A 72,089-nucleotide genomic window follows, 5' to 3' on the forward strand; every position below is an offset into this window, starting at 1 on the left:
AGAAAATATTCTGGTAGAATTAGTCGACAAAATGGAAAAACGAGAGTGAGGAAAAAAATTGCATGAATACGAGCAAGGAGGAAAGTGGTTGTCAAGCACGTGTCGACTATTGGAGGCAGTCTCATGATTGACAGCCAATTTTTGGGTGTCATGTGACTGCTTGTCCCTAGACTTTTACGGAGAAAGGGGTAAGAAAGGTTACTAGTTTAGCCATTTCTGAATGGTAAAAGAGCCATTCAATAAATTGTAACTCAGTGTACATCTTTGTAACAAAAATATTATATTTAACTTCTAATCACTTGGACCCATATAAGATAGTTATGCCAGAATTACATAGCATGTTTCTAGACTCTTACAACGCAAATTTTTACCCTATTGGCAAATTTGAGTCCATAAACTTTTGCCTTACTGGCAAATTTTTGTCCCTTTAGTGAAGGAGTCCTAGGTAGGGCTCCTAAATGATCTAATAGAGGGGTATTGTTTAGCAATAAACATTAGTGTTCGCCGGCATACATAAAGAGGAAGCCAATGACAACTAGAATAAGGGTTTTCTTGGAGTGATTCTTGAGGGAAAAATACCGGTTTTCGTCCCCAAACTTTGGACACAAGACACATTTCGTCCCTCATCTTTCGGGCATGACACATCTGGTGTCTGAATTAAGAATTTTAGACCAAATGTTATCCTCAAACGGCAATTTATCCACCATTTAACGAAACCGGTCACGTGAGATTCACGTACCGTTAAAGCTCCTGTCCAAAAGAACCCAGGTGGAAAAGGACGTTGTCTCCACTTTACCTTGTCCTTTCCAAATCTGAACTCTCTCTCTCTACAAGCTCGCTTATATTTGTGTAAAAACCCTTTTCCCCTTTCCTTTGCCTTTCAATTTTTACACTTTCAAAAGCGCATTCCAAAAAATTATTGAAGATCGAAGAAGAAGAAGCTGACCTGCTGGCATCCACTAAGTAGCAGAGCGAAAAAATATGTCGGTGCGAAAGAAGGAGTTGAACGATTGTGCCCCACCAAATTATGGTAAGTTGTCCAGGGTTTAATAATTTGTTGATTAAAGTATTAATAATGAAAATGTTGACCTTTTAGTGGCAAGCCATGTAGATGTGGTCCTTCACATGGGTGTTTGTGATATATTATTATTGTTTTTTTTTAGCTGAAAATACTAGCAGCATTGTTTGAATTAGGCTGCCGAAAGTAAAAACAAATCTCATGGATCCATTGTTTATTCCAAATGAAGTGATACTCGAGTACGGTTATCCTTTGCCCAGTAGCTACATAGCTGGTTCATTGTGATATATTATTGTTAATGCTAGGTCCAACTACAAAGTTTGAACTTTTTTTTTTAATATGATACATAGGGTCCTTGATGTCTATTTTACAGGTGTAAATCTTATTATTGTTTAGTCGACATTGTTTGAAAAGATTAATTTTTGTAATGGTTAGAACATATGTGTTTGAATTATAAATCTGTGGTCCCCAAATTATTGCACTTTGCTGTCCTCAAATTATTGTTAAGCTTATAATAATAAGTTTATCCAATATTGTTAAAATATAAAAGTAATGGTTTGGTTGCTTATTCAGTATTTGATATATTCTTTTTTTTAACTATCAGAAAAAGGTAGCTCACTGATTACACTAAAATGTCGTTGTGGAGGGTTGATATTTTACACTCCCCAACCGCATTATAAGGGTGGAGATGTATGTGTCCTGGATTATGTTGAGAGTATAGGCTTGAGTATTTTTGAAATGGATAGATTGACTGAGGATGCTGGTGTGTTTGGTCACAAAGTGTACTATGGTTGGGAGAATAATAGCTTTAAAAGGATAGACAATAGTAGAGAATTGCATGGATATATTGTAAAGACTGCTGGTTCAATTAGGGAAGTTATCTTGTACCTTGAAATCTCATTTCATGAAATTTTGGTTCAACAACTTGGCAATGATGCTTATAAGGTTGATAAGAATGAAGAAGGTCCTGCTAGTGGTAAAGATGGTAAACATGATCATGAAGAGAGAGGAAATGATAACAGTGATTCTGATTCAGCCAATGAGTCTTTCTTCTCAGCAGTAGATTCTGATTATAATCAAAGTGAAGAAGATGATGCTGATTTCAACGATAACATAGATACAAATGCTGAATGGTTTGGTGTCTCACACTATAAGGAATTGAAAACTAATTTGGCAAAACAAGGACAGGTTGAAGCTAATTTGGTTCAGTCTGAGGATAATGATGTAGCCCCTGACTCTGAATCAGATTTTGAGAGTTTGCATGGGTCTGATGATGAAAATGGTAGTAATAGGTGTGTTGTGTTCAATCCCAAGGACATGGATAATCCAAAATTGAAATTAAAGATGTTTTTTAGTACCATCAAAGAGTGCAAGTTAGCTATTACAAACTACAGTGTAAGACAGGGGAGACCTTGTAAATTTGTGAAGCAGGATTTGGTTAGATTGAGGGCAAAATGTAGAAGTGAAGGCTGCAATTGGCATATTTATGCTAGAAAATTTGATAGAGAAGGAAGTGTGCAAATTAGGACATTTGAGGACACTCACAAATGTGGCTTTACATATCAAAATCCACTTGTAAATTCTGGTTGGGTTGGTAGAAAGTATTGTGAGGAGTTTAGATCCAATCCTAAGGTAGATGTGGAGCATTTTAGAAAAACAGTGATGAAGGAAAACAAATGCTCCTTCACAAAAAAACAAATATATAGGGCTAGACAAAAGGCTTTGGACATTATTCATGGTAGTGAAAGTGACCAATACAGCAAGTTAGGACCGTACATGCATGAAATTCAGAAATCTAATCCTGGTAGTTCTATCATATTAAAGACTGTGGATGGCACTTCAAAAGGGCAACAAAGATTCCAAAGACTTTACATGTGTTTTCATGGAGTGAAACAAGGATTTTTGGTTGGGTGTAGGACGTTGATTGGGGTAGATGGCACATTTTTGAAAGGAATAGCAGGGGGTGTTCTATTGATTGCTGTTGGACTAGATGGTAATAATGGCATTTTTCCTATTGCATATGCTATAGTTGAGGGTGAAAACAAGGAATCCTGGACATGGTTCTTCAAGTTACTCAAAGAAGATTTGAAAATTGAAAGAGATTATGAATGGACAATCATGAGTGACAAGCAAAAGGGACTAGTTCAGGCTTGTATTCATGTTTTTCCAAATGCAGCTCATAGGTTTTGTGTAAAGCACTTACACAGCAACTTTTCTACTGCTGGGTTCAAAGGGGAAGCTTTAAGGAGAGCATTGTGGGCTGCTGCAAAGGCAACTACACCAGCAGAATTTGTTAGGAAAATGGAAGAAATGGCAGCAATTGACTTGGATGCTGCCAAGTGGTTTGATGATAAACCACCATCTCAATGGAGTAGAGCTTACTTTAGCACCCATTCGAAATGTGATATGCTATTGAATAATATTTGTGAATGTTTCAATGGCAAGATTTTGGATGCTAGAGAGAAGCCAATCATTGAAATGATGGAATTATTAAGGTTGTATATGATGCAACGAATGCAGCAGAATAGAGACATGGCAAGACAAAAATGGAAAGAGTATATGTATTGTCCTAGAATCATTGAGAGAGTACAAAAGAGAATGGATAAGGCAACACAATGTTTTCCTTTCAAGTCAAACGATGATTTGTATGAAGTTTCCTGTCCATATGGTGATCATTATGCTATGAACATTAAAGAGCAAACTTGTTCATGTAGGAGATGGGAGCTGACAGGAATTCCTTGTCCCCATGCAATTGCTGCACTTTGGTTAGCTCAAAAGGATCCCATGTTATATGTATCCAGCTGGTATACAGTTGAAACATACCTAAAGAGCTATGAAGGAGCTATTTGTCCAATGAATGGGGAAGGAAATTGGGAGAAGACTGATGTTGATGGTCCAAAACCCCCTTTATATGGTAAAATAGCTGGAAGACCAAAAAAACAAAGGAGAAGGACTGCTGATGAGGAACAACAAGCAAAGGAAAAAAAGGCCAAGAAAATGAGTAGAGTGGGGCAGGTAATAAGGTGCAAATACTGTCTGCAACAAGGCCACAACGTGAGATCTTGTAAGCTTAAAAAGGATGAAAACAATGCCTCAGGATCTGGTATAAAGAGCAAAGAAGCTGCCTACAATACAAGATCTGATGAAGTTGACAGTGGAGACTACGATGAAGTTAATTGCACTGAGATTCTGGTTACATGTACTCCCCAAATATTCGACAAGAATCCAAATAATAAGTCTACCAAGCTAGCAGTAAGTCTTGTATACAATTGTTTTGATGTTAAAGTTTCATTTTATCTCCTTCTATTCAATAGTCTATAAAAATTAAATTACTTTGAGTTGTTTTTCTTTCTTTGCAGAAAAGTTCACATGCAGAAAGTAGAGTTCAAGATGGATCAATGCATGATGTAACAAAACTTGCAACTTCAACTGTGAGTACTGTACATGCTCACCACAGCAGCAAAGTTTATCATAGCAAAGTTGATGTTGAGGCAGGCACTATCTAATGAAAAGTAAAAAGGGAATTTGTTTTTGTCCACACATGGCCAACCGTTCATTATATATTGGAGTAATTTCTGTTCATTGCATCTGCCTTCATTGAGGGGTTTCCTTTTAGAGTCTTAAGTCCTTTCTATATGATCTAGTCACTTATTTGTTATCCACATACCATTTCTGGTGGTGCCAATACAGATTTTTTCTTTGTAATTTATTTATATCTAGTTGTTTTCCATATGTCAAGAAGGTCTTTATGTCATTTATCCTGATTGAAAGAAATTTAATACATGTTCTTTAATACATTTAACCTCTCAGGAGACTAACCATTTAGAAGATGTTGCTGTTACAAGTTCAGCCCCAACTTCTCATGATTTGTATGAAGTTTTCGGTCTAAAAAGAGCTCAAGTTAAATACAGTCAACCAGTACATGGAACAAAAGAGAAAGAGCATGTACAGATGCCTGTCAAGACCAAATCTGTCCACAGGGAAGTTGCTACTGCTGCTGCTACCAAAAGAGTTGTTGGTTCTTCAAGAATGAAAAGGAAAAACAAAGTACTATAAATATTGATAGTAGAGCCTTAGATGGTTTTTTTTTGTTTTGATGTAGATTATGGACTGAGGTTGACAATAGGAATGGTCCTTTTTTGAAGCAGACATCATATTTTGGTGTGGTCACTTTTTTGTTTGTTGTCCTCAGAATTAGTGCTACGATGTGAACACATGGTTTTGGTACTTTATTAATGGAGGTGAAAAAATTTGTCTTGTCCATATTCAAGTGATTGGTACATTTCTTTATCTTCAAACCAATCTTATTGACAGATTATTTGTAGTCGAAACAAGAAAAAGAACAACCAAATTACCAAACTAATGCTACATAAACAAAAGAGGTATATAGAAGCTCAACATTCCACATAAACAAGAAAGATACAAAGGATCAAGACCTAATCCTATATTCTCACTCGGTAAGTTAAGTTAAAACATGCCACCATTTGCAACAACCAGTCAATACTACTACTGCTGCTGCTAATCCAATCCAAATTGTACAAACACTGAAATGAACTAGATTTAACAGCTTCAATGGAATAGCTCACTCCAAGCTTAGCACTAATTTTCGCTCCATTGCATGTCCAGTCCTTTTTACAGTGACAGATATAATCAGCAGCATAGCCAACAGTATGATGACCACAATCAAAATTTTTTCCCTTCTACGGCTTTTTGCAATTGTTTCTTCCATCCGATTCACCCTTCTCAGCAAACCCGGTATAATATTCCTTCCTCTTGTACAAATTGGTTCATCATGCCATTCAAAATATTTACACCTGTCAGGTCTCTACAAATGTAATCCCATTTATAAACATCAGCAAAGCACAGTCACAATTCAATTTGAGTTGAAATAGTAACAAAACTAAAAAATTTCTTACTGGCCATCTTGAGCAACCATAAAATCGTCTCCCTGGATTATCATCCCGCCAATATGTTGCCATTTTTGGCCGCAATCCACAACCACACAGCCGGGCGTTGCTGTTTAATGACGATGACGATGACGACTCAAGATTTCTAGATCTCATTTTAGGGAAATACAGCCACAATGCTGGGTGTTGCTTTATGCAAGTTTCTATGCAAGTTTCTACTTTATTTCTTGGCAGAATTTGATTTGGAAGAGGGGATTTGCTCTCGGCAGAATTTTCAGATGGAGCTTGAGCTTAGGCTTGGAAATTTGCAGAGGAAGTCGTTGAAGTGAAAGGAAAAGGGAAAGTGAAAGGAAAAGGGAAAGTGAAAGGCAAGGGAAAGGGGAAAGTGAACTTGTAGAGAGAGAGTGAGCTCAGATTCGATTTTGGACAAGGAAAGTGGAGACAACGTCCTTTTCCACCTGGGTTCTTTCGGACAGAAGCTTTAACGGTACGTGAATCTCACGTGACCGGTTTCGTTAAATGGTGGATAAATTGCCGTTTGAGGATAACATTTGGTCTAAAATTCTTAATTCAGACACCAGATGTGTCATGCCCGAAAGATGAGGGACGAAATGTGTCTTGTGTCCAAAGTTTGGGGACGAAAACCGGTATTTTTCCATTCTTGAGTAAGGGTCACGAAGGAGTACGGGTGGCCTGTTGCTGGCCTTAGCTTCCTTTTCAGCTCTTCGATTTTAGGGTTCCCTCCCCTCGTTTGGGCCTTTCCCCGAGAGTCCCTTCACTTAGTAGTGGTAATTTAATTAGGAGTGAGCATAATCTGTGCAAATTGATTTATCGATCGATTTTAAAAAGAATTTGGCAAACTGGAATTGGTTATTTGGGATTTGGTGCAAAATTGGTATGAACCAAATTCATTGGATTCAAATATGGTGTGAAATATGTAATGAAATTATCAATTTGGTAATAACAAATTTCCAATTCAAATTCGATAAAACAGTACCCTAACAGGATAGGATACTATTTTACCGCATTCATTTACCAAATTAGTTTATCAAATTATGCATTATATAGGTAAATGCTATGTACTATTAGGTAAAGGCTATATACTATTAATATATTATATAGGTAAAGGCTATAAATAGTAAATAGTAGATAGTATCATCATATACGTATCATAATATATACTTATGTACAATATACTACTTTAGTATTTGTAATATAACTATAATAGTGCACTAACTATAACACTTATCCTTTTATAATAACTACTAATAAGTATAAGTATAGTATTAAATATTAAACATAATTAGTAATTAGACATTAGTTCATCATTCATGTTTAAATTATTGAATATTTAAATATGTAACTTGTAACTTGCAAACGAACTCTAAAAGTAAATATATCATATGTGAATTTATATTTACTAATCACTAATCCTGTTTAACCATAGACAACTGAGACAATGCATAGGAATTACATGTCAACATATTAGTGTGTTATCTTTCACTATTGAAATTAATCAAGTTATTTGTAAATTAAACATTTAAGCAATGTAAGAAATAAGAATAATTATGTAAGTGTAATGCATTACATAATTTACATGTTAATCTTATTTCACAAATGAATGTATAACTGTATAAGTGTATATAACTACACAAATGAATTGGCAAAATTATCACTTATCACTAATCATTCATCATTGTAAATTGTAAGCTTATAACTACACAAGCGAGTTGCATTTTGATTTGAATTAATGACTTTTGTTTGTTCCTAAAATCAATGATCAAGAATTCAAGATATAATCAGGCATAGGGGAACAAATGACTACTAATTGTTTGTTCCTTCATTGTAAGTTTTTCCTTTTCCATTGAAAAAAGTTAACCTATTTGGATTACCATTTCCGAATTCAACTGGGAAGTAAAATGAATTCGGTTATGCTTAATTCAGAATTGAAATAGGTTTAAAGATTAACAAGTCAAATAACCAAATTGACTGAATTTGTACCATTGCTCACCCCTAATTTAATATGAGGACCTTCTATATCCTCTGTCTGTTTTTATAAGGGGAAAAAAGGCATGGGCTCTTCTTCCTTTCATTTCCTCTACTTCCTTTTCTTTTTGGGCTTTTGGAGTGTATTATCTTTTGTAGAACTTTTGTTTTTTGTTTCAGGTTTTGGTGTTTTTGGGTTTTATTTTATTTTATTCGAAAAGTTGGGCTTAGTTTTTGTTTAATTTTTCTTATTTTGACTGATTTTTCTTTTTCTTTGTTTTTCTTCTTTTACTTCTTTTCTTTTTTATTTTCTTTTGTTCACTTTTTTATTTTTATTTTTGGAAAAAATCCACTTTTCATCCCCAAATTTTGACACGAAGACACATTTAGTCCCCCAACTTTTCGTCAAAACACATTGAGTACATGAATTAACGATTTTTTGTCACATTTAGTCAAAAAACGGGAAATTACTCAATTTGAACGGAGAAGACCACGTGGCCGTTAACAAAAGTTCAAGTATCTGTGAAAACCAACAAAATAGAACCCACATTTTTACTCTCTCTAATCCGTTGCTTTTCTTCTCCAAGTTTCCCCCTTTCCCACTGAGTTAATGGAGTGAAAAGTTGCTTTTCTCATAGTAGAGTTAATGGAGTGATCCAACAAAGCTTTTCCGATCCAATAGAGTTAATGGAGTGATCCACCATATCAAGGAACAAAACTTCATCTTCAATTCGTACTTGTCCTAAAATGAGGCCACGAAACTTAGAATCGTCGATTTCGTCTAATAGCAGTAGCCGTGTCTATGGGTATAGATGAAGACCCAAATTGGCAACTTCTTGGCAGGATGATAATCCTGGAAGAAGATTCTATAGTTGTCCAAGATGGCCAGTAAGCATAGATTAATTTTTTGTAAGTAAAGTGTAGAAATGCCCTTACTGTAAGAATGTGGTTGTATTTGCAGAGGTCTGATAGGTGCAAATATTTTGAATGTCTTGATGAACCAATCTGTGTAAGAGGAAGGAGCATAATGCCAGGTTTGCTGAGAAGGATAAATAGGATGGAAGAAACAATTCAAAAAAGTCGAAGAAGGAAAAAAATTATGATTTGTATTATCTTGATGTTGGCTCTGCTACTTATGATATCTGTTGCTGGGAAAAATGGGAGACATGCAAGAGAAGGAAAGTTGGTACTAAGCTTGGAATGAGTTACCAAAGGGGGGCTGATGACTATGGTTCATTTCTTTCGTAGGGCAGAATTTTGACTGAATTTGTAAACATAGAAATAGCATGCTTTTGGATCTTGTAAATGATGGCATGCAATTCTGTAAATGTAGAAATAGCTATTTGTAGGTCTAATTTAGAATGTATATGTTATGTACTACTGCCCCTACTTCTGGTTTTGAATGGCTGTTGCATTATATATTGTACAAAATTTGGTAATGAAATTGCTTTGTTTTAGCAGAAGAATAGTAAGGCAATTTGGACCTAAATAAGAATAACATCAAAAAGATGACTAGCAGCATAGTGAGATAAATTGTTTGTACGTAACAATAACAAGCTAATCTGAAATTTATGTGATGTATTAACGAGCCAATATAATTGGCATCATTTCCATATCTACCTTAGGATTAGTCCTAAACTCCTCAGTATACTTTCTACCAACCCATCTAGAATTTACATGTGGATTGTTATAGGTGAAACCACATTTGTGAGTGTCCTCAAATGTCTTGATTTGCACACTACCTTCCTTACTCAATTTTCTAGCATAGATAAGCCAGTCACACCCTTCACTTCTACACTTAGCCCTCAATCTTATTTTGTCCTGCTTCACAAATTTACATGGTCTGCCCTGTCTTACACTATAATTTGTGATAGCCAACTTGCACTCATTTAGACTACTCAACAGCTTTTTTAACTCTAATTTTGGATTGTCAATATCTTTAGAGTTGAAGACTGTATGTTCAGTGCTGGTTTTTTCATCATCATGTTCATTCACAATTTCAAAATCAGATTCAGAAGATGGGGCAACATCATTGTCCTCTGGCATCACCAAATTGTCATCCCTTTCAATTTCAATTGGCTTATTTTTCTGAAAATTCTTATGGTGCTCTACACCTAACTATTCAACATTTTTGTCTACATTGTCACGCAACTCACTATCATCACTATCAGTCATATTATAATCAGAGTCCACTGCTCAGAATAGGGTTGCAAAACGAACCAAGCTGCGCGCGAGCGGCTCGAGTCAAAGCTCGACTCGAGTTCGATATTGATCGAACTCGACAATATCGAACTCGAGTCGAGCTCGAGCTGGCGAAATCGAACTCGAGCTCCAGTTCGAGTTCAAAATATTAAGTTCATTAGTTTGCGAGCCTGCTCGTTAGCTCGAGTATATATATATATATTTTTTTTTATTTTAATAGTAAAATTACATATATATCCCTAATATTTTATTATTTATTAAGAAAAAATAATTAATTATTATTTTTATTAGATTAATTTCTAGAAACTCGAGCTAACGAGTTGCTCACGAGTCAGAAATTCGAGTTACGTTCTGAGCTGACAATTCGAACTGCTCGTGAGCCAGAAATCGAGCTACAACTTGCGAGCCTTGTCGAGTCGAGCTCGAGCTCAATTTTCTTGGCTCGTCAAGCTCGGGCTCAAATTCGAGCTCACCTGTTATTAAGTCGAGCTCGACTCGATAAATCCAAAATTCGATTCGGCTCGACTCGTTTGCAGCCCTAACTGAGAAGAAGGATTCACTCCCTGAATCAGAATCATTATTATTATTCCCATTAGCCTCATTGTCATTCCCTCCCTCTCTATGGTCAGCATTAGGTGTATTAAAATTGTCATTACCATCAGCCCCTTCATTCTCACTAATCTGATATGGATCGTAGCCTAATTGTTGAACAAAGATTTCATGGAATAAGAACTCAACATACAAAATAATTTCCCTATTTAAACCACCATTCCTCTTAATATATCCATGCAATTGTCTACTTGTTTCTATCCTTATAAAATTGCTATTTTCCCAACTATAATACACTTTGTGTCCATACAAACCAGCATTTTCAGTCAATCTATCTACTTCAAAAACACTTAAACCTATGCTTTCAACATAGTCAATGACACATGCATCTCCACCCTCATAACGTGGATGAGGAGTGTAGGAAGTTAACCCTCCATGGTGACAACTTAGAGTCATAAGTGTGCTGCCTTGTTCTGATAAAAAAATGCACATATCAACATTCAATAATCAACAGGGCATACATTAACATTAACAACAATGCACTCAATAATGCATAAATGTCATAATCACAAATAAGGAGGACATCTTATGGACCCATCTTAATATCATAATCACAAATAAGGACCACATGCATATTATTCAAACATTGTCAGCTCTGACAATCAGGTTAAAAATAATTAATCTTTTTAACCCAATACAAGTCAAAGTAACCAGAATATACCCACAATGCAAACCTCAGGGACCACATCTAAATATTATACTCACAAAAGTTAAAAAATTTTACATTTAACTCTTTATCTAAATACCCTAGAAATTTTACCGTAATTTGGGGGTGCACGATTGTTGAATTCTTTCTTCTGAACTGACATTTTCTCCATGTTCAGTTAGGGGTGTGCATTCGGTGCAAATTCGGTAATTCGGTGCACTGAATTCGGTGAATTCGGTTATTCTACCTGTAAAAATTTAAACCGTTTTCAATTCCGAATTGGGCATAACCGAATTCATTCCGCAACCGATTTCAAATTCGAAAACGGTAATGAATTCGGTTAAACCGAATTCATCTATGATTTATAAATTATTACTGATTTGATCCCTAAATTTATTCATAATTGAACACATTACTTATGTTCTAATCATTTTGTGGTTTAATTGGCATTTATTTGATCACTTATACCTAGAATCCTTAGTCTATGATTTAAGAAACACATAAAAAGTGATTAATTTAAACTAAAATAAACCTTAGACTATACAATGATTGGTGATAATTTATGAATTTATAATTTACAATGATTAATTATAAGCAATATTAGTTAGTAGTTACAATGAATTTATAATTTACACTGATTAATAATAAGTAATATTAGTTACAAACTTACAAATTACAATGATTAGTGATAAGTTATATTAGTTACAAACTTATAATTTATTTCAAATCAAAATAAAACTTATTTACTTACACATGTTATTGTGAAAGTCAATACACTAATACATTGATTTGCAATTCACATACATTCACTTATAGTCTTACACTGCTTAGTTGTCTTGTCTATACTTAAAGCCTTAAGATTAGTAAATAGATAATATGAATTTTAACTTATTTGATAACTTATGCCTAAAATCATTAGTCTATGATTTAAGGAACACATAAAAAGTGATTAATTTAAACTAGAATAAACCTTAGACTGTACAATGATTAGTGATAATTTATGAATTTATAATTTACAATGATTAATAATAAGTAATATTAGTTACAAACTTACAAATTACAATGAGTAGTGATAAGTTATATTAGTTACAAACTTACAAATTACAATGAGTAGTGATAAGTTATATTACTTACAAACTTATAATTTATTTCAAATCAAAATAAAACTTATTTACTTACATATATTATTGTGAAAGTCAATACACTAGTACATTGATTTGCAATTCATATGCATTCACTTACACTGCTAACTACTTAGTTGTCTTATCTATACTTAAAGTCTTCAGAATTAAGATTAGTGAATAGATAATGTGAATTTTTATGTTAAATATGTAGAGTACACTAATACTTGCAAGTTAGAGATTACACATTCAAATATTCAATAATTCAAACATGAATGATGTATCAAATTACCAATATCTAAATTTAATTACTAATTATGTTTATTGTTTAATATTTAGTATTATACATATATGTGTTAATTATTATCTAATTCTAGTCATGTTACTCATGTATAAAATAATAAGTATTATAGTTATCTTATATTGTTATGTATTACTATATATTGGTATTATTATAGTCATATAACAATTAACAAATACTAAAATAATATATTGTACATTATTATATATTATTATTATTATAAGTACATGATATGATGATAAATTGATAATACCATATACTAATTATTATTAATAGCATTTACCTATATAATATAATAAAGTATTAGTAGTATATACTAATACTAAATAGCATTTATCTATATATTATATAATTTTATATACCAATTTGGTAATTCAAATGCGGTAATGCGGTATCCGATTTCAATTACCGAATTTGAATGCGAAATCAGTTATTACCTAATTCATAATCTCATTACCTATTTCATACCATATTAGAATTCGGTGAATTTGGTACGTACCGAATTTGTACCAAATTATCAAATACCCGATTTCAAATTACCGAATTGAATTTGAAATCGGTTATGAATTCGGTAAGAACCGAATTTGCTCACCCCTATGTTCAGTGGCCTTCAATCACAAATTAAAAAGCTCCACTCAGAGGATGGAAATATTTCAACCAGTGGGAAAGGGGGAAACTTGGAGAAGAAAAGCAATGGTTTAGAGAGAGTAAAAATGTGGGTTCTATTTTGTTGGTTTTCACAAATATTTGGGCTTTGGTTAACGGCCACGTGGTCTTCTCCGTTCAAATTGAGTAATTTCTCGTTTTTTGACTAAATGTGGCAAAAAATCATTAATTCATATACTCAATGTGTTCTGACGAAAAGTTTGGGGACTAAATGTGTCTTCATGTCAAAGTTTGGAGACGAAAAGTGGATTTTTCCCTTTATTTTTTTAACTTTTCCTTTTCCTTCAATTAAAAGAAACCTACAAGCCAATGAAAATTCATGCTAAAATGAATTGAGTAAATGACTAATAAATAGATAAGTAAAAGATAAAATTTCAAGAAAAATTTGGCAAATAAGATGAAAACAAAACTACATGAGATGAATATGAACGAAAATTTGGTATCTATAATTGCAATCTACATGGTTTTAGGGGGCCCCTCCAATAAAATTGCCGAATATTTCCACTGAAATTTTAATTGTTTTTGAATTTTTTGCAATGGTATTATCTCCCTTTAATTATGTGAAAATGTTTTTGGAAACTACCTTGCCCAACTCCCTCCCTTTCTCGGCCGCTCCATTACCAACCCCCCCCCCCCCCCCAAAAAAAAATAGATGGAGAGTCTAGAAGGATTTAATCCTTTTGGAGTTAAATAGATGAATTCATTTTCAATTCGATTTAAGCAAATAACGTGCACACTATGCTTAACTGCTTAAACAAAAAAAAACCTAATTCTTGTCTACTAAAGGTGTTCATCAGTCATTAATCAGGAATTTAGTAAACAAAATATTGGACGTTTTCAATTTTTTCTTCCAAGACCAACATCCAATTACCATCCAAAATTTATTTTGACAAATTGAATATTGGTAATTAGATTTCGGTCGGATAACCGATAATATCCAATATCCAAAATATCAATAGTAAGCCAAAAAATTTTCATTTTCCTCCAAAAAAAAAAACTATTGCACCAAAACTAAATCCCATATGGTTTTATATCCATAAAATTCATTCAATTTAGCTCAAACAAGCATAATATGTTAAAAAATGATAATAAACGTTAGCACTCCTAATCATTCGTCATTATCGCATTAAAAAAAAAAAAAAAGGAAGCTAGTCAACATGCATGCGTTTCGCCATTTCCACTTTCCAGCGTTATAACTAATCAGTTGCAAGAGAGTTTAAAAATAAGTAATTAAGTACTTTTAGTAGACTAGTCAGTAGCCAATAGTTAATAGATTAATATTACACACACACATACATAATAGCATTTGTATATAATACCAATTTTGGAAGTTGGGTTAATAATGGAGAACTACAAGATTCTACTTTTAATATCCGTTCCCAAACTATTTTCTCATACATTATATGTTGGATATACTCCAATTTATTGAATTCCATTTTAACAAAATCTGATATCAATCGGATTGATTGATTTTTTATTTTTATTTTTACATGTGTATAATAACAATTCTGGAATTCGGTCGGTAATCTAGAGCTCAAAGCTCTACTTTTTGTCTTTCTAAACATTATATATTGAAAATGCTTCAGAATTCCATTTTACCAAAATATGAAATTTTGATCCAAATTAGCTTGACTAATTTTTCAAATTTTCCGAAATTTGAACACCCATAACTAACTACAACCTATTTACACCCTACCATTTAGCAATTCCACTCCGTAGAGGATGACAACAACGCCGCTTTGGCTAAATGTTTATCATCATCAACGGATAGCATCATCACATGTTTTTTCAGATGCGACCTAAGTTCTTCAAACATTATATTCAAATTGGTTCTAAGCAAATTCGAGGGTACCAGTCTCGTCATTTCTTTTGGGGGCCAGTTGAAGAATTTTGTGTAGAGATATATCTCGACTCATGCTGTATCATATGCATGAAACAGAATGTCTAGGTAGTTTTGTCCAAAGGAAGCAATTTGTATGACTTAAACGATGCATTTCCAATGGGCAATACCTGAGTTTACAATTTACTTCTGTTATTTGTACATGAACCATAATCTGGAATTCAACAAGGTATAATAAATGTTCTCACAAAATTGAGTCTCTGGTGGACATTCTCTTCCATGTTATTAACCTTATCCCCTCTAATGCCCGCAAGATGTAAGCATGTTTCTGACGGAAAAAAAAAAAAACACCAACAGACTTCCAAACAGAAGTCAACAATCTCTCCTGTTGCTTTCATGAAGGTCGATCTTTTTCCCACTGTAAAGGAGTTAATGGATGAAGAGGTTGCACCAGCATGTGCCAAATAGGAATACAGAGGGGCTCTGTCATCATTGGCATCCATCTCATCGTAAGCAGAAACTAAACTGGCAAGTGCTTTCCTTCTGCACTAGATCAGCTATATCAAATCCGCCTCACTTCCATGTAAGACCTTAAAAGGGAAGTCCTAAAGGCCCACCCAATATGACCGACCATTAGGGTTTTGTACAGGTGTAGAGACAGGAGAACTTACGCACCATTCATACCAAACCTAGTTCACATTGAAGGAAAAGCAATGCATCAGTACATAGTTACCAAAGGCAGAGCAGAAGAAACGAATCTCCTGCTTCCAAATAAAGATCCTGCCCAAGCAATGGCAGGGAGCTAGGAACTGGTTCAAGAACAAGAGAGGTTTTTCTATATCCGGGGAACAGAACAGGTGGTGGTGATTGTGGAGAGTATAAAGTTTGATTAAATATCTAGATAACTATTTAAGCATGCAAGGCAAATCAAGTACCTTGGTAGAACCACAGCAACGCCATAGGTGAACTGTTAATGGAATACCCGGCTGGACGCAGACTGGTGTCCTCAATGGGAAAAAGATCGGAAACCTGCAAGATCAAGATCGTTATCAAGTTAGAAAACACCAGCATGCTCTGTAAGCTATTTAACATTTTAAGTTTTTACATAGTGAAGAGGTAACAGGCTTCCAGAGATAAGAGATATCTGGGAAACAAAAAACATTTACACACTGTTTTTATTGTAGATTCTAGGGCTCATGCATGTGTATTTGCACTTCTGTTATAGAGATGAATGCAAAACCCAAAAAAATACATACATACATATATATATATGTATAAAAAGAACATGCTTGGGGATTTAGGAATGAAGAAAAAGAAACATTTGCCACACAAATGTGCTTAAAAGAGTAAAAAACATAGTCTCAGTGGTATGTTTCTACATCACTCAACTATGTTCAGTTTCAAATGTGATTCTTAAATGCATAGTTTACGCACTGTCAGTTTTAGAGTAATCAAAGGAAATATTAAACAAGTCACCTGATGGTCTTTGGGATCCTTCAATGCACACATAAGAAAAACAAGAACTTGAGCATTTCAGGGGGGAAAAAAAAGAAAGAAAAAAACTATCCCTCAGCCCATTCCATTTTTTGTTCAATATCCCTGATGTCCCCAAACCCTCCCCCTCCGTACCACTTCACACATGCAAGCCCTCACCATCGACCTCATTCAATCCACAACCAAAACCAGAAATATTTAAATATTTCTTGTTTAAAGAGTACAAATGTTGCTTGAATATATATTTTTTTAATTTGAAATTAGGCAGTGATGGTCAATCAATGGTTTAGTAAGAGATGCAAACTCTTTTTAAAGGTAAAGCCAGATGCTTGCATTCTACCTTGTACAACACTAAGCAGTGAATATTTTCAAGTTCCTGCGAATGATGTTAATAAGAGGTTTGCCAAACTGGGCATTAGGAAGGCAGTGCAGCAGGATGGGCTTGATGGATGAGCCAAAGTGGGCCCAGATATGAGTGGTAGGGAAATTCAATAGGTGCACAAGCTGGGCTGAGGAAGGAAGAGTAAATCACTAAAGGAGGATTTTGTATTAGGGGCTTCTGGGAGCAGCAGGGCTTGTAGACTAGTTTGGTGAAGGAGATGAGGAGGGATGGGAGATGCTGAGGAAGTGGAGGTTTTGTTCCTGGGTGGTTGGGGTCTTTTGGGAAGGTTGGGGAGGAAGGGGGGGGTGCGTGTGTTGTCAACTTGCACCTGAGGTGGATTTTCAGGGTCAATGGATTGAATCTAGAAGGCAGCAGAATCAAAAGTTATAGCAGGTGGTGGTGTTTTTTTTTTTTTTTGGGCGAGGGAGGGTTTTCTGGGGAGCGAGGGAGGCAGCAAGAAGGATGCAGGAAGCAGAAATGGTACAATAGAGTATAGGTATATTATGCATGGACAGTGGTTCTTCTATAACAAATTAACTATAAATATTAACACTTTGAGGCTTCAGAGAATTTAGTTGCAATTCCAAATGGATAAGAGATCCCTTGAGATTTTTCCATGTAACATTTCCAAGAACTCAGCTTTTCAAAATTAACTCATTGACACCATCTACAAATAGAAGGAAATATGCAAAAGGATGGTTACTATTTCAAACAACAGAGGCACAGAATTGGGAACTTAGGGAATCCATCATTATCAACTTAAGCTCCATTTTTGAAGGTCTTACAGCAACAATCATTGTGAAGATATACATGCATAAGGTTATTACTCATTACGTCAGGCTTACTACATAATTTGGTAGGCAGAAAAACAAAAGCCACGCAAATCATACCAACTAAACATGTTAGATGTTGCTGTTGATGGCTCAATACCGAGATGTACGTCTTTATAAAGTGTTGCATCAAAGTAGCCAGCAAACCCTATAAATAGGGGCTAAACAGTTAGTCACAGGTAGATATGAAATACTTAAACATAATCAAAGTATATGAAGAAATGCGTTTCTGTAATGAAATTATGTAGTGGTACCCAATCTATTTACCTAATATTTCAAATCATAATTCCTGATGGCTATCTATCAAATGCTTAATCGAATTAAAGTAATATAACTTTAGCTATACCTACCATGAACCATTGCTGATCCAGTGTTGCAGGGAATCTCAAACTCAAGTTTCTTATACCGATCATTTTTTCTTTTAGTTGAGCTCTCTGGATGAGCAAAAGTAAACACCTAGCAAAACAGATAACTATTTTAGCTAATTCCTGTCAATACACATACATAAAGAAAAAATTCACTATAGCATTGTATTAACTATAATACAGGCACTTTTGGCATTTTTGTTCTTTAGGTTTTCAGGTCATAATTCTTTTGGTATTCAAGGTCCCTTCGAGAGCTGGATTCAAAATTTGTTGTCAGCTTCTGTCACAAATGATGAGGATTCAGAGATATACATCGTAAGTTTTGCAAACCCTTGTTCAGAAGCCTATGGAGTACAAATAGAAAGCTGATGGTTTTCAAAGATAGTCATTGGAACGAATATGTCAGAAGCTACTGCTTTCGACAATGTAGAAATATCAAAAATCTCTAGCACAGTATTTTGTTCGAGCGGCCAGTTAAGAGCCACTGCTCCACTTTCCAGATCTGAACAGATGAAACGTGGATACACGCATTAGTTCAGCCATTTCTGCCTAAGCAATTGTTCTCGCAATTGTTATGCTTACAAAAAGTTAATGCGCATATGTTATACTTTTTGAGCCTTTTAAACAGAATTATCTGCAACTTGGTTCTCCAAATGTTTCAAAGAGAGATGAACTCACAGGTTGGGTAGAAGCCAGCCTAGCTACACGATGTAGTTTAACAACATAAGCGGTTTCAAAGTGCAAAAGATCTTTGTGTGATTTGACCTGCAATAAATACAAGATCAGCCCGTGCAACATGACAAACATTACAAAATTTCAAATTTCTAGCAAAATAAAAAAGAAAGGAAAAAGTTCGCTAATAGAACCAAATGACAACAGAATTTACATCATTGTAGAGTTTTGATGCCGTAATAGGTTGGATAAAGCTTGTATACCTGAAATGGGTCAATGACGCATGTGAATAAAGAATACATACCCATCAAATTTACTAGCTAAATTTACAACACGTGAGATCAGTAGTTAGGAGAAAAATAAATCATTTCCACCCAAATGCAGCATGCCAAATATTTAAATAAGTAAAACATACAAAAATAATACTTATTAAGAAGACCCCACCCATGCCACTATCTCCTGAAATTTCATTGCAAGTCCATGACATGTCTTTTACTTCTGTTACATGGCATTTGTATATCCTTTCCCCATATTGCTCTCGAGATTCTAGTACTGGTCAAGCAGTAAAATTGACCGCGTTTCACCAATATTCAGTATTGGTCAAGCAGTAAAATTGGCTGCTCCTCACCAATATTCAGTATCAACAGCCACATACTAGCTTCCTATATTCCCATAAATGCCATAACTTATTGGTTATCAACTAAGAATGTAATGTACAGCCAATAATTCAGCATGGTTGTACAACTGCAGAAATGGAGATTATGATCACATTCTGGCCGCATGGGTACTACAACTGTCAATAACCCCCCAAGTTTGATGCGCACTGACACAGATAACCAAATTAGTAGTTACATAGCTCAGAACACAATTACATACGAAGAAGGAATTGAAATTCCATCAGGCTTCAAAAATCTTTGTGCTCCATCAAGACACTCTGGTGATAGCTCATTGTCACCAAAAGAACCCAGCAATTCGCTAACCTAAATAAGATGAGAATTATCAAGAATGTTAGCAGTTCTAGATGGAAAAGAAACCATGTTGCAGTCTTATGCAACTTCACTTCTCATCGTTATAAATTTACAAAGAAACATTTCACCTACCAGAACATCAGCTTTCTCGGGAGCATCCCAGCAACGCATGTCACAAGAAACTATAATAACTTCTTTTTCCCAGCCCTCTAGCTTGACCAAGCTCTGCTCAATAAATTTGCACAATGCTAACACAGGTCATGTGATATTAATACTTGCTTGCAAGTACAGAAAAACAGTCCATTCAGGAAGAAGTTAGGGGCAGACAAGCTACCATCCCATGCAGTTTGAAAACAAGAAAGCACACAGTTCTAAATGTTGTATATGCGTTCTTTGTTATAATTCATTAAAAGGATAAGAGGAGGAAAAGTATTAACTCCATAAAACTTTGGAGAAAATAAATTGACAATCAATTACAATTGGGCTTCCCCAATGAGATCTTTAATCAATTCTTTCAATGCATTAGCATAAAATAAGGATGAACAAGCAATTCACATTTGACTAGATTACTTAACAAAATTAGTTCTATTAAAAGAAGTACTAGCATAAAACCTAGAATTCAACTATCATACATTCTCACACTCTAATCCTTTTGTCCCTTTTGACTGGATCATGTGAACATCCACATTAGAGTTTTCATAGCATTCTGATTGGTTTTGCAAGGTCATTTAGAAACAATCACAAGCCTTTAATGCAATTCTGTGTTGAGTGAAATCAAACCAAAAAGTTCAATATTTTTCTCTGCTTTATGCAACAAAAGCATAGCAATGTGGCTTACAGAGAATAGTTTACACTTCGCAAAAGTAAGAATTAGAGGACCACATTTGTCACAATGATTACCACCAGTTCAGTTCTCATGAATAAGTAAAATGCACAACTTTAAATTTCATACATCTTAACATCATAAATATGAATACTTTTTTGCAAGTGGCCCTAAGAGTTCCTTTCTTAAATGAAGGCAACTTCTTGATGCCACAGGAATGGTGTGGCCTTAGACTCCATCTGCAGCTTGGACAAGGTTGGGCCACATGCACATATGCAGCCTGGCAAGCCCTGTAGTACATGAGAATTCCAAAGGCCCTGCTGAGTTTGGATACTGAATAGCAAATTCTAGCGGTTAGATGCATTTGTTAGATGCATTTGATGGGCTTCTCTTAAGTGAGAGAAGTGAGGACTCATTTTATTGCTCACAAATTAGGGTACTGAGAAAACTCTCATTATGTGGTTGTTCATTAAGAGATTAGGCATGCTCACATGAAGATAAACTACTCTCAGTTAAACTGTCAACTCTTCTTTAAGAAATTGGGCCTTCTCACTTGAAGATAAACTACTTGCTGAGCTGAAATCTTGGGAAAAAAGTTCATTAAGAGCATTAAAGAAAATTACGATTCTTCAACTTGTTCACCTTTTCTACTATCATCATATTCAACCTTCTCCACCCTGGCATTTTCAAGCTCCCTCCATCTTTCTTTCTGTCCTCTAATTTCATGCTCACATGAAGACAAACTACTGTTTGAGCAGAAGTGCCAACTTTTCTTGTAAGTCTTTAAGCCTTCTCACTCAAACTATTTGTGGAGCTATAATCTTAGAACAAGGCTCTTTAAGAGCATTATTGAAAATTAGGAATTCTTTAACTTCTTCCACCTCTTCTACTCTTATATTATGCAAACCTCTCCACCACCCTGGCATTTTCAAGCTCAGTCCATCCATCTTCCTTTCCTCTTGAATATAATTGCCATCTTTGCATTAAACTCTTACGCTTCCCCTCCCTCCATGCCCCCTAAATTGTTGAAGTAGTAACAGTGTCAGTTCCAAAGATGAAAGTGAGTCCATTAGTCAAGTAGACTTTTCAGAAAAGAGAACAGATGTAACGGTTCGGTATAGATGACAATGCAGGAAAGGGTTTTGATGTTGGGACGGAACATTCAGGTGCGTGAAGATGATAGTGAGTCCATTAGTCAAGTAGACTTTTCAAAAAAGAGAACAGATGTAACGGTTTCGGTATAGATGAAGATGCAGGAAAGGGTTTTGATGTTGGGACGGAACATTCAGGTGCATGAAGATGATAGTGAATTCGCAGGGGAAGAAAGAGAATTGACATGAGAGTTGCCCCAAATAGGAGAGGGACTTGACCTGAATTCTCCTCTAAAGGGGGACCTGGCCCTGATGAAGATGAACTTCCCAGGGATGTTGGGCTGGCCTTATTAAGACTGGCTTCAACCCCCAACAATGGGGCCCTAGTTGGTCACCTCCATGATTGGCCTCTTTCAACTGAAGTTGCGGATGGGCTCCACACTGGTCTCAAAGTATCTTCTCTCATGTTGTAGTTGGGTTAGGTGTAGAAAAATGCCCCTCTAGGACATTACCTACCTAAGGATCTAGGGTAAGCTATATGTGTCGTCATCCAAATGCTCATATTTCAATCCATCTAGATGGGGGTACTAGAATAAGAATGTTAATTAGAAGCGTCAAGGGCTGTATCTAGCAAACAAGACTGAGGGAGCTCAATGTTTCTGAAGATGATCTTAGATAATCTCAACATGACAGAAATCCTCTATTGCAAAGATAAGTAATACGTCTCAACAGGTCATAAAATTGGGGTTCCTCCCCTTGCAATTTCTAGCTTTCCTTGTAACAATGAATAAATATAGCAACTAAGCAACATAGAAACTTTTATGCTACTTAACAATACAATGCATCAAAATTTACAGGATTATCAACCTGCTATTTTGTCTGTCAATCCATGAAAAAATGCAGATTTTCAGATCTCCAACAAAAGCACTATATTCTACATCAATTTCACAAGCAAGCACCATTAATCATTTACTTAATATATTTCAGAATTGGATTTGAGGTTGCTACACCCCTTTATGGAAACATAATCCTTCTATGAGTTCTTCATCCCACAAATATAACAAGTGCAAAAATGAGGCCTGGAGCTAAAACAAAACCAACCAATAAAGTTGCAGAACTCTCAAAATGTGACTGCATGACTTAGGTCTAGGTTGGCAAATGCATTTATAGCACAAAGATGTGTATTCAGGAAATACAACTTACATGAAGAGTAATAATTGCATTTGGATTTTTTTCTACAGCATAAACTCTCAACTTCCTCCCTGTTTCTTCAGCTGCCTAAAAACAACAATAATCATTAGTTTCAAATCCTCTTCAACTATCATGTCTATATATGATAAGGCATATCACCTGCAATGCAGCTCTGACAAGAGGCCCTCTGCCCGCACCAACAACCATCAATACCTGAAAGTAATCAAACCATAATCTTTCAGATTCACCAGCCATTATAAAGTTAAGTATATCGCACCATTAGCGACTAAACATCTTACAGTAGTCAAAGCAGATGCTTTCTCATCCGAAACCCTATCCAGCAAAGCTTTAGAAATTGCTCTTTGGTACTGCCAGACGTAAAGCATCAAGTAGCATCAACATAAACTAGGAATCTAATTTAGCCAGTTACTTCATACTAATGTTTGAAAGGTGAAAGCATTAAGTAAGGTATTTGCAAATGGTGAGGCGAAACGAAAATACCATAGGGTGGGGAAAATTCATATTTTTAGGTATTTTAACATTCAAATAATTCCTTAGATGTGAGATATAAATGCATTGAAAATGACTAAAAGGAAAGAGACACACCATGCATGTCTGTTCAAGTGAAGAATTACTTTCAGCTATATTAGAATTTCAGAAAGGTAACACTGAACATTCATCCGGTATATGTTGGTAACAGGAAGAATGTTTTCATCATATTCGGTACGACCCTAAGCTATCACGTTCCACTTCCAACAAACTTCAGACACTACTCCTCGTTGGCAACATACTTTTTTATTGTTTCAAATTGTTATGCTTTACTCCATGAATTTCTCCTTTTAAGCCTTTATGCAATCTCAACTGTTAAGAAAAATGTAAAACAGAGCAACTATTTTCCCTTCCTCCTCTCCCCTGTGTACTTGCAGGCTTTTCAAGCTAAAAGTAAGTTGACTGAAGCCTCAGAACAATGTTGTATACATAATAAATCGTCCCAGACTGGCCCAGCTTGAATGAATATCTTGAGTGAGTCACATTTGCGCATGGAGGTGTTTCAGTTTGCTAGTTTTAACTCATGAGCCCACTTACATGTGTGTACAATTCTCTTCTGAAAATGTATACATTCAGATGAGTAATTGAATGGAAAACTGTAAGTCAAATATCAGAAACAATAAATGGAGATTCCCATGCAATTGAAGTTTGTGTGAAGGAAAAGACAAATTAGAACACACAGCATTTCCTTCTTAGCAGTCCACACTATGTAATTACTTCGACGACAGGCGAAAGAATGGCAGTTTATAAAGTTCTTACAAATTTATATTTCTCCAAAATATGACATCATAATACACACACAGAGACAAGATCTAATGATAATTACAGACAAGTAAGATTGTTATTTCCGAAGAAAAAAGTAGACAAATAACAGTCCATGGTGTTTCATCATAATTTTTCTAGCCTATCTAGGATAACTATTCTGCAATTTTGAAGTAAAGGCCAGTCAGCAGGTCCATGGCAAACTTGGCTTTCCGAATCAGAACATACCTGTATGTATTTTACTGTGTCCTTCTCAAATGTTTCATAAGTTTGAGCCTCCAGATTATCCATGAGAGGCTGCAGTGGAAGACAAATGACAAAATCCAACAATCAGTGAAAAAGGATTGCTGTCTGAATTTGAACAAAGCAAATAAATCTGAAGTGGGAACATTGTACCTGCAACGGTGATTGCAAGTAGTCCCTGTAGCCAAGCTGATAAAACAGCAACAGTCAAACAATGCATGATATACTACCAACTAAAAAACAAAAACAGGAAAAAAAATCACTGTATGTGTGCCTTTCTTGTATCAGACCGGGGAGGCTACCTCAAAGCGTTCTTGCTCTGGAAGAGGATCCATCCTTTGATACAGATAAGCAACATAGTCCAAATAGGACCGCAAAGGATGTAGATGAAGACCTGACTAAGAAGATAATTATAAGGTAGAGGACACTAAACAAACTACTTCATTATGATCAAAAAATCTAAAGCATTAAAACATAGGAAAACCATCTCAATAATCACAACAATGCAGCTTCATTTCTCAACCACTGAAAGTGAACAGAAGAATAACAGAATAATAAAAAAAAACTTCTCCATCAAAAAGAAAAGGGCAAACTCCAAACATGTTCAACAAGTATTTGTAAGGCACTTTTCAATGGCTAAACGACTATGAGGTACCTTCATTGTGGTTATCAGAATTATTGGCAGTTGTATCCAAATTTCCAGGAGGCAGACTGTGTAATTGTTCCCCAGAAATCACTATCTGAAATATATAACAAGATTAACTCAAAAAGCAGAGAGACAGAGATCCATAAAATTTTAAAAACACTGCACATCAACACACTTAGATGACATGGAATCACTTTATATATGATGGCCAAGTCATTTTGCAGGATAGGACACCAACCATTTGCTAACACAGTCGAGGAGGAAAAAAAACAGATCCACATTTCTTCACAGCCCTCTTGCTAATGAACTAGCTAGTACTATTGACAGCATATTAACTAATACGGCAATTAAACTACCTCACTAGAGAAGAACTCCATGTATGATTTATGAATTTAATTTGTAAAGCAAAAAAAAAAAAGCAAAATGAACACCAAAAAAATTGCAAACAACAGAGATAAGAGACATAATGCCTTTTAAACCAAATAGAACATCCCTCAAGAGATAACAATTGAAAAAGAATGCTACCTGAATTGAATGATTGAAAAATGCTGCCATCAGGTTTTGGTGGCGTTTAGATAGACATGGATAGCCTCGCGCATTCGTTAGAAAAGACTGGCAAAGCAGTAGAGTTATATTCCTAAGCACCTTATATCAATGGAAAAAGCAAAGCTAGACAGCCCTGCGAGACAGCAGGAGTACATACATTGCTACTGATGATGGCTGCTTTAACAGATTCGCCAAACCACCGTCCAAGAGAATTTGCAGAAGGTAATGAGGGCCTAATAAACCAATAAAATTAGCTTTCGGAAGTTTGTGAATTGGAAAGATGATCTACATTTTAAAAGGTCATGAACACTCACAAAACATCAAGTGCAACTGATAACTGACTATGATGTTCACATAGTAGACGAAAAGAATTCCACAAGTCCCAAGAATCAATCTGCAATTCATGCAATCAGATAAAAACAAAAGTCACAAAAAAGAAAATCATACATTACGGGTGCAAGCCAAGTGAAACTGTAATATACTTTCAATTACTTTTCATATATCCACAAATCTACTTACTTTTTGGTATGTAAAACACACTTGAAACTGTAATAAGGAATGCTAGAATAGATCATATTGCAAATAAGAAACCCAAAAACATTTTAAACCTTAATTTGGAGGGTCACTCTTTTTTTTCTTTCATTTTGAGAAGGTAATAATTTTATAAAGATGCACCAAGAAGGCACAGCTCAAGATTAAAAAAAAAAAAAAGAAGAAGTTATCTTCTTAGACCATATGACCCCAATCACAAAAAATCAACAAAAGAATGACTAATAGCTGAGTAATTGGCATATATCCATAAAACTAAGGGTGTCACAGAATTAAAATTTGAGCTCTTCTTGATTTTGATGGTTTCCATTGGAAACTTTGCTGTTCCACACTCTCCACAGCATCCAAAAGATACACAAATCACATATCTCATCCAGCTCTCTTCCTTTTGAGTAAAATTTCCAGCTTGGTGTCAGTCTCACGAGATGCATACTTTGATGCATCTATTAATTTATAACACCAAAACAGAAATTCCCCGAAAAAAGATTTCTTGGGCATTTTTCTTTCTTCATACCATGCACTACATCTAGATAGATAACAAACCCTGCCATATAATTTAATAAATATCTCAAGCAGATAGAAGTGCTAGAACTATATATTTCTACATCCTAAAATGCAATCCACCCAAAATGTTTGACCATTAACTCACCATATGATCAGGATTTGCACCTCCAGCATCACTGTCGGATTTCTCTAGTGGAATCCTAAGCCATAACTTCACACAGAAATGCAGTGTGTAAACAAATAGAACAGTAAAATAAAGAGAAGATACAGTAAACAGAAAAAACAATAATTAGAAAAAGCAGATGGTAAACTTAAATTTGAGATCCAGTTTTGAATGGAACCTGCATACTGGTTAGATTCTGCAGAATTTCATTCACGCATCTAGCATAATTGGCACAGGATGGTCCCTTGGGTGAAGGAAGAAGACATGCCTGTAGGAAAAAAGTAATCAGTTTCTTACACATATATGCAAATACAATGGGATGAAAACATTCATATGTATAGAAAGAAAATGAGACCTTAAGCCTTCAATTTCTACCAGCTAATGCACTGATACCATTTACCTCTTTAGATTGACAACATTTATAAACATAAAAAATTCTCAGTAGCACAAGAAAAATAATAGTGCAAAGATTTTCAACGTAAATGAAACCGCAACTTCCTATTACTGTCAAGTTTATATAATGAATATGCACAATAGCAATCATTATGAAAATAAGATATTCATGAACCAAACTTTTAAAATTGAAGGAGTTTTTTTTTGGGGGGGGATTCCTGCTGACAGTAGAAAGAAAAGATAAGAGGGAAGAGAATTAGAAGGGAAAAATCATAACGAAGTAGAAAAATGAACCTTGCGCTGCCAATTTGCATATGGGTTGCATGCACAGATGCAGGAATTATAACTTCTGATTTTTTTTTGGGATAATTTCAGAAACCTCCCTTGAGTTTTTTAATAATTTCATTTAGCTTCCTCGAGGTTTTAAAAATTACACATACCTCCCTTGTCATTTAAAATGACAATACTACCCTTAAATATTTTAATGACATTCTCTTGTTTGGTATGTTTATAATTAGAATGACTTTTAAAATTATTTTTTTTATTCTTTTTCTTCGTATTCTTTTTTTTAATTTTTTTCCAATAAAATTATAGGACTACCACTGTTACCTCTAGTTCCTATTGTAACCAAATGTCGAATTAGTGATTTTTTTGATGAATTAACTTTATATGCAATCCCATATTTTTGTTGTTCTTTATTTTCTATTTTTTGGTATTAAAATTAATAAAAAATCAAAAGGAAATGGCCCAAAATCACTACTAAATTATGATAATCCCACTACTTGAAAAATTCATAAACTCTAAATGAATTATTTCAACATTTTCTTTTCTATCTTAGAAATTTAAATCCATAATAAAATACCATCAAAAGTATTCTATCATAGTGATAAAATTATTATTATAGTTGTTTATCAAATAGTAGGTATGGACATGAAAAATTTGGTTCCTTCTCTTATAATTATACTAGATAATCTTTTAATTGTATAGGAAAGTAAATTAAAACTCATTACACGGGCATTTTTGGATATTCATTTAAAAATTTGACAAGTCAATATTGTTTAAAGGTTTTGTTACTAAAACTATCAAATCAAGAGAGGTAGGTGTAATTTTTCAAACCTCAAGGGAGCTCAGACAAATTGTTAGAAACCTCAGGAGGAGGTTTCCGAATTCATCCTTTTTTTTTGTTGTTTAGGGGGGGGGGGTGTTCAGGTGAAACTTGAATGGATATAGTTCAGGGGCTGCCTAACTTATACAAGGCCTAAACTTAGGGGTATGAGGTGTAATTCTTAAGAGGATATAAGACAATGTTTTAAGCCCTTTAGGGGCAAATATTTGGATTTCTAACATCTTTGGGGAATGCACTAGCCCCCCCCCCACCCCCAACACTCAAAAAAACAATCCAAGAGGTATGCCTATGATGGGTTGTATTTGCTCCGGAGGCCTAAAATGTCAGGGCAAGTGATGATATGCTATGTTAGGCACTCTTTGTTCTACCCCAACATATCCCTGTCGATATCACACGACACGGGTACTGTTAGGCACTTTGAAAGTTTTAGGGTACATTGAATTTTTGTCATGTGGATGTTGATAGTGCAGGAGGAGAGATGGCCAACAGGCAAGAAACTCTTGAGTGGGAAGCGAAGTGGAACATTGAAGCATATCTGTTCACAGCTCAGGGACCTTATTCTGAACAAGTGCAACCGTTATGCCTATCTTATATTCAAACGCCACCCATCCCCCCTCATCTTCCTTCCCATTGACTAGCAATCAATACTAAGGTCCTTATTCCAACTAAGTGAAACCATTGTGCCTATCTCATATTCAATCACCACCCATCACCTCTTACTTTCCTTCTCATTAACTAACATTTCTTGTCTTTCTTTCTCATGAAAAAATCAACTCCAATTTTCCACCAAGAAGAGAGCCATGAATAGATCTGACCCAATGTTCCACTTCGTTTCCCCTCTCATGAGTTTCTTACCCGTTGGCCATCCCTCCTCCTCCTTCAATGTCCACATGACAAAAAGAATCAGTGTACCCAAAAAAATTTCAGTGTGTCTGAAAAAGATCCCATACCAGTACCTGTGTCATGTCACATCAAGACACAGGTATGTTGGGGGGAAAAAAAAGAGTCAGAGTAACATTGCTCAAATGTTTGCTGTAAATTATTGTTCAAGATGGCTGGCCAGCAATTTGTGCAATGGAGGAATCTTGAACTCCAAACCCCACCACATCAGCAAAACATAAGATCTACATCTCCAAAATTTTGATGTCCATATTTTAAGTAAAAAGGACACCAATTTCAGTAAAATGTGGAGGACAAAAAACCAAAAAAATCTTCTTCTATAAGTAGCTAATTTACCAAAAATTGCCAAAAGTGTTAACTTACACACCTGTAAGGAGAGGTGGGAAGCCCAAGATATCTCCTGCTTCAGAGTTATTTCAGAATCCGTACGAAGCACTTCATCTTCAGAATCCAAGTCGATCCAAGAACTGATCTTGCCTAAATGGCGCATGGAAATCTTGTGTTAATACTTGCAATAGAGATCACATACGAACAAAGAAACATATGGATGGACAAGCACAAAGACAGCAACTAGATCAAACAAGCATAAGATATTGCCAGAAACATACAAACTCAAGGCAAAGCATTCAAGACAAAAAAATGAGACACCTGGAAAGTACTCATTGGCCTATTAGATCCAAGCAAATATTCCACAGTGCAAAGAAATGTCAAACTTAAAAAAAAAATGCTTTTTCCAATATATGCTTTGCAAAAATTACATTCCCCTACTCAAGATTTAGTAAAATTAAACTCAGCCAGATGGAGTATGTGATGAATACAACTAGACCAGTATAGATTGGAAACAATTACAGATTCAACAATTTCAATTCCTCACACTAAAGATAATGCATGCCCTCACATTTAAAAAATATTTTTTTAAAAAAAAAGGAAAATTATGCACAATCACTTTAAACATTATTCAATGTCGGAATCTCAAATTGTCCTCCTAACGTAGAGAAAACATGTTCATAAGTAAATCAACTTCAGATAGTAATGAAAACAAGCACAATCAGTAAAAGGAAAAACTTTTAAAGAAGAATTTGCTGCTGAACAACCATTGAGGGTAAAATGGAAATCGAAAGAATACAATCAAATTAAATTTCCTTTTGAAAGATTTCTTTCCTCAAGTGTTGTCATCTCATTTGGTAAATATCCTCGTTGCAAATATCACTATTTTAGGGTCATTCAAAATCAGTTTTTCATAACCTTCTGCCGTAGTTGGTGGAATATCTCTCAAACTGTCCTCCTAACATTTAGAAAACATATTCATAAGTAAATCTACTTCAGATAGTAATGACAAGAAGTAAAATCAGAAAAAGTAAAAGCTTTTAAAGAAGAATTTACTTCTAAAAAACCATTGAGGATAAAATGGAAATTACAAGAATACAACGAAATCATATTTCCCTTTGAAAGCTTCCTTTCCTTAAGTATTGTCGTCTCATTTAGTAAATATCCTAATTGCAAATATGACTATTTTGGCCTCATTCAAAATCTTTTATAATTTCCCACCTTAGGCGGTGGAGTATATCATCTCCAACTTTCATGTATCTATGTCAATTACCACAAGAAGAAAGCCATACCAACAACATGACCACTCCATTGCGAGGGGCTAAGAACTAAGTCTGAACCAGCAAATGGCAGTAAACCAGCTCCATTGCTTCCATCATCCATTAAGCTAGGCCTGTATGTTGGGTCCATCTGCAACATGTCAATTTTCTTGGATGAGATATACAGCAAATTGCGCGCCATTGATCAACCAGAATAATTTGCGTCATTAAGCAAAAATTTGAAATCAACACAATTTGTAAAACCAGATGACATTCAGGACAAGGCAAAGAAGACAATGATAACTGAAAGAAGCTAAAAATGATAAAAAAAAATTAGTCACATAATGCAAATTCTGCAAGTTGGGAGATCCATAGGACTTAGAGCTGAGAATAAGCTGAACATATTCAGTAAGATGATATGGCTTTAATTACATTCTTATGCAGAAACACTACTGCGGTTTTCCGCTAATTCTTTAAGTTAACATCATAACTACCAAAAGGGTCCATCCAGGTTCAAAAGTGCCGATGCACAATGAAATTTAAATCCTCAGAGAATTGAATAATTGGAAGAAAGGGAAAATAAACCCTCCAACGAAAAATGAATAAGTCACCAGAATATTTACTATATTCAAGAAAAACTTGCAGTCTCAAAATTCTTCTTTGCTTCCATCTCCAAACAGAGGATAAGAAATGGATACTTTCAGTCAACATAATTGCAGAGTACCTCAAACACATGCTTACTTTAGAGTTCATTATATGCAGCACGATCAATTTCAGACCACAGTTGGAGACAAGGATCAGCGAAAATGCATTGTTCAATGAACAGAGACCAAAAGTCTCCTCAAGAGATGACATACATAAAAGTAATTTGCCAAGTTTTTGCCTCCTAACAATTACTCTAACAAAGGAGGTAGGGCAATATCCATGGACCACAAAATCCAGGGAAATTACTCCAGGTTTCTGCATAACCTTTGGAGATGGTTAGGTCAGTTCAGAGTTCCAAGAAAGATGTTTAAGCATATGCAAGCTAATGTGTTTACCGTAGACTGTAGGTAATTTTATTTAACAGGTGTAGTTTGGGTCAGGTCAGCCTTATTAAATATATGCAAACTAATGTGTTTACCATAGAAAGTAGGTATTTCCATTTAATAGGCGTAGTCTGGGTCAGATCAAGGTCAAACAATTTTGGTCAGTAAATGTGTCAGTCGGGTGTGTACTGAGAGTTCAAAAACTCCAATGATTTCATTCTCCAATACATTGATGATGAAGTTACCATCTTCAACATAAAACTAGACAGGTAATAGCGAACGATCTTTAGCCTTTCTTGCCCTCCAATTAACTTTAAAATTCAGCTCTCCCATTAACTCTTGTAATGTGACACATAATATAACACCATCATAGCATAAAATACCACCAGAATTGCCGAGCTAAAATTTGCGTTTATGCAAATATATTTATGATCATACAAAAGTACACGTCTACGATTAGCAAAGGCAAGTGACCGACAAGCAGGTAAAACAATTTGCACAAAAAATTCTGGTTGATGATAAATGAGAAGTACCTACTCATTATGGTAAGTATGGAGCTAAAACTAGCTGTGCCGAAATGCAACCAAAGATGATCATTCCATGAGATGCAAGACATATTAGACCTTTCCAGTAGGAAAAATAGAAATCACTCTCGAATAATGACATTATCCATCTCCTAAGACGGGCATGCCTCAAAACATCATTCAGAATTACACTGAGAAGTACCTACTCATTATGGTAAGTATGGAGCTAAAACTAGCTGTGCTGAAATGCAACCAAAGATGATCATTCCATGAGATGCAAGACATATTAGACCTTTCCAGTAGGAAAAATAGAAATCGCTCTCGAATAATGACATTATCCATCTCCTAAGACGGGCATGCCTCAAGACATCATTCAGAATTACACTGCAAGTAAATAATGCGAAGTGAAAAAACATAGTTCTAGAAAGCCATTACCCTAATACCTGATGGACAGGTATAGTTCTCTTAAAACCAGTAAACCAACAGACTCACGTCAGGGTTTTCATATCAGTTGTCAGAAAAGTTCATATAAGACCAACCTATAAAAGATTTAGCAAATATCATTACAGGTAAACCAATTACCTTCATCTATCAAGCACTACATGCAATTAAATGACAAGGGAAGAAAAACCTCAAAATTTTAAAAAATATCCTGCTTATGCATTATACCATATTGAAGTAAACCAATTCTTTCTTCCATGATGCAAGAAGAGCTTGCCAACAACTTTTCTTCAACAAAGCAAAATATCACTCAGTAACAACTGTAACTCTTCAACAGAATGAGCTAATCCCATAGTCATCCATAAAGTAAAATTTTCTCAAGGACGAAGCCCTTTTTGACAAAGACCAAAAGCATAAGCCACAAGACTAGTAAAGCCTCTGACTCTCCTTTAACATATAAGTATCTAAGTCCTACATGCCTAAACTATTAAACTTGACGCATCCTCCACAGTGGGGAGAATTTCTGATAGTTAACAAGAAACCGACCCCATGACTTCTGGGAATTAAATAAACAACTTAAGTTGACCACAAGAAGATAATAGCATATCCATAGTGAGGACATCATGGCACCTCCCAACCAATTAGAAAGCTTCTTGCATAAAAGTAGTTTTACAACCCTCAACTTAACCTTCCACTACAGGTTTTAACAAAATTTGAAGTCTCATATTAAGCATACTTGGCATATAGTAGTCACAATACAATTCCTACCCAGTTTGCTTTGGTCTTATACATTGGACCAAAATTGGTCACAAGAATTTACTAAATCATGAGATAATTTCTGTATGCTGGCGCAGCTATCCTGAACAAATAACCAACTTCAATATGCAACCTTGTATATATCCAAGACATTGTAGTCATTGAGAAAACCAGACATAAAAGTAGGTAACTATTATCTCATTTTTGTTCGCCAAAAGACCAAAATTAAAGTACTTAACCGGAATTTTAACTTGTGATTTAGTCATAAAAATGCGATTTAGTAGAACTACTAAGTAGAAAAGGGTAGGTAGGTTCCAATCCAATTAAAGTATTTGAATTTCTTAAGCTTTCAACTAGGAGTTGTCAAAAACAAGAAAACAAATTATAAAAACTATCTAGATAATGAAATTTTTGAAAATGACATACAAATTCAAAATGCCTCAACTGTTGAAAACATTAACTTTGCCCAGATTTAAATGAAAAAAAATGTAGCTAATAGCCAGTAAGTACACTTTTATGTTCCACAATCTAAAAGTAGAAAACTAGGAACTATTAGCACAATGATATAGGTAAGCGCACTGACCATTCACACTCACTGCCAGCTATTCAGCTGATGTGTGATTGGCTAATTAGCCACCAAATGCCAAAGGAACACTGCATTTATGTGCAAATTTATCTGGCAGGAAATATAAGACTACCAAGACACAAGGAAAAAAAATTACCAAGACACATGATAAGAAAATCCAGAAAAGTTGCTTAGCAGAACATGGGAGATCAATGGCTAACTTTCACAAACTAAATGCCAACTAGTGAAGACTTTAACCCTCAAGCGATCTACCAGGTACTGGCCTAGGACTTGGATTTAGCAGGAAAAAGAGCACCGAGAAACACTGAGACATGGGGCTGTGGTATGCAACTTGTATTGCTATTAATTTTAGGACAAAATCTCATAAAGTTTCAAAATTGAGTTTTAGTTTTTCCCTATTTTCTTTGAAAATCAATTAGTAAGGTTGTCAAGAAAGGAAAACCTTCTTAACACATGATTTCTCAACAATAGAAGGTAGACAACTTCCTGAATCCTTTCAGGTATCAGGAGAATGTTAACTCCCTTGATAGCAATTGAAATTCATATGAATGACAAGTAGCATTAGACATTAGGTTTTGTTTAGTTCATACAACTAATAAATGATGTTCCAAAATCACCAGGAAGTGACTCGCTCAGGTCCACTACACCTAACTTATCCAAATTGTCCAACATGGTTGTACTTAACTCTCAACGTTGATTTTAAATGATTGATTGAATTATGACTTATCCCTACTGGCTTGTTCTGTGTAAATTAAGTTCACTTCCTTGTCTTCATCTCTTACTTTTTCTTCTTTTTCTGGTTTCCTCTACAACAACATAGTATGCAATATTGACCGGGATTTTTAGCACCAGGCAACAGGTACCAAAATTTTGACACTCATTTTTAGTTGTTAAGAAATGGAAATATGGGTTTACAAGACCCCACTGTCAGTTCTCGAATAGCCATCCCCACCCTAGTTATCTATCAACCTCCACATTTTTTTATTATTCTAGAGAAAATGGAAGAGAAGCGATCAAGTAAAGAAAGTGAACTGAGATGTCTCCAGCATGCACAACAAACCACCAGGCCCCCTCATCTTAACCTTCCCTTCCATTATTGCTGCTTATCTCATTCTTCCCTTTTCCCCACCTAGGCTGCCAATTGCTTTTTCTACCTCTCTGCCTCAAAGGTTGTCAATGCATGTTGGAAGAAGTTATAGCAAAATTTTCGGATAATTGAAAAAAATTCAAAAATATTTACAATCCCTCATAAAATTTTTTAGAGCATACAGGCTGAAAAACAGTTAGTAGTTTATGGAATTTCATTTGATGTATTATCTGGATTTTGGTAATCTATGGTCACCACTTTACTGGCCAATTCTTTTGGATCTTCTCCTGAATTTTTCTTAGCCTAGGCAAGTAAAGGAGTTCAATTATGCATTTATGGCAAAGAAAAGTAAAAGGTAACAAAAGAAGGGCGTATCACTTTTAAATCTCATTCCTATATCGTAACAAACTCCAAATATGATAAACAGACTAAATATTGTCTTACAGCCTTTTCACACATTAATGGTCCACTCAATTTTAGCAACAGAAACAAGGAAGCGCACTGGTAGATTTAAAACGCGCTTGAAATATCTCTATTCAAAATCTTCTAGAATACATCAATATTGGACAGAGCCTCCTTCCACCTACAGGGCATCCATGTTTACAACCAAATGACACGAGTGTCGGTAGGTACAGAGTACATATCTGACTCAGTCAATCTCAAGTGGGTGTTCTGACTTTATTTCCATCTCAAGGCTATGGTTCTCAAGATGAGAAACACACAACCGCACTATAATGTTATAATGGAAGAGATAGCAATGAACCTGGTTAAAAGATGGTGTCTTTTACATTAAAAAATCAGAAAAGAAAAAATAACAAGAATGAGATGGAGAAGATGGTGTTAAGTGAGAAATGCCAGTAAAAGCCAAAACACCACGTGAGAGTTAAGTTTAACCATGTGAGAGAAATAAGTCAGGTAAGATAAGCATAGCCCGATCTGAATGATCACTCATTGATAATTTTGCAACATCTACTACTAATTATTGATTTCTTAAATTGGCCAACTCCTTCCACATAAAACTTTACTATGCTTGATGACATTAATTTTTTCCTAGTACTCAAGAAAGTTAAGGAGCTATCTGATTTTCCTTGATAAAGTATTTAATATAGAAAAAATTCTCTCTTGAACACCAATTACTATCCACTTAAGTACTCGTCACATATGAAAATTAACAATGTAATATGAACTGTATGAAGTTTTTTTGGTGAAACAAGTATGAGAATCATATGTTGGTGGAGTTCACCACTTACCCATACTTGACTCATTTGACTCTTTTGTACTATAGCGTTACCGTGTACTTGTACATGTTAACATCTTAATGGCTAAACACAAAACCCACCTCACCCTTGTAACATAGTGTTGGCTAATACCCATGTTGGATGTTGTTGGGCTCTTTTACCAAAGAGCTAGCTTTTGGAGTGGGAAGGCCCAAGAACACCCACCATTGGATCAGAGCCTGGTTACAACAACTCAGCCCAAAAAATTTCAGGCAATTTAGAAGATAATCACGCCAAACTTAGGGCCCGATGCATGAAAGGGAAATCATTGGGTTGTCCCACATTGGTTGTAGAAGGGGCTAGGTGTTGGTTTACAAGTGTAAGAGAAAAACCTCACCCCTTAGCTAGCATTCGGGGTGGGAAGGTCCACTAGAGCCTAACACATAGAATTACCCAGCAAACCTTGTTTTGGAGGTTGATTCATAGAAAGGAAAACGAGTTACAATTTATAGCATATATTGTACATTCTATAACTCCAAACGCTTCATCAGTAAAGGCTCAATTGCTTCTACCAAGATGCAGTTAGTAAAACATGCAGAAGTGACAAGGTAAGATGACAGCTGGCTAAAGACCTGTTTCAAGGTTATTTTGATGATAAAGTCAACTGCAATTAAATTTTATAATATCCTCCTTGTTTTCAAAGACCTAAAATCAAGATTAAACTCTTCAACCTACCGTAAAACTGGGATAATCAAGTCATAGAAATTTTACCCATTATGAAAATGGACAAGGAATCTAAATAATGTCGCGTCAACAACCAATGAGAAAAGTCAGAAGTCCAATGTTCAATATTCTCAATTTCAAGGCTATTTGACGCATCAGAATATGCTGTCGGTGATTTACTGACCATTCACACATAGCAACACAGCCTTAAGGGCTGATATTGGTGTGGCTGGCTAATTAATCACCAAAAACATGCAAAATTAAATTGAACAAAAAGCATGAATTTGATGTAAGCATCTTTTTGTAGCATTTTAAACTCCAATTTTACTCCTATAACCACTATAACTAACAACATAACTATCATTTCATCAAATAAATATTAAAACATCATAAATTTGCTTTAATGGTAAAAATTTGAGGGAAATCAGTTCATACATAAGAAACAAAAAGCTATTTACTCCTATATTTCACAGACATTCGTTGTGCATTTAATCATCCACATTTTAGACCAAAAAAGAAAAATAAATGTAAATCAAACACAAGTTATAAATATCTAGTGCTTTTCTCAAAACCTTAGACATGAGAATACAGACTAACCAAAAGGGACACAAAGAAATAATGGGAATACACCATTTGAGCCACTTCATCAATTAACTACTAAAACATCAGAACTTTGCGTTAATAACAAAAATTTTCATGAAATTAGTCCAAAATAAAAAAATTAAAAACTATACATCCCTATATTGCTAGACATTGTGGTGCGCTTAGCATTATTTCCACATTTTAGACCAAAAAATTTAAAAACAAAAAAAATACACACACACACACACATGCACAACCACCAGAAAAGTGAACGTAAATCAAACAACAATAAAGTACAAATTATCTAGTGCTTTCTCAAACTGTCAGAAATGAGAATACTGACAGACTAACCAAAGGGGCTACAACGAAATCGAAGCCGCCATGGAGGTTAGAAGAGAGAAGCCGAGGCATGTCATCGCTGAACTCCGTCTCCACGCCACAGTATCTAGACTCGCTCTTCTCATCACCTGTCCTCTCTCCAAGCGGCATTTTCCTTCAAGTTTTGGTTAATTGTGAGGGAAATTGAGAAGAATTTGCAGGCGGGAGCAAGAAGAGGGTTTTAGGGAGGGTATTGAACTTTATATAGGGAGTAAAGAATCGAGAGGTGGTCAGCGGTGTCGGGAAGCTAGGGTTTTGACTACTGCTGGAGTCGGACCGGTGGAGTGCTATTGGGTCATTTTGCATCTAAAATTTTGAATTTTGCTGTATGCTATCCGTCCAAAATTATTAAAAAATATATAAAAAGTTTCCATTACCTCTATTTTGTGTGTATATATAATACAAGTAGATATATTATTTTATCCTCTCATATCAGTCATTAGTTTTCTCCTATCAATCTTATTTTATTTCTCAATGCATGAACTATAGAGTTATTTGTTTAGTCTACTTTTGTGCTCATGATCTATATTTATATCATATTCTTTTTACCTATGATGTCTTAAATATATCATATTCATGATGTTTAAACCCAAAAATTCTTTTAAAAAATGAAAGACAATTCAACAAAATAGTAAGATCAGGTTCTTTAAGTACACATTTGACCACAAGTGAGTTCATGCTACAATGACTTACAATTCAAACAAGAATAAAGCCACATATTACGCAAGCAGAAAATTCATAAAAAACTATTCAATGGTGTTGAAATGCACTTGCGAACCATCGTTGTATTCTGTTGGCTCCGTTAAATAGTTGCTATAGAACATCATCACTATTAGTAATGGTGTTTTTGTAGAAGCCGGTAAATTTTCTCATTTTATCACTTTCACATGTATTTTATTTCTTAGAATCTTAACAGATGATTTTTGTTCTTATATATCAAAAGACACATGTAATAATCCCTCTTGCATCGAAATAGAAGGAAGTTTATGGTGCTATAGACTGCATTGTACAAGTAATGAAAAACACGATAAGTTACTTTCAATCACTAATTTACTATATGTTTTAGAGTTATATTAAAACAAATTATTTGATTACAGGAGATTCTTGCTACAATTTGTGAGTAACATATTTTTAGAGATAGCCAGATCATTACCATGTACTATGGAATGGTTAATCAAACACATATAGACTAAGCACTTAGGAAGCTTGCCAAAATGTTTGTGGTTGCTGCTGACATGTCACTTCGTGATTCGCTAAAAAGTTGTCGTCCTCCATGAGCTATGCACGTGACTGGATGCTTGCAAATTGGGGTCCGTTGTACATTTGTGAGCCAAAAGGTAATCTTCTCCCTCACGTAATCTTTATGTGACAGAATGGAGCGGCCCTGAAAGTGGTTGCTGATATAATGGAGCGGTTGATTTCATTCTATGGTCACTGGACTCAATCTGAGATTACCATTTTGTCCATTTGGTTTGCTTTAATTTACGTTGGGTCTTTTATTGGATGTTGGAATTTGTGGTTTTATTCAAGGTTTCTTGCATCCTTCTACCGATTTCTAATGCATGAAAATTGAACTGATGAGTGTGTGTCTCGAGGTAACCACTCCGTATTGCAACTCAACCATCCATCGTTACTTTCTCTCTCATCTTCGCTCTCCTGATTTTTCATTTCTCCGTACTAGACTTCTGAAGATCTATTTTTTGAAGAAATCTCCATCAGATGCTTGCAAATTGGGGTCTGCTGTGCATTTGTCAGCCAAAGGGTAATCCTTTCCCTCACGTAATCTTTATGTGAAAGAATGGAGCGGCCCTGAAAGTGGCTGCTGATGTAATGGAGCGGTTGATTTCATACTATGGTCACTGGCTCAATCTGAAATTATCATTTTGCCCATTTGATTTGTTTTAATTTACGTTGGGTCTTCTATTGGATGTTGAAGTTTGTGGTTTTATTCAAGGTTTCTTGCATCCTTCTACCGATTTCTGATGAATGAAAATTGAATTGATGGGTGTGTGTTTCGAGGTAACGACTTTGTACTGCAACTCACCCATCCACTGTTGCTTTCTCTCTCACCTCCTCTCTCTTGATTTTTCATTTCTCCGTATTAGACCTCTGAAGATCCATTTTTTTAAGAAATCTCCATTGGATTCAACTTTCTTCCTATCTCCTCTTATTTTCCCTAATTTTTTCCTCCTGTATTGGAAGGTGAGAATCATGTAGTCACTGTTTTTTTTTTTGCCGTCAATTTTATTATCCTTTTTTTCCTTGTGCATATTTTGTTCCTTATTTGAACCCTTCATGCCATAATCATTTTGTTTCTCTTTTTTTTCGCTAGAAATCTTTGTCTCCCTTTCAAGAGAGGAAGGGTATTATTTTTTTCTCTCAGTTTTATTTCCTCTTTTTTCCCCCATATGCATAATTTTTTCCTTACTTTCTTGCCATAACTATTCTGTTTTTTCCTTTTTTATCCAATAAATCTTTGTTACACTTTAAGAAGCAAAATAAAATTTTTTTGAATGTTTTATCTCTTTTTCTTATTGCCTAGCTTGACTTGATTCACGCATCTTGAAGAGCGATCATCCAAGAGGAGAAGGAAAGAATAGTTTAACTTTTAGTGACACTGTTAGCTTTAGGTTTTTCTTCATTTTTTTCTGGTATTTTTGGTAATTTTTTCTTGGGTCAAGATTGGCAAGAAAAGTTTATTTTATTTTGTCATTTTTGCACATTTGATATACTTATTAGATGACTATTTCTCTTGGTTTCTTCTTTTTTCCCCTCGATTTTGAGGATTTAGCTGACTGCATTTTTTTTGCCTTATTTTTAGGTTAGAGAAGATGATGAAATGGTTCTGGTGTGATTCTCAAAATATTAGCCTAAGACGATTTTTTATTGGGACCTTATGAAAAAAAAAAACATACTATTTTCTCCCATTTTGCAAATAAAGAACTAGAAGTTCTCTACTGTCCAAAACAATAGCAGCCCTAACTAAAGGATGCAATTGATCGGAGGAAGTAAAATAAGTGTTTTCATTGAGATGCAAAACCGATAATCTGTCTGCTGTAGTATTTGCCTCTCAAAACACATGAAACAACTGTCGAAGATAGTTCAAGCAAGAGTCCCCTTATCTTCCGTAGCACATTACATAGCGTCCATTTGGCTAGATCCCCTGAGCTAATCATGCAAACAAGGACTTCAAAATCCATCTCCACTTCTAAATTATGGAAATCCATTTCCCGACAAAAGCACTAAACCTTGCATTAACGAGAGACTTTCACCTGCCAGAACATCAACATCTCCAAACTCTATATAATAAGCAAAGATGAGCCTACCATTGTGATCACAAAGAATACCACCACCTAATCCTTTCCCAAAGACCACACTAGCATCCGTGTTGAGCTTTCTCGAGGTTTTAAAGGCCGAGACCAAGCTACTGCTATCCCTGACTGACGCCGATGAAAGAGGCGGACGAACCTAACCCATGGGTCATCCATGTCCCGGCGAAAATGGCTTACTTATAAGATTTTGGCATTACCCAGTTGTTCCAGGAACTGATCAACCTTGAAGAAAACCTCTTGTGCGTCAAACTGCAAGCCCTCAAATCTTGCTCGATTGTGCATCTTCCATAAAAATCAGATAATAATTAAGGGCATAGCCGAACATATATGATCTTTCGAAGTGAACGGCGATGAGCAATATCAAGACATCCACATTGCCGAGAGGGAATATTTCATTACATCGAGAACACTAAATCTTTTTGTAAAATGATCCCAAACAAACGCAGCCTCAGGTCCAAGAAGTAGAAGATGATCCACCAATTCCTCCTCTTGCAAGCAACAATGACATCTAGATGCAAGAATAATGCCGCGCCTCCTCAAAACCAGGTCAACAGGTATTAGGTTTCGCATTGCCCGCCAAGCAAAAAAGGAAATATTTAAAGGTAAAAAACTGCACCAGATAAGCTTGCTAACCAGCGATGAATTCCTATGTAGATGCAAACTCTCCCAATCGACTTGATCGAGAACCACCCTGAGGTCGAGGGAAACCAAACTATCGAATCCTCCAACTCTGGAAATAAAGAGAGGTGGGACTTGCTGAATCAGGTGAGTTGGCAGCCATTGCCACAACTTCAACATGCTCCGTTTCCCCGTTGTATAGAACTCAGAAACCAGCATATGCAGAGGATACGACACTCCCAACACTTGAGCTAATGGATCTGGAAGCAGTCATCGATCATGCCAAAAATCCATAAACCCCCTGCTAAGTACCATCGAATATTCTCTTCAGCGAATAATCTAATCTCTTCCATTCTTCTCTAAGCAACAGAGGGACGATGGGTTATGGCTAGAGACAGGTGAACTCCCTTGACATATTTTTTGGTGCATAAACAACGCCCACACAAAATCATTTCGGTGGAGAACCACCAGAGCTTACAAGAAAAGACCCGACAACTGTCCTCAAAAGAGCGAAAATCGAAACCTCCCTCTCAACATGAAAACACAAATTATTCCTAGAACTCCAATGAATTCGTTTATTATCAGAATTCTAGTCCCATAGCAAACCATTGCATATTCTACCTAGCCTGACAAACACAGCTTTAGGAGGTTTCAAACCTGGAGCAAGAACATAGGAATGGATGAGAGAACATGCCTAAATAAAATAATCTTTCCCCTAATCGAGAGTAATTTTGAACTCCAATGCTGCAAATGCTCTCATTTTGATAATAATACTATCGAACAAAAAATATATAATCCTTCCGCAGGTAATGGGAGCTCCCAAAATAAGTGAAAGGGAAAGACTGTTGACGAAAACCAATTTTATTTGAGACTAATAGCACTTGTGCATCTGAAACTTGATTCGAGATCAAGAATGAACTCTTCGAAATATTTATTTTTTGTCTCAAATATGCTTCATACATTTTAAAAAAGGCATCCAAAACATCCAGATAGTCCTTCGAGTACTATGCAAAAACTAGGATATCATCCGTAAAAGCCAAGTATGGAACCCTACAACCTGCATTAGCATAAAATCTATGATCATTTTGCAAGTATAAGTGATAAATGTCGTGCCCCAAGAAGTTCGCCACCAATAAGAATAATGCCGGAAACAAAGAGTCCTCTTGTCGAACGCCTTGAGTAGACTTAAAAATTCCCGATGGAACTCTATTGATCAAAACTGAAAATCAGGAGTAAGCCAATGAACGGAAAAGGAGATCAACATTCCACTCTTAGAAACCAAACTGCCGCAACATAAATATGAGAAAACTCCACTCTACCCGATCATACGCCTTCCCATGTCTAACTTCAGGATCAAGTTAGGATCCGCCAAACGTTTATCCAAGTCTGAAATAAGCTCCTATGCAAGCATTATCTTATCACATATATTGCGTCCAGGGACAAATCTCAACTGCCATGGCACAATTAATTTCGGGAGCAGGCGATTCAGTCAATTAATAAAAACTTTCGAAATAATTTTCGAACTAACATTACACAAACTGATTGGTCTGAACTCTCACCATCTTGAAGCACAACTAACCTTGGGAATAAGCATAATAGAAAGACTAGTAAAACCCCTAGGCTGTTGTACACCCTTAAAAAATTCTTGAACTGTAGCCACTAAATCATCACGAATAATATCCCAACATGATTAGTAAAATCCAACCGCGAACCTGTCAGGATCATGTGCAGTGTCCCTTGATATTGTTAGGACCACTTTTTTGATCTCCTACGAAGACGACAGGTGCTTCAAGGTTTTATTTTTATCCACCTCCAATTTAGGCAATGCAAAATCTAGGTAAGGGACCACTCTGCCCTCTCGGTCAGCTGAGAAAAGATTAGAACAGTATCAAATAGCCGACTATTGAATAAAAGAATCTTCTTCTAGCCATCCTGACAATTCGTCACAAATTCAAGAAATAAGGTTAACTTTACGATGTTGTTTAACTGAAGCATGGAAAAACTTAGTGTTAGTATCCCCTGATTGTATCCACTTAATTCTAGATTTCTGATGCCAGAATTCACATTTGAGAGCTAAAACTCTTGAATGGCCAGCTTTGACTTTCTCCAACCGAATTTTGGATTGCAGGATGTAGCCATGATTATATTCCTTTTCACACTATTGAAGCACCTGCTTAGCGACTAGCACCCGATGGGAAATATTGCCAAACGAGCTTGAGTTCTACTCCTTCAGTTTGGCCTTAATTATCATCAACTTACAGAAGAATTTTTCTATCCCTTGGGTCTCTACTGGAAACTCCTATGTATTCTTCACCATCTTACAAAACTCCGAATGATCGCACCACACATTCAAAAATTTAAAGGCTTTTTCCTGAGTTTGCAAACTTCCACATTTCACCAGCAAGGGGGCATGGTCGGAGTGCCCTCTCATTAAATGAGAAACCTTAGAAACATCAAATAAATTACCCCAAGCATTGTTCACTAACACACGATCGAGACGTTGCCATAAGTGTCCATTAGTCCACGTGTATGGTGTCCATCAAAATCAATGGAACTCAAGCCACAATTGTACATGGTCTCATTAAATTCTTCCATGTTGCAAATAATTGGTGGAGCCCCCCCTAACCGTTCAGCAGTACTTGAAATGACATTGAAATCTCTAACAACTAACCAAAGTAAGTTTCGGACAATGATTTTTTCTAGAGCTTCCCAGAGCCCTCGCCTACCTACTCTAGTGCACTTGACATATACTACTAACAAACTAAAGTCATAAGAGTGAAACGCTTAGACTCACATGTGAACCAGTTGATCCCCTACCTCTCTAAAATTAATGTCAAATTCGTCAAACCAAAACAGCCAAATTTTACTGTCGAAGAAGGAGAGAACGAAGAAAAACTTTAGCATATAATGTATGGTCTCTATTTAAGAAGCGTCCGTCATCGGTTGGACTAAAATTAGCAAACGGATAGTATAACAGAAACACAAGGTGTAAAGATAGCATTGAGAATCCCGACGAGAAATTCCCCTCACATTTCACACCAACATTTGAAGCGGACTAATCATTAAAAGAGAGGAGATTCACAGTTTGAGAGAAGAAGCGGTGCAGCTTTTTGCTATAGTTGACTGGTCTACCAGATTTTTTGCTAAATTGGTCAATTGCTCCACATTTTTTGAATCTAACATAGCCCTTGAGGGCAGATATACTGTAATAACTTAGAGTCCCTCACCTTTGCGTTCAAAATTTCCTTGAACTGGTGCAACGACTACTTCACACTAGATTGTTCTTGAAAATTGTCCGTTGAATTCCTCCTCCTAATTAGCAATTGCTTGGTTCGTCATGGAGAAGAACCTATTGAACAGCTTGTGTGAACCAAAGCCTTACTTCTCAATGTTTCTATCTCATCGGCATGCTACTCAAGAATTGAAAAGTAATTTGAAGTGGCCAAAACATCTTCTAAATCCGACTCGAAAGTCCTCGCCACTTGCTTGGCCACTTTCAGGTGCTGAAGGTCTAACTCAAAATATGGGTGTCCTCACCACTTGCTTCTCAAGTTGACGGCACACCGTGGTGGTTGAAAGTTCCCATCACGTTCGCCTATGCAGCTTGAGTGGAACAATTGCCACTTCAACCATAGCCTGATGCTTTTCTTTCCTTGATGGCTGCAATATCGAGTATTCATTCTCACGAGACCCCTTACCCTTAAGGCAGTCCATGGCAATTTTCCTAGAGATTGGGTGTACTTTCAGATGAGTCAAACGTTGTTGATCAGCCATAGCAACCTGAACACGATCAAAGTCATTGAATCCATCGCTCGATCTCACACCATCCACCAGCTACTTCCGATCCTCTAACACCACTTTCCATTTATCTGTTTTTTGAATGTAAATTTGTTTGACAGACTTGGAAGTATGGGGGTTGTCGTCACGCTGAACAGGTTTTAGAGATGGATTTTTCTTAAAGCATTCTTCATTCGAGTGTCCAATACGTTCAAAGCAAGCACAATAGGCGAGCCAATTCTCGTAGTCTATCTTTTGTCAGTGGCCGAAATTTTTATATCCAATCTAGAGGCGACGGATTGGTGGTTTAGCAACATCAACCTTCACCAAAACTCACGCCAACAAAGGCTGTTTCAAGCTAGACGTAGCGGAATCAATTTGTAAAAGTCTTCTTAATAAAGAACCCAGCTTATGTAGCAAATTTTTATCAAAGAAAGAAAGAGGTAGGCCAGACAGGATAACCCATATAGCGGCAATAGATGATTCTTGATTAACTTTGAAGTCTAATATCCACTTAGACACCATCATCGATGAGTTTTGAACAAAACAAGTACGTTTCACAAAAAGCCATGTGTAATTCTCTTCAAGGGTAGGGCGAATCAAGGCATGGTTGGAGTCCAAGAAACCAATCGAACAATCACCTTTGAGCCTTAGAGAAACAAAGAACTTACTAATGATCTCCATCGAAGTTCTACGATAAGCGAATAGTCCAACAAGAATATTGCTAAAGGGGGCTGCGAACTTGGAGAAGTCATCACGGGTTAGGACCAAAACTAGTTCCCCTTAGTATGAACCAAGAGTTCCTACATCCAGCATTGGTTTCGCGGTGGACACCAGTATATCCGCAAATGTCTTCCTTAAAGGGGGCGGCCTTTCTGAGATGGGTTTTGGCTGTCAAGTAGCTGCCATAGCTCTGCCGTCTTGCAAACCCTAGAGCACAACCACAGTAACTTTCATAAACAATCTTAAGTTAGTACAACTAGTTATGAATTATGATAGTAACTGATATAGTGTAAATGGGCTAATGAGAGCAATTGAAATTTGAAATAGCATGAGTGGAGGTCCTTGTCCTTGTCCTTGTCCTTGGGGGAGGGAGTGGAGTGGAAAACTGGCGTAGTATGTATTTCACTATATATTTTGTGTGGTGCCGTTGGTGTTGCCTTTAAAGAGCGTACGGCCGCTGATGGATTTAGTTCATATTAGCGTTTGAACAAACACTTAGTTGGCCAACTTGTGGGCCTATTCCTACATCCAATAATCATTTTCTATTTTTTGTTGGAGTTTCGTCTTTAGTAAATTTGTGAATTTTCCTTATAATTTCCTTACCTAAGAGGAAATTATTTTACCTTTGATGCTATTACTTTGTGATTTTTTTTAGGTTTCCTTTTTATTTTTTTGGGTCTTTTGAAGCTCATTTGCTTTTTGTTTTAAGGGTAGCTATGCGAATAAAGAAGAATGAATAGTAGCTAATGGCAAGTTTTTCAAGTATCTGCTATTTTTTCTTGCATAGGTGTTTGTTGAAGTTATAGCTCATGAACGGCATTATTTTTGGTTCTCTGGACTTTTTATAATTATAGAAATAAAGCACTTTTTTATCATTTTTATTACATACATCACATCAAAAAAGTATTACAATAACTTTTTTCAAAAAATTATCCTAAAGTTGCTGGAAACTTTTTATTATATTTTAAAATTTTGACAAATATATTATACTGCAAAAATATGTATGTAATGTAAGTAGATATATTTTGTGTAAATAATATCCTATTTAAAGTATAAAAATTTGTTGGTACACAAGAGCAAAGTGTTAGTAAGGTTAGTAATCAAGGCATAGAATATAAATATCTATTTCTAATTGCATGAACACTCAGGGTACATTTGATAAAATTGAAGTTTGAAATCTGAAGTCTGAATCCATTAAGTTATTGAATTGTTAAGTATTACATCTAATACATTTGAGTGTATATTACATTCAGTGATAAGTAAATAGCTTATCACTTAATTTTGGGAACAAGTTTTGCCTAAGAAATTCAGTACCACTTAATTAATTCAAATGTTTAAATTTTCATTATCGATTTGAATTTGTTAAGATCTAAATTCATTAAATTTAAGTGTTAAACTAGGTTATCAAACAGGGTCTCAGACTTATTTGAATTGTTTAGTTATGAATTTATGTTGATGAATATGTAGTAATTATTGTCAAGGCAAGCACTATCTTTTTGTTTGCTAATATGGTTGCCGCAAGTCCATATATAAGTTTAAGATATAAGTTTGATTTACAACATGTATATGTATTCCATGTTAAATGACTATTAAATAGTTAGCTTAAAGACAGCGTTAAATAGCTAATCAATACATGATATCCAAATTATTTGTTTTTATCTATTTGTAAACTCAGGCATTTTATATCCATTTCAGTTTACTAATTTTGAATCCAAATGCTAATTAAGAAGCACTATAACCAAATTCAGACTTGTGCTATGTATCCTTACGCTTGACCTTTTTAATGAAATACACCAACCATCATAAATAGAATATAGCCAACTCTTGAGTAATTGGTTCATTCATTTTGTGATTTCAACCAACATTTAGGATATTCACCAATTGTCATTCTTCCTATTAAATTCATCTATGGAAAAACTTTAGCATTTATTTAAAACTATGAATTTAATTATTTTATTAATAATTATATCTGTTTTCAGTAATTTTCTATCACTTTTAACCAAGAGTTCTTTAGTTCCTTTTCGTCTTCTGTATTTTGGTAGTCTATTACACAAATATTTATAATTGGAGTATCAGTTCTTTTAGTGAGTTTGTCACTTGACCAATCAACTACAAGAATGGGCAAAAATTATCCTCTCAGATCAGTCATTAGTTTTCTCCTATCAATATTATTTTATTTCTTAATGCGTGAACTATAGAGCTATTTGTTTAGCCTTCTTTTGTGCTCCTGATCTATATTTATATTGTATTTTTTTACCTATAATGTCTTAAATATATCATACTTGTGATGTTTAAACCCAAAAATTCTTTTAAAAAAAAATAAAAAACAATTCAACAAAATAGTAAGATTAGATTCTTTAAGTATACATTTGACTACAAGTGAGTTCATGCTGCAATATCCTATAATTCAAATAAGAATAAAGCCACATATTATGCAAGCAGAGAATTCATGAGAAACTATTCAATGGTGTTGAAATGCATTTGTGAACTATCATTGTATTCTGTTGCCTCCGTTAAAAAGTTGCTGCAGAATATCATCACCATCATTAATGGTGCTTTTGTAGAAGCAGGTAAATTTTCTCCTTTTATCACCTTCACGTGTATTTTATTTCTTAGAATCTTAACTGATGATCTTTGTTCTCACATATCAAAAGACATACTAATAATCCCGCTTGCATCGAAATAGAAGGAAGGTCATAGTACTATAGATTGCATTGCACAAGTAAAAAAAAAATGATAAGTTATTTTCAATCACTAATTTACTATGTTTTAGAGTTATATTAAAGCAAATTATTTGTTTACAGGAGACACTTGTTACAATTTGTGAGTCACGTAGTTTTAGAGATAGCCAGATCATTACCACATACCATGAAACGGTTAATTGGAAAATAAGAATAAAAAATAAGTGCTTTAAATAGGATGAAAATTATATTGTAATGACAAACTCTTTAGTGAATATAGCATTATTTTTGTACGAAACACAGGAAATCTCAGCTATGATAACTTGCCTTTTTGCACTACTTAACATCTAATTATAATGCCTGGAACACTTCCCCTATCGATGCTCTCCCATCGCTACTGGTCTTAAACGAAGTTATCCTTCTCTTGCCAATTTATTGTATTTAGTGATGTGTACGTTACTAAAATTCTTCCTCTTTTTTTTGGCAGATAACATAGCAGACTAATGAATTGTAGGTTGCATCAGGTCATTTAAAAATTCATTCAGCATTTACCTGTTTTTGTCCAATTTATAACAACCATACGTGCTAATATTCCTATTGTTTAGGTTCCTATTATATACGAAACTGATTTTTCTGTTGAATAGGAATGCAGACCTTTTTCAGCTTTCTAGATTCCTATTATATACATTTTCATTCCATTTAAAGTTCTCCAAACTTTCCTGACCTTTGAAGTAATGTAAGTGCATTAATTTGTCACCCTCCGTTTGCGATTCATTGTGATGAATTCATTAAATTGGGCATGCTTGTCTTCAATCCCACCACGTTGTTGTGCAATTTATGTCTCCTAATTAGTTCAATGCATGGCAGTGTGATTCAATTGGTGAGTCATTGTAACATAATTAAATATAGTATTTAACAATTTTTAATGCAAGAGATGTGGTAGAGACATTAACGAGTATGTCACAATTTTTAATACAAGATATATGGTACAAAGATGAGTACATATGTCGCAATCAATTTATTTTATTTTCAATGAGTTAGGAAATAATTAATTTATTGTGAGAGCTGCCACAAGATAAACTTAATTAGTCAAGTGTAAAATTGCAACTCGTTAAATTTATTACTACATCTTATTAAATTTTAAAGTGTTAAATTTTATTAGAAATAATCCTTGTCATGAGAATAAATTGTAATAATATATTATTTGGATAATCTATTTTCTAATTCCAATAATAGAGATATAATGTGTAATGAGTTTTAATAAAAGCTGTAAACGCATATTTGAAATGGGAGTTAAAAAGAAAGAATATGAAGGACAAAAGAAATGACACATAATTAGACCACATCTACCACCAAAATCATTGGAGTTTATTTTTAGATTTTGAAGATCATATGCCTCAACTTAGCAACATCTTTTTCTTGAAGAGTTCAATAATCCATCGTTCCAAATTGGATTACTCAAAATCAATCAAATTTTCAGTTCAATTGAGTTGAACTACAGAGTGTCGAGTTATTGAATCCAATCAGATTAATAACTTAACTCGACCATATGACAAGTTCAACATCTAACTGGTTGAATTGTCGGACCAATTGAGTTTAAAAAACATGGTTTCATGAAGATTGATAATAACTTGCTAGTTGCTATTGGCTCTTAAATCATAAGTACAATTTATAGATAAGGGAATATATAATTAAAGCTTATTTGAAAACCTTCTATAGTATCATTTATTAGGATTTTTGTTTTATTACATCTTACCGCAAATCACTATTAATTTTTGCGGATCTTAGTATATAAGTTTGAGGAGGAGTATTGTAACTTTTGTTGAGATATGCCAACTTTTTCTACAAATTTTATTACATTGTGTTTAGTATAAAAATAATTTAGTTAATAATTAAATAAGTTTTGTTGTTAGGATATTTGTTAACAAAAGAATGTGTTAGTTTGTTAACAAATATTTTAGTTAAAATTTGCTGAATATGAGTTATCAAATAGTTTTGTTGAGATTTTTTAGAGAATTATTAATTAGAATAATGTTAGTTTGTTTCATATAATCATTATAAATAGTAAGTTGATGAATAAATAATACAAGCTCATTTTCAACTTCAATACAAGTCTTTTGTGAGCCATTTTTTCAATATTAAGAGTGTTGTTTTTTCGATTATGCCTTGAAAAACCGATAAAGTGGTATCCTATGTTTTAAGGCCTAAATTATTTTTTTAGAGTGAGTATATTGGGTGAGGATCATTTATAACTTTAAAAACATGATAGGAGAAAACTTTTTATCAAATGTTTCAACTTTTAGTAGTGAAACTTACCAAATTTGGGCCACCAAATTTTGGGCTTATTTGGTAGTCAATGACTTATGGGATGTGATGGAGACAGGTTATGTTTCAGCACCATTTGAAGAATCGATAGATTCTTCAATAGATACACAAATTAGAAGCCACAGAGTTGCAATTAAACAAAGATCCAAACCCAATATTCATGTAGCAATTTTGAATGCTATTTTCACAAGAATAATGCTTGTTTTACTTATAATTTAATTGAGAGTAAACTATTCTTAATTAAAATGAAAGGAAAAATATTTACTATGAATTGATCAGATTTTGATAATCTTGAAGTGGAATATGATGAAATCAAGAATTCAGATCTCGAAAAAATTCAGTAGGAGATCATTGATCACAACAAGAAAATTGGATTTTGGCGACACCACAAAGGTGTCGCAAAAAGTCCTAAAACCGCCGCAAAAGAGTATTTGCGGCACAATTGTGAAGGTAATGCACCACAAAAGTAGCCATTACAAAATAAAACAACAAAATTTGACATTGTGCAACAAGTATTAGCGAGACTTTCTGTGACAGTATGTTCTACCGCAAATACATTTGCGACATTTTTTTTTGTGCTGCAAAAAAATCCTTTACTAGCCGAAGAAGGGACATTTGGCAAGACCTTTGAGAACAAAAATGCATTCATATCCAAAAAAATTCTGATTGTACCCTTTTTTTTATGTTTCTCATTCAATGATTCCACAAAATTAAACTTTTATGATATATTAACAATAAAATATCATACATTATCTCATCACAAGTCAACGTCACAAATTTCATCACATCACATTAAAAAATGAAAAAGAAAAAATAGCATGGATTTTAAGAATTCACTTCCAATACAAAAAATTCATCTATTTCAAATGCTTGGCTTCAAAAGTGTGGTTGGCTTCCACAATTATATCTCTCAAAAATATCCTCACATATCAATCTCTTGCAAGAAGTTTCTCAATCTACAAGTTAAATTAATGAAGTACATTAGCAAAAAAGATAATTTAGGTAACGTTATAAGAAGTCAGATAATGCAGATGGTTAAGATAACAGCTGAGAGGAAATAATGCAATCAGTAGAAACTTCTTATCTTAGCAACCCATGGATTTCTGGACAATTGAACAGAAGCATTCAATCCATAAATCCATTACAACTATAAGATGAACTACAAGCTTGCTTCCATTTAACTCTTTTTAACCTCTTTGCTTGTTGCAAGATAAAGAAAGTAATACAGAAAAATTGTTCAAAAATCTGAACTGTCAATATCTGTTCTATTATTTGACATTTTTTCGATCGTTTTTTGTTGAATATTTGATTGATCAAGTTCGGAATGCTTGTTAGTTTTCTAGTCACCAGTCCAGTAGGTCAAATAAGACAAGTACTGGTGTATAAACCACATAATCATGATATGCAAGTGATAAAATAAGAACTGCAAATCATACCTACTAAAAAAAGGATGAACAGGACAGCCATAACCAGTTCAGATTGTTAATTGCCCAATCTGAATCAATAAGAAGCCTCTCAAATACATCACGACTTTTTTCCTGATGCACATACTGTCAGACAATAAAATAGTAAGGACAAACTGTATCTCCACTTGAGGTTGAAGACTATAACCATATCTCCACGAGTTAGAAAACAAGCAACATAATGCCATATAAATCCATGATAAGCATAAATTAGCATTCGGGAAATGACATAAAAGCATAAATGTAAAAACACTTCTAAGAAAATTTCAACAGTAAATTAGGAAAATCATTCTTAAGATACTGAACTTAAGTCTAGAACATAATATACCAAACTAACGAGACAGTAACATCAGAAAATAGGCGGTTAATCTTGTTGTAATTTCATTTTGAGATTTTTTATTAGTTTCCAAGTGCTCTTGCTTAAAATTGAAACAATTATCAAATGCACATTGCTAAATGCTAAAAATGCGGTCTTATATCGTCAACTTGCAGGTCCTACATGTTTAAAAAGATTTTCTTTCTATGCTCTTTAATCATAGAAACAGATTTATGCCTTTTTATTTGTTTAAGAAGAATAATCCATTTAGATTGTTATAGATAAAAATCCAATGCCATCAACAAGCGCTTACACTTTTAACATACCGTTCTATCTAGGAAGTCAGTTATTCCACTTTTAAATCTTAACAACTAAATTAGGCTCCAACATGTAAATCAAAGTTTGTTAGGTACCTCAAGTTCCATTTTAATAGAAAATGATGCTTTTATTGGGTGGACACAATTAATCAATATCAACTTTTTGGTCAGGTCACTTGCCAAGCCAATAAATTCCACAACATGCAAATCTAGCCCAACTAGCTTGACTAACAAAATGCAGTCCTTGACACAACTAAGTAAAAAAAGGCAAAAAAGAAATGGGCCTTGAATTCTAGATGCAGAAACACCACAAGGCAACAGTAAAGTATGAAATTGTGAAAGAGCATAATATCAAAAGTCTATAGCAAGCCATAGCTCTTACAATAAAGAAAAGTAATAGTAACATTAAAAAAAAGCATTAGACTAAATATATATCTTTTGTAGATGGTATTAGAATGGCAATACTAAGGTGAGATGAGTATTAGATCAGGATAAGTATTTTAATGTCGTAAGTCATTCCCAAATATCTGAAATTCATAAATAAGTATGCAAGAGACAAATCAATTTCTGGAATGGAGGAGATGGATATCTAATGAAATTCTCAGACAAAATTACCTTGAATTAGGATCAAAATAGATCAAAGAAATCCTTATCTTACACATCCGAATTCTTTGAACCTACAAAAGCAAAGATAAAATCAAAATGATTTTCATGTTATGAAACTTCAAGAACTTTGTCAAACCATCTAAAGAAAAGTTATTCATTATATATACCAGACTTCTGTTCACATTTTGCAGATACATGGCTTATTTGGGGATAAGTAGTCTAATAAAAGCCATTTCACATATTAACCTGGGTAGAAGAAACACAGACATATTACCAAATGAAAAAAAATTAGGATTGCAAAGACAATTGTCTAAATGCGCTATTACATAGGCCTCTAATCTCTTAACTTGATCCTAGACAAAAACTTGCACACTATTGTCAGATTTTGGATACTATGGAACTACATAGACCCTATGTAAATACTCATAGCCAAACAAAGTAAACAAGAGACGGAAGACAAAAGGTGAAAGAGAAAATTCTTCGAACCCAAAAACAGTAGACAAAATTTTAAGGCAAATTTTGTTTCATTCAGTTTATAAATCAAAAGATGGAGCTAAAACAATAGAAAAGAAAATCAAAGATTAAAAAAGGACCGAAATTAATCCAGCTTTGTCGTGAACTAAATAATTAAACAATTCCAAACCAGTAACTTATCACTTGAATCTAAGTTCACATAAGTAGTCAAAATCCAAATATTACCTCAGAGGCAGTTCAGAAGATAGTGTTCATTTTTCAGGACTTGAATGAAGAACGAAAGAAGGAAATGGTGCATGCGTTCCTATAGAAGACGGCATCGTCTTTCGAAGAAATGCGAGAATGATACTGCAACTACTTCTACTCTTCTGGTCAATTAAATCCAAACTATTTCTTGCTATTGAATGAAACATGCTTTTAAATCAATCTGCACAATGATTAGTAATCATTCAACAAGCAATCAACCAATAAATTCTGATTTTTGATAGAGAGATAGAGAGATTAGTGTTGTAGATATGCATAGATTAGGGTTGATGATAGGAAATTCATAACAAAGGCATTGAGTTGTTAAGAGAGGAATTGAATTCAAAAATAGTAATTCATAGATTAGGTTTTTGGATGGTAGAGAGAAAAAGTGGAAACTTCTTAGATTTGGGGAAGACGGAAATAAATGGGAATATTTTCTCAAATAAAGACCTTTTGTTATATAATGATACAATTGATCAAGGAGTTTTCGATATATGGTAAGAAAAAAAAACCAAAAAATAAAGGGTACAAATTTTTGGGTGCGCCTTTTTTGCTTTTTGCTTTAAAAAATGACGTGATTTCAACCGTCTAATTGTCAACATTTACTAATGTGCCACAACCTCACCAAAATAAACCAAATATATGGTGAAATCTGGGGCGAAATTGGAGTTGCGCTGCTGATTTGGGGCAGAATCACTATGTGCCTCATCAAAAGTGCCGCAACTGACCATATTTGTTATAGTGGATAATTCAAGCGGTAACAAATTGATTACTGATATTTATCAAGATTATAATGTTGCTATTTTTTAGTCTATAGGTTTTGATGGTTATGACAAATTTTATGAATAAACATGTAGAATTTTATATTTTTTATATAGGTTAAAATATCGTAGACGGGTGCTCCACTTTGAACTTATGAGAAATATATTTAGATACATCAAAGAAATCATCAGCTTCCATAAAAGGGCAAAAGAATAAATTCATTGCAAGGCTAATTATTAGAGTAAAGTTTCTTACAAAAGTCTTGTCCGAAACAAGGTCCAAAGATTGCAATTCAAAATCTGCAACAAAAGTGGCGAGGAGAAGTGTTAAGATATGCCAATCTTCCTATAGATTTTATTAGATTATATTTAGCATTAGAATAATTTAGTTAGTAGTTAAATAAATCTTGTTATTATGATATTTATTAACCAAAGATTGTGTTAATTTGTTAACAAATATTTTAGTTAAGATTTGCTGAGTAGGAGATTATGTTATCAAGTAGGTTTGTTGAGATTTTTTAAAGAATTGTTAGTCAGAATAAATAACATAAGCTCATTTTCAGTTTCAATGCAAGTCTTTTGTGAGCCATTTTTTCAATATTAAGGTATTGTTTCTTAGTTTATACTCTAAAAAATCAACAATGTTTGAAGTTTTCCTTTTATCCTCATAATCAAAAGTAAAATACTACAATCCTGTCCAGAAAAAAATTTGTTTAGACTTATTACAAATTATGTTAGTAACAACCAAATACTATGAATAACTATCTAAAAAAATTATTATAATTTTTATTTTAGGTTTAATCTCAAGTTGCCCCTAATAATATAGGGCTTGTTTGGAAGTGAGTTTTTTGATCAAGTTTTTTACCTACTAGTTTTTTAACAACTTTTGCTACAGGAACCCCAAAAAACTTCTCAAAACTTTTTACCTACACACTTCAAAAATACACAAAAAACTTTCCCTTCAACTTTTCTTCTTTTTCCTCCCCCACCCAATCCACCACCACTTCCGGCGCCGGTTACTATTCAGGCGGCCAGTTCCGGCCATACACAAAGTTTTTTTTTCTCTCCCTCCCCCCTCTGCCCCCTCCCTCTTCCCCTCTGCCTCCCCCGCCCCTTCCCCCTCTGTGAGGACTCGCAAATTTTCTTATATTAAATTCTTATTTCAAGCTCATTTAATTATTTACTTGGCCATTTACTCCGAATATTATTTTCTAGCCTCTTGAGATCTAATTACATTGATCTATGACTTACTTATATTTTTAGAGTGACTCGTTTCAAAAATTAATTTTTCGAAACCCGTTAAGTAAAGATAGTGAATGTACGTTTGGGAACGATAACCGATTTAAGGGTACAATGAGGTTGGAAAATTGGAGACTTGCACGATGGTCCTAAAATAGGTAATTTTAGGTTTAAGTACTCAAATGATAGTTAGTGGTACAATCGTTATAGGAATTTCTCGAAGGTTCGCGTTATCGCGCTCAAATTGGAGATACGCGTTTTCACACGCGTGATTTCAATTGAGGGACTTTAGACCCTTATTTTGGGACAATTAAGAGTGAATAATAAATATATGTACATAAGTGCATTAGAGGTTTAGTGCACTAGTGAAACAAACGCGAGAGGAATCGAGCACGAAACGCGCGCGAGTGCGCGCGTGTAGAAGAGTTGACTTTTGCATCAACATGGGCCACACGTTTGAAGCTTCTCAAGGAAGCTGAAAATTGATCAAATTTCCCTCTCTCTTCCCTCTCATTTCAGCCGGCCAAGGAGAGCAACAAGAACACCAAGTTCTTTCAAAATTCTCTTCACCAAAATCATCATCAAACTTCACTCAAATCCTACCAAATTTTCACAGCACTTAGCTCTACACTAGAGGATCATCTTGAGCTATAAAAAAAAAGGGAAGCTTTCATGGTTATCTTGGCAAAAGGGGAGACCGAAATTTCTGGTTTTTTTACACCAAAGAGGAAAGTGATGATCAACTCATAGAATCTTATCTTTTGGAAGTCATATAGCATGATTAAGCTCTAGCATGCCTTTGGTTAGCTTGTTTATGGTGTAAAATGAAATGGGTGGGCTCTATGAACTCCCACCTTTGTCTTGAGGACTGATCTCATGCTTGATGATGGATCTAATGTTGATTTAGTGTTCAAAATGGTAGATTAAAGTTGCATAACTAGAGGAAACTTCAAGGAGTGCATGGAGTAAAAAGTTTCGATTCTGCCCCTACTTTGAACGTACCTATTTCTACGGAATTTTGAGGATTTAATGGCTTGTATATGATGTTTATATGTTGTATAGATGGTGTACAAAATTTCATTGAAAAATATTGAGGTTTGGTTGGTCAAATGAATTATTTTCGTGAAGGTAGCAGACCTGGAAACTGTTCCCGTAATACTCAGGCAGCCCTCTTGTTTTGCTCATAACTCGGTGCCCCGACGTCGAAATTAAGTGCCGTCAGTGGCATTTGAAACTACGCATTTCCAGATTTCCATTGGTATAAAATGCACATTCTAGTTCCACTTGAGTGAGCCAAACCATTCGTCTGAAGTTTGCTGTCCTGTATCATTTGTTCACTACAGGGCAGAACATGAACTGCAACTTGATGCTCACGAACGAGCTAGTTATGGATAGATTTTGAAAATGGTTTCTTCTGAGAAAATATAGCCTTATGAGTCTATTTTCCAATGCCACAAACCATGCTCAATTCCGAGTTGAATTGAGTGATTTATGACCAAAATTTGAATCTGGTCTTGTGAAGAAATACCATGCATTTGGACAGATTTGAAACTAATAATGATTTGGGACTTGTTATCCGAAGCTTCTTAGTGTATTTCACCTATCAAATGTACCTTGGACATATTTTAGACATTACCTAATGGAATGGACCAGGTTTGAGATGTTTCTTGACCAAATGTTTGGAAACGGCAAAACGGAAGTTCAAAGGCAGTTTAGCCTTAGAATTTCTTGTGATTTCAACGGTCTCGTTAACCGATTTCCAAACATATTTTTCTATGAAATTTGGCAAAGGAGTGGCCCTTATATGGTAGTATATTCATACCCAATTTGGCACCATTCCGAGTCCGTTTCGATACCTAACTAAAGTCTCAAAGTTTAGAACTTAAATCTGAAAAATTGGCTTAACAGTTTCGGTTTTTCACCAACTTTGAACTATCATATCTTGGTTCTCAAAACTCCGATTATTGACCCGCTTATTGTGTTTTAAACCTTGTATGCAATTCTAATGGAGTTCCAAATTTCAGAGGCTAGTTTGCATTGTGTGAATTTTACCGAATTTACAAACTTTGCCGAAGACCAACCTCGAAAACTGCCTTGGTGTCCAAAACAGTGACTTTGGGCCAAATTTTGAATACCTTCCATTTGGAATCATGGAAAAGTGTCTTCTAAAAACTTTTAGTACTTTCTAAGAGGTTTCCAACGGTACCAAGTTTTCCAATTTTGGACCTATTGAGTGCAAGATCTGATTTTTCTAAGTTTGACGCGCAAAGCTAAAATTTGCTGATTTCTTAGAAAATGAAATTTTGAAAACTCGTTATTTCTTCTTGATGATAATTGGCCGCTTTTAAACTTAATTTCATGAAGGAAATCAGTTTTTCTTGTGTTAATAAAACCTCACTTTTGAACCTTTATTTTGAGTGGCTAAGGTTCTTGGTTTGAGGTATTGACTAGTCCAAATGAGCGTAACCCCTTTCTTGATTAATATGTGATTGTGAGTGAAAAATACTTGTTAATTGCTTCAGGTGCTCAAGCGAGTCTTGAAGAGAATCCCGGAGGGGACAACTAAAGATTTTCTCGCTCAATTACTTTTAAATTGGTGAGTGTTAAGTGCATGACTTGTCGTGTTTACTTGATTTACCTGCTTATATACGTGAATATCACTTGATGAGATGAGTGTGTATTTTATCGCACTCGCTCTCCTTTACTTGAAATTTACTTGCATTAACTTGGTTTTCAAAGTCGATTTGAGTGAATCTCGTCGACTAAAATATACCCGTTTTCGTGTACATGCCGCATGCCGTGTTGTTGTGCGTGTTGTGCATGCCGTGTATGTCGTGTTGTCGGGTGGAATGAACCTCCTCGACTTATGGGGATGCCCAATTCTCTTAGCCAATCTTGCAACTCGAGTCAGCATGGGTTTGGTCGAGAAGCTTGATAAACCAAGAGAATAACAAAACACAACTTGATCTTTTGAGATCTTGTTCGGCATACTCGTGGAGTATCGCCCTTTTCGTGTGTGTTCAAAAATCAAAACTTGATCTCTTGAGATCTTGTGCAGCATACTCGACGAGTATCGCCTTTTTAGTGCGTGTTTGGTTACGGATCCGAGAGGGTGGAATGTTGACCGGAGGAAGTAATAAGTGAAGTTTCTACGGATATAGCACCCACCTGGATGACGGAGTGTCATCACGAGGGGGTATCGGATTGAGCCGTAGCGAAGCAAGTGGAAAATAGCTCCTGAGAGCTCCTATATCTTTGAATTGTTTCTGTTTACTTTTCTCGCTCGAATTGTAATTTACTTGAATATTGGGATTGTTACTTGGACAACGTGTTTGCATGTGTGTTTTCTTGGCCTCACGAGTATTTTGCTCACTCTGTAGATTTGTTTTCCTTAACAGAATTGGGCTTGGAATGAGACTCGGAAGAAATTCTATTTTATGTACTTTTGTAGACTTTTGTAATAGGGTTCCAATTCTATTGACTAGACATTGCGACTATTGTATATTTTGGGTTGTATTATGGAAACCCGTTGTATGGATTGGGTAATTGTTAAATATTGTTAGGCTTGAACGCTTCCGCACCAATTGCATTTATATTATTTGGATGTGATGTCTAGTACCGTTATAAGCTTGAACGTAAATTGCTTGAGTCCTGGCGAGAATTGGGCAGGCGTCCCGCGGATACCCTTTGGTACGCCTTAGGGAGAAGTGGGGGCGTCACACCCTCCCCTTTCAGGCGGTTTTTAAATCCTTCATTTTCGAACACAAAAAATGAACATAAAACCCCAAGAGCCGAACAAGCAAAATCATAGCCCAGAAAAGGCAAAAAAAGGGAAAAAAAAGTCCAGAATGGAGGAATTGGACATCAAATTCAACGTGATGGTTTCCTTATTCAACTGGATGCAGAAGAGCAAATCCTCCGCGACGAAGCGTTCCAAGTTCCACAAATTCCTCGATGCTTTCTGCCCGAAACCGGGGTACTATTTCAGCGCCGTCCGCTGGGGAAAGGGCAGGGGGCGGCAGGGGAGGGGTCGCGCAGGGGAGGAGGCAGGAGAAGCTGGGAAAAGGGCAGGGGGTGGCGGGAGAAGCTGGGGAAAGGGCAGAGGGGCTCGCGCTGGTAGAGGAAAGGGCAGGGAGTGGCGGGGGAGGAGGTCACGGTGTCAGAAGGGGAAGGGGTACAGGGGGTGGCGGGAGGAGAGGGGTGGCGGGCGTGAGTGCTGCTGGGAGGTAACGGGGAGGAAAGAAAGAAAGAAGAAGAAGAAAAAGGAAGAAGAAGAAGAAGAGAGGAAAGAAAAGAAAAAGGAAAGAAAGAAAAAGAAAAAGAAAGAGAAAGAGAAAAAGAAAGAAAACAAAAGAAAAGGAAAAAAAGTTTTTTACTCTACAAAAACTTCTACAAAATTTTTTACCTTACAAAAACTTCTACAAAAAAAATTTTCACTTTACAAAAACTTCTACAAAATTTTTTCAAAAACTTCTACAGTGCACTACAGTAAAGTTTTAGACAAATTCCCAAAAAACTCAGGTTCCAAACAGGCCTATAGGTTCAGTAACAGGTTGTTCCCTATAATTCAAAAACTTACAAATTACCCCTTATAATCAATTGGTCAAATATGTAGGTTAAATTTTTGTGCATGTAAGATATGAAAGTATAGTCATGCTCTTCCATACATAATACTTTGATAGTTTTGTCCTTAATAAATTATGTTATTATATTTTTTTTTATAAAGAACTCTGTAATGATTAAGAAATGATAATACAATAGCAGGTGTAAATAATTACAGAAATTATTTTTACTAGATAAATTTTTAGTTACTTATGCTATATAAGTGTTTTTCACAACAAAATATTAATATATTTGAATATAAAAAAAAATGAAAGTGAAATACTTCTTATGAGTTTGCAATTTCCATTTTTTGTTATTCGCGGAAATCAAATATATATGTGTGTGTGTGTAATTTGGTGTTATTTAACTACCCTTACTTTGGACACTTGATCTGACGCTTGCCTGATTCTTGTTGATAGTAAAACTAAAATTAAAATCATTAATACCTTTGTAAATATCATATTAATACAAATTAAACTCCAATTAAACTTATGAAATCTACCAAGTATATTAGTTAGAAATTACTATTTTACAGCATGGCTTACATAAAATTCAAATGATATTGTGTCACATAAAATAATATACTATTTTTTTGAAAAAATATTCAATTTTTAGCTATAACTTCTGTCGCGCCCCACTTTTTGAATGAGTGAATGATGTGTGTGATGTGATGTTTGTGTGGTGTGTGAAGTGTGGTGTGTGAACGTGTGCAAAAAACGGAAAAGTAAAAGGCCATGGGACTTTGGAAAGCGACGATTTGGCCAAATGAAATTTTAAAAAGGGTTTTTTTAATATGAAAACGGAGTCGCCACTTGGTATAGATTGGGGGTGTACCAAGTCACCCAAAAAGTGTTTTTAAAGACAAAGTGGTGAAAACCCTTTTTAAAACAACTCCTAGTCCACGTAAGCCAAAGAAAAAGGTTCGGGGGTCACGTTTGACAAAGGGGAAGGCAAGGATAGAATCCAAGGCACCCCTTTGACCTAGCCAAGACTAGTTGCGCGACTTAACCTTACCTCTCCTAGTTTTCTACCCAATGTATGTTCGCATGTTGGATATGACTATATGAATGCAAAACGGAAAGGAAAATGCAATCCTAAATTCTACGATGTCTCTCGTGAGGCTTTTGGTCCCAAACCACATGAATTGTGGCGGCCAACAAAGGAAAACCCCATAGAGGTCGATTAATGCAAATGAGACTCAAGTGTGCAAGTGTGAAAGTGTATGAAAGAAATTAAAAATCCAAGTGTTTGTGTGCAAGTGTATGAAAAGGTGCACGTGTGCAATTGTATGAAAATTCCAAGTGTTTGTGTGCAAGTGTATGAAATATAGTGATAAGTGCATATAGGTGTAATTAAATGCAATTTTGTGAAGTAGAAATCAAAATGAACAATAAGGAAAGGAAAATGTGAATTGAAAAGAATGAGTGAGTGATAAATGAGAATGAATGAACCTAAGGGAATGCATCAGGTCGGGTATGGGAATGACTCCTAACTTGTCGACTTCGATTTTCCCTTTGATTAGAAGGCGAAACTAGCGTGCTAAGGCTATCGAGTAGCCACACTCGCTCGTTCCCCTTATCAGAAGGGGACCCTCAAGCAAATGGACCCTACAACTATCATGATATGCAAAAATCCTAAAATGAAGGGAAAGGGGGTTCGAGGAGCATGCCAAGTGATAAAACTAAGAAAAATGCATGATATGTGGTGATCATGCACTTAATGAAAAAAAGGAAAAAAGAACCTATTGGGTCTAGCATTGGACTAGCCCTTTCTATGAATTCCTAATGAAATAATGAGCCACAACTAGCGTTGGACTAGTGTGGTGGCGTACATTCATCCATTCCATTCATTCATGATTATGAAAGCAAGTAGACATGCCAAAACGCTCGTAAACACGTAACACGTAGCACTTAGCATGCTCGACTAGATGCAAGAGCCTACTAAAGCAATTAAACATGTAGCAACAAAAACAAGCAACCAAGGGGAAGGGGAAACGGACCAGATGCTCTCCGAGCCCTATCTATTACAAGCCAAGAGGTGTACACATACCCCATGAAAGCATAAAGGGGAAAGGAAAATGGACCAGATGCTCTCCGAGCCCTATCTATTACAAGCCAAGAGGTGTACACATACCCCATAAAACTTAAATAAAAGTAAAAAACAAGTAAATGCATGCAAGGAGGTAAGGAAAGCGGAGTAGGCATGCATATTCACATAACACATAGGAGCACGTAGGGTCAAATGAAGTGCAAATGAAGGATAGAGTGTACCTCCCTTGAAGCGACGCCCTAACGTAGTGAAATTACTAACTTACCCTCCAAAATAATAAAAAGGTCAAGGTACCACTTAAATTATCAAATAATCACATGAAACAAAAATTAAATATGAAAAATGAAAGTTAAGCACTAAATTGAGTCAACTAAAGTATTTTCATAGACAAACCAACCATGTACAAAGCAATTAATGCAAGAGGGACTTAATTAGAAGGACTGAAAATTTCTGAAAGAGAGTAAAATAAAATATCAAAATTGATGACTTAAGATGAGACCCATAAAAAATCAAATGCAAAAATGCGATTAGAACACAAATCCAAACTAAAAAAAATCTATTAAAACTTATTGAACCTCAAAATGCATCCTAAAACTCACTAAACGTCTTACCCAAAATCATGTCAAAGCAAACCAAAAGCAATTAAGATTCTAGAATGACAAAAGTGATTAAATTATTCAACTAATTGGACCATAACAAGACAAGGGGGGAATTTAGGGGGTCAAAATGCAAGTGTTTTAGGACCTAATTGTAAGAACATGGAATGTAATTGGGCCATAGTGAGTCAATGGGGAACTTGGGGGGTTAAAGAGCAATTTGTAGCAATTATCCATGCATGCAACGTAGAAGATTTCTGCAACAATGTTTCAACAAGTAAAGCAGTCCGGCCATTTCTATTTCCGCAAGTGGATTTCAACTTCAAAACACCATCTTGAACTAAAAACTTTTCAAACAAACATCAAAGTTTTAATCTAAAACCAAACCAACAGCAACATTCATCATTCCAATCATACAAACTGAAGCTGAGATCATGCAAACTCTGGAAAACTTTCATGCAAACAAAGCAAAACAAAAGCTGTCACAACCCCAAGCGACTCTCGGCAAGCAAGATTCATGCAACTTTTTGATCTATTCCCAGTCAAACATGGATACAACTTGACAACAAATGGGATTCTTGGAGTACTTTATGCAGGTCTCATATGACAAAACAAAACAAGAAGCTTTTGCAAATTTCTGCTGCAAGCTTTTGCAGCCTCAAATCATGCGTGTTTCATACCAGCAAAATGCACAAAGTTCATTGTTTGCCAACCCAATTCATATGAATCCCACATCACAGCTCTAAACCAAACCATTAACTATACCACCACCATGATCCTAACAAGCTGGAAATTCAAGAAGATGTCATTCAAAATTCTGGGATAAAACTCAAATGGTTCGGCAGCTTCCAGCTTCTCAAAACAGATTTCATACAAGACTTCAAAAAAAAAGACAAAGGCCATCATTGAAACCATTTTAAACCTGGACAGTTTGATTAACACAAACCAAACTTGAGCACTAAACCATTGAAAACAGATGAAAACCAATGAGGAAAAAGAACAGAGAGAATGCCGCTGCAGAGAAAACAGAACCAGCTATCATTTTCTGCAGCACTATTTCGCTTCCCATAGTGTCAACGTAACTACGCCGCAGAAATGTTCTTTTCTTCCCCAACCATGTTCATGCCATTTCCTTATTCCAATTAAACACGTTTATGCAAGCAAACCAAACAGAAACAAGCTGGAATTATCATCTAATAAATTCAGTCAAGCTTGGAACCGAAATGGAAGAAAGCAACAAGACAAGGCCGTGAGTTTCTGGTTCAATGAACTGAGATGCATTTTCCAGCAAATGCTCAAACACGATTCAAACATTTTAGGCTCAAACATGCCAACCCATCTTCACCCATCCAAACAGAAAACTTAACAGGACATCTTGCAAAGCATTGAAACAACATTCTGCTCAATATGAAACTATAAATTTGAGCCCGGAAAATTCGAAGGAACATATGCCAACTTTTGGTTATTTTCCGAAGCTTTCGGATGCTTTGACATCTAGCAAACTCTCATGGCAGCAACAAATTTTAATAGCAAAACAACAAGGATTCAATCCTCCCAATTTATCATCAAGCCGCGGTCAAAACATGCAAAAGAAAAGAAATCAAATCTAAACGGAGGGGCAGGACTTGCCCAGACATGTTCATCTTATGATTACAAAATTCTGGGCTTTCCATCAAACCCACGGCGTGGCAGACTAATATGGTGAAATAATCATACCCCAACATAAATATGGCCATAAACGAATTGACGGAAGCCATGCTTTGACACTTGAAAGGAACCGAATCCTAAAGAGAAAACTTACAATGCTTTCGTTTCTGAAACCAACTTGAACTTGGATGGTGGCGGTGTTGGAGGTGGTCGACAGGCCGCAGCAGCAATAGGCGTGGACTGGTGGTTGGAGCTTTCCTTGCTTATGACTATCGTTCGAATCCTCGAAGGAACCTTCTCCAATTTCCAGATTTCCCTCTGCTCCTGCTGAAACTCTCCTTTCTCTCTCAGACCTCAGCCCAGATTTCTCTTTCTTTCAGCCGACCACTCTCCCCAAAACTCTCTCGGCTCCCTTTCTTCCTTTCTCTTTTTCTTGTCCTTCTATCCCTCGTTGGTTCTCTCCATCCGTCCCCCCTCTCTCCAAAACCTCCTCTTTTCTCTGTTGTTCTCCTACAGCCGTTGTTTCTCTTTCTTGCGGCTCCCCAAAAAACTTCCCCCAGATTCTCTCTCTCTTGCGGCTGTTCTTCTCTTTCTTTATATACCTGCCATCCAACCCTAAAACCCAGTCCTTTCTGTTATATTTGCCATCCAAGGAGCTCTCCGAAGCCCCTCCTTGCAAGCTGCAAAAACGCAGCTTGCAAGTCGCGTGTCCCTTTTTTTTTTTAACTTTCAACTTAATAAATACAGAAATGATAAAATATAAATAATAATAATAATACAAATTGCAAAAACCAGGTAATAATAATAATAATAATGAAAATAATTTAAAAAACTAAACAACTAAAAACAACAAAAATGGCCATTTTTCCATCTTTTTTGTTTCATTTTTCATTTTTCATTTTTTCTTTCAAGAAAGCATTAAATTTAAATTACAAACGACTAAATCATATTTTTTTTGAATGCTTTTCTTTTTTCTCTTTTTTTTCTTTTTCAACAAATTCTATGATAAAACTTAAAAATAAAAATAAAACTGGAAACTAAAAACTAAAAATGAACACAACAAATAAAAAACTAAAAATGAAATTTCACCAAAAATTTGGTGTCTACAACTTCTTATCATAATAAATGGAAATCAAGTATTCATATATTTTTCTTTATCTGTCCTTCTTAATAATTCATGTTAGTCTATTGGTATTCTCTTATGAAAATTTTTTTGACTATCATGAAATATCATAAGAAAGTAAAACATTATTTAATAAAAATAATTTACATAAATTTACTTATTGCATGTACATTTATGTCATCATTTTCTACACATCATAATGTTTTTCAATAAAAAGTTATTATAACACCATCATCTTTAAAGGATAAAACTATCAAAATATTATATATCTAAGGACATGAATGCCTTTTTAAAACTTTTATACACTAAAAAGCCAACACATGTGTTTGACCATTTGTTTGTGAGGGTGAGTGTTTAAGATTATATGGGGTAATTCTATTATGCAATCTGTTATCCAACCCATATTACAAGAGGATACTTTGTCATTAAACCTTTACTTTATTACATCTTATCATAGATCACTATTAGATTTTGCCACTCATAACATATAAGCTTGGAGTGGAGTCTTATTAACTTTGTCGACTTTTGAAATTTCTCTTTTACCCTTACAATCAAAACTAAAATAGTCCAATCTTGTTAGAAAAAAAACTTTTGTTTAGGTTTATTACAAATTATAAATTATGTTAGTAACTATTAAATACTACGAATAACTATTAAAAAAGCTTATTATGATTTTTTATTTTATTATATCTGACCACAGAGCACTATTACATGGAATAGACATGTGGAGACTATTTTTGCCACGTCCTGCCACCTTGTTGCTAATTAAGTTGACAATTTCTATTCGTGCGATGCATAAGCAGTAAATGAAAAGAGGAATTGGAGAAAGGAAAGGAGTGGTGGCTGAGGTTTGAGAGAGAGAGAGAGAGAGAGAGTTTGATTCTTCAAATTTGGACTTTAGGGTTCAATGCATTGACTATTTGACATTTCTAGTTTAGTGTAGAAAAAAACCAGCAGTTCATGGTTCAATTCGGTTCTTATGGTTTTTACGATTTTGACGGTTTTGACCGAATTTTATGACTTTTGAACCTTAGACATGAATTGTACCGGAACCATGACTGGTTCACAGTTCAATCGATCGAACCAGTTGGTCCGGTTCAAGTTTCAAACCACTATTCTTTAGCATGGATGTTGGCATGTTGCACACTAGATGATTGTTATTTGCAGTTAGCTACTTGCACTAGAGTTACACTCCTATGAATCTTGATTTTACAATTTTTTGATATAGATATCAAGCTCTTATTTGTTTTGCATTATGATTGATTTCTCATTTTCAAGCTCTTATTATTTTATAATTACAATTCATTTTCTGAATTGAATGGTTTAAATGCTAAATATGAACGACTATGATTGAAGATGCGTTGTCTGAAGTTATGCCCTAAATAGAACATCAAACTCCGTAATGAAACTACGCATCCCCATATTCATAGTTTCATACATCCCAATAACACGACCTGCTCCATGCCATACTCCTTCATAGCCATACAAAATCTTTTCAGATCTTTCATATTAGTCATTTTTTTTTATGCAACACTTAACTCCACAACGCACACTTGTACTCCTTATAATGTAAATAGTTGTGGGACCCATCTTAACATTTAGATTTCTAGGACACGCACACTACTAACTATGCATCATTTTAATTTACTTTCAAAATTCAAATACATGTTCTTTGGCATCTATGTTAGATGTGGCACAATCATGTGAAGGCCAGATGTACACGTGACTTGAGTATATTGTGAGTAAATGAAATTTGAATTCAAAACCAAATTTCAAATTCAAAATCTACCTTTTGAAAAGAACCATTCGCTGTCAAAAAGCAATGTCTCATCTTTAACTGGCATATGGGACCCACATGTAACCAGTTGGCTAGTAGCAGTTGACTACGTGACTAAAAGTTTCAGCAGGCTACATGCCTACTCTTTTCTCCTCCTTCTCTTCCCCATTTTCCTCCTTCTCCTCCTCTATCTTCGTTCTTCCTCCTCCCCTCTTACCCTTCCCTCTTCCTTCTCCTCTCCCTTTTCCAGTCACTTCTTGCCCCTTCTCCACCCACCCACCTAATCTGGCCCTTCCCATCCCATATTTTCCATCGCGATCTAGTCATGGCCAAATTGGGTGGGGGGAAGAGAGAGGCGGGCGGTGGTAGGGAAAGGGAGAGGAGGATGAAGAAGAGGGAAGAGAAAGAGGGAAGGAGAGGGAAAAGGAAGAGAGAGGAGGGGGAGAGGGAGGAGAAAGGATGAGAGAGGGGGTGGTAGTGGTGATATGTGAAAAATATTGTAAAATTTATATATATTTATATAAGAGGTGGAGAAAGAAAGAGGAAGGGGATGGTAGTGGTGATGGGTAGGGAGGTGGTCGTGGTGGGTGGTGGTGATAAGTGGAAAATGTTGTAGAATTTATATATATATATATATTTTAATTTTTTTTTTGTATATTTGTGAGTTGTTTTTGATGTATTATGTGGATAAAGTGTTTTTAGAATTGTTTTTATTTGTGTATTACTGTAACATTGAATTTGAAAAATTAATTTTTGAAAGGGTTAATTCCACTTTGTCCCCCCAAACTTTGGACGATTATCCACTTAAATCCCTAAACTTCAAAATGGGACACTTAAGTCCTTAAACTTATAAATACCTCCCACTTAAGGAAAATTGTTAACAAATCCTGAATACCGTTGGTGGTCGAAGTGTCCCATTTTATAAGGGTTTAGGGATTTAAGTGTCCCATTTTATAAGTTCAGGGACTTAAGTGGGAGGTATTTATAAGTTTAGGGAATTAAGTGTCCCATTTTGAAGTTTAGGGATTTAAGTGGATAATCGTCCAAAGTTTGGGGGGACAAAGTGGAATTAACCCTTTTTGAAAATAGGCCAATCCAAACAGAGCCTAATAATTAAAATTATGCATGAAAGTTGTATAAAAGTGCATAATTATTAAAATATACATAGAATACTAAGTTTATATTTTTTATATATACAATAAACAAATAATGTCAACGCAATCAAACTATCAAATAAATGTTTGGTTCGCTTATAATTCATATAGTTTCACATATGACAAAAGTTTAATGATAAGTGAATAAAATTTGTTAGCAAGAAAATGAAAATAGCATAGTCTAATATATATATATATTTCAATGTTTTATTATAGAAATGATCATGGTAAATGTAAATATTTTAAAACTTTTGGGAGGGGAGGACAATTATGGGGTTAGAGGGGATACTAGCATTATTCAGGGAAGGGGAGGAGGGAGGGCAAAAGTAAGGTAACAATAGAAACTTTAGATTTTTTATAGGCTATTTTAAAATTTCTAAAAAATTGAGGGCTTGGACTATCTATGGCACTGCATGTGCTTGATGCTATATCATTATTAGTAATACTCTTACTGTTATTCTCATTCCCTAATTCTACCATAAATAAGGGACGCAACATGCCGACAGTTTAAGAAATAAAATTCCCTAAACACGTAAGACATTTTGCTTTAACTATAATCATTGAAAAATTGCATAAAATTATAACAATGCTTTTTCCAATTGATATAAATTCGCCACTTATTACATCATTATAAAGGTGCTACAAATAAGAGATAACCTCGGTGTAATATTCATTAATCACACTGCTAAGCTTCCTTGCATATTTCATCCATCTCATTTCTCACTTGGGCTATCTTCTACCAATTTGTACTCATTTAAATCTACAAAAATAATTATTAATATGAGATAAGCGAATCAAATTGCTCAGCAAATACCCTCGGCGATCCTTATGGACCAGTTTGCATTACATACATATACATTTCACACAGTAATCTCAATTAATGACACAAGTCTTAAATGGATCACTGAGGGATGCAAAGAAGCTAGCTAGGCTCACAAGGCACAATTATCCAATGAGTACAATTATTTAATTAGCCAATTCTCGAGGAGAACTATACAATTGAGTCATTTCAATACATGTAATCATGCAATGCATACATTATCCTTTGAAAACAATAATTCATTTCAATTTTCATGCCATAGAAACTATAGTGTAAATTAGATATGGTCCAATTTTATATAATAAAATACTTCGATTGATAAACATGCTTTTGCAAGCCAATTCTTCTTGCATATATTTGTAAACCTTAAAAACATTTAGAAAAATATCAATAATAATAAGAGTTACTCACAAGCATAATCTTGAAACATGCATTCTTTATACAAAATCATTTCATCAAACATTATTTTGAAAGTCAAAGATAGCAAAGACTGCTCATCTCACTTCAATAGACAATCTTTAAATTCAATTTTCCTTTTGAACTTGCAACAATTCTTGACTTACCCAAAAGTGAGTAGTCTTGGGTAAGTAAATTATCCATTTAAACCATCCATAAATCACTACTATCCATAGTCCATAATCCTTAACTTACTTACCCAAGAGTGTGCTCTGAGATGCTGCATTACTACGATGCATGCAATAAGTTCAACTAATTTCTAGCTTTTCACTTTACTTAAAAAGTAACTTTAAACAAACTATAAGACATGAAAAAACTCAGAAGACACTCTTTCCCTAACACCTTAATGAGTATGATATATTCCTAAGGCATCTCCTATAATCTACATGAGCCTTTTAGTTTTTTGGCATCAAAAGCATAACTTAAGTTGCAAGCAGAAAATTTATAGATAGTCATATCTTTAGAAAATTGTCCACAACTTGAGCTAAAAAACTCGTTTTCAAATTCTAAAGATACTGGCAAAAACTATCCAAAATGTCAAAATTTTTGTGAGAAACCATTTCCAAAATCCTTCAATCCATCACTA

At 35.1% G+C, this 72,089-nt stretch overlaps 1 protein-coding gene and 1 long non-coding RNA gene across 2 annotated transcripts; both read right to left on the reverse strand.

Moving 5' to 3' along the window:
- Window positions 1-15,433: 15,433 nt before the first annotated feature.
- Window positions 15,434-38,706, reverse strand: LOC113778625 (protein arginine N-methyltransferase 1.5). Its single transcript, XM_027324087.1, has 23 exons — window positions 38,375-38,706; window positions 31,113-31,230; window positions 29,861-29,970; window positions 27,253-27,342; window positions 27,057-27,122; window positions 26,173-26,252; window positions 26,016-26,091; window positions 25,838-25,924; window positions 25,322-25,406; window positions 24,969-25,060; window positions 24,820-24,855; window positions 24,652-24,720; window positions 23,412-23,480; window positions 23,272-23,325; window positions 23,125-23,199; window positions 20,140-20,232; window positions 19,916-20,019; window positions 19,254-19,302; window positions 19,046-19,132; window positions 18,353-18,458; window positions 18,063-18,150; window positions 16,232-16,325; window positions 15,434-15,985 (listed from the first exon to the last, which is right to left on the reverse strand). Exons 1-23 carry the CDS (start codon window positions 38,510-38,512, stop codon window positions 15,902-15,904), a joined length of 1,950 nt encoding a protein of 649 aa, XP_027179888.1. The 5' UTR covers window positions 38,513-38,706; the 3' UTR covers window positions 15,434-15,901.
- A 13,944-nt stretch (window positions 38,707-52,650) lies between these two features.
- Window positions 52,651-55,680, reverse strand: LOC113778811. The gene is made up of 4 exons (XR_003469330.1): window positions 55,259-55,680; window positions 54,569-54,630; window positions 53,294-53,407; window positions 52,651-52,813 (listed from the first exon to the last, which is right to left on the reverse strand). It is a non-coding gene; the product is annotated as an uncharacterized LOC113778811 (long non-coding RNA).
- Window positions 55,681-72,089: the final 16,409 nt, after the last annotated feature.

This window comes from Coffea eugenioides, chromosome 7 (genome assembly GCF_003713205.1).
Source record: "Coffea eugenioides isolate CCC68of chromosome 7, Ceug_1.0, whole genome shotgun sequence".
Lineage (NCBI taxonomy): Eukaryota > Viridiplantae > Streptophyta > Magnoliopsida > Gentianales > Rubiaceae > Coffea > Coffea eugenioides.

Bases quoted from the DNA above. Each gene is read 5' to 3' on its own strand.
- LOC113778625 (XM_027324087.1), bottom strand. From the start codon at position 38,512: ATGCCGCTTGGAGAGAGGACAGGTGATGAGAAGAGCGAGTCTAGATAC. The intron at 31,231-38,374 runs GTTAGTCTGTCA...GACATGTTGCAG, and splicing joins ATTTCGTTGTAGCCCCTTTG to ATGGACCCAACATACAGGCC. The intron at 16,326-18,062 runs GTATGATTTGCG...TTGATCTTGCAG, and splicing joins ACATCTAACATGTTTAGTTG to GTTTCCGATCTTTTTCCCAT.